The sequence below is a fragment of the Pimephales promelas genome, chromosome 2 (genome assembly GCF_988280905.1).
Source record: "Pimephales promelas chromosome 2, fPimPro1.hap1.1, whole genome shotgun sequence".
NCBI lineage: Eukaryota > Metazoa > Chordata > Actinopteri > Cypriniformes > Leuciscidae > Pimephales > Pimephales promelas.
The window spans coordinates 38450376-38522464 of record NC_142770.1 but is presented as its reverse complement, the minus strand read 5'-3'; the positions used below and the strand labels follow the sequence as shown (position 1 = coordinate 38522464).

At 40.3% G+C, this 72089-nt stretch overlaps 2 protein-coding genes and 1 pseudogene across 2 annotated transcripts; 1 reads left to right on the top strand and 2 right to left on the bottom strand.

The window, feature by feature from the left end:
• The first annotated feature begins 10534 nt into the window (after window positions 1-10534).
• LOC120479097 (G2/M phase-specific E3 ubiquitin-protein ligase-like) lies at window positions 10535-12644 on the top strand. The gene is made up of 4 exons (XM_039671378.2): window positions 10535-10803; window positions 10916-11070; window positions 11883-12121; window positions 12212-12644. Exons 1-4 carry the CDS (start codon window positions 10543-10545, stop codon window positions 12508-12510), a joined length of 954 nt encoding a protein of 317 aa, XP_039527312.2. The 5' UTR covers window positions 10535-10542; the 3' UTR covers window positions 12511-12644.
• A 1715-nt stretch (window positions 12645-14359) lies between these two features.
• Window positions 14360-27075, bottom strand: LOC148997350 (uncharacterized; annotated as a pseudogene).
• A 2008-nt stretch (window positions 27076-29083) lies between these two features.
• LOC120481067 (uncharacterized) lies at window positions 29084-71715 on the bottom strand. Its single transcript, XM_089119860.1, has 17 exons — window positions 71596-71715; window positions 71024-71119; window positions 70641-70754; window positions 70345-70458; window positions 66915-67010; window positions 65106-66833; window positions 49990-50061; window positions 35766-35939; window positions 33158-33496; window positions 32726-33106; window positions 31915-32618; window positions 31622-31747; window positions 31144-31527; window positions 30636-30803; window positions 30223-30398; window positions 30061-30137; window positions 29084-29261 (listed from the first exon to the last, which is right to left on the bottom strand). The coding sequence occupies exons 2-17, from the start codon at window positions 71071-71073 to the stop codon at window positions 29084-29086; spliced, it is 4881 nt and encodes a 1626-aa protein (XP_088975986.1). The 5' UTR covers window positions 71074-71119; window positions 71596-71715.
• Window positions 71716-72089: the final 374 nt, after the last annotated feature.

Sequence of the window (72089 nt, the reverse complement as noted above, 5' to 3'; positions counted from 1 at the left end):
ATGACATGAATGTAATTTTTAAAAATGTTGTTAAATAACAAATAACTTAATGTTGCAAAACATACCTGAAAATGCTATTTATTGCATTAATCAGGATAAAAAATAAAATTATGATATAAATAAAGTTTGATAATGATTACATTATACGATTTGTGATTCAGTAATTTTTATTACACTGTCTTGTAATCAAGGGTAGACAAACCATTCATATTATATGAATTAGAACACAAAATGACATGAATGTAATTTAAAAAAAATTATTATGCCTTATTGTTTAATAACAAATAACTTAACGTTGCAAAACATACCTGAAAATGCTATTTCTTTCATTAATCAGGATAAAAAAAATAAAATTATGATATGAATAAAGTTTGATAATGATTAAATTACGATTTTTATTACACTGTCCTGTAATCAAGGCTAGACAAACAATTCAAATGATCAACATCGCACTGATTCTAAAGACAAAAACAGTGACAATTATAATTGCATTTCGAATACGGTAAGGCAGTATAAGCTGCGGTAAATCTCAGCTAGCACGAATCATCGGATAAATGCTATGCTACTAAGCTAACTAAAAACACTAAGAACGAGAAATGTTTAAATGTACAATCTACAGCTTCGGTTATATACTAGTATATAAAACATATAAGTTAAAAAACATTAATGACTCGTTATAACGTACTTCAAACGTCTCTTTTAATAAAGTGATTTGTAACCAGGCATTAAAGCGATTACCCATAAAACTAGCTTTGAACCAATCGGATCGCTTGGGTCCTAAGGTGGGACTCATCTCTTCAGGCGGACCCATCTCTTCACCACACCGGTTAGAAATGTGTCCGAGAACGGTCCGCCTGGCTCTGATGTCATGCCGACGTATGTCAAAAAACTCTCGCGAGCGCAAGGCGGAAGGGTCGGATTCTGCAGTCGCGCGCAGTTGCTCTCCACCGACTGCGCTGATCAAAAGCATGATGGGAAACGACTTGCTGACGACACAGCTTAATGCTCATTGGTTTAAACAACAGTGATGAAGGTAAATTCCATATTCATTAAGCTAAATTCTCCAAATCAAGGCCATGTTTTATTTATTTATTTTTTTCAAATTGAAACTGATCTATATTGTGAATCTCTTAAACGGGTTAAAAATAAGAAAGCTATAGTCAGTAACTCAAATATACTAGGCCTACTCTAAAATGTTCAAGTGAAAAATAGCTCTCATTTTATAGATGATGAAGTTTTTAAGTCTGTCTATTTAAGCTAAGCTTATTTTGATTTATTTATTTAGGTTATTTTATTATTAATTTTATTCTGATGTTTATTTATTTGTCGCTGTATAATAGGCCTATTTGTTTCACGAATTGTGGTGCTTGTAGGTAGGCTGTTTGTAACTTGCATTCTAATAAAAAGGTAAAATAAATAAAAATAAAAATAAAAGAACAACAGATGAATTGTTCTCTTTTAAAATGTTTGATTTTAAAACTGATATCATGTTTTATGTGTATACACTCTAAAAAATGCTGGGTTGTTTTAACCCAACTTTGGGTCAAATATGGACTAACCCAGCCGTTGGGTTAAATTTTTACATTACATTTTTAACCCAACATTTCGGGTTTGTCCATATTTGACCCAAAATTGGGTTAAAACAACCCAGCATTTTTTAGAGTGTACATATGGGTGAATAAACTCTCTGACAGTGCCATATGGGTTATATTTCATTTTTGTTAAAACAAGGCTAGGCTACACTCTAAAAAATGCTGGGTTGTTTTAACCCAATTTTGGGTCAAATATGGACAAACCCGAAATGTTGGGTTAAAAATGTAATGTAAAAATTTAACCCAACGGCTGGGTTAGTCCATATTTGACCCAAAGTTGGGTTAAAACAACCCAGCATTTTTTAGAGTGTACCTATATAGCCTAAAAACACGTCTGTATTAAAGAAAAAAAAAAGATTGATAAACACATAGGCTATTTGGAATGTAATTAAATAACAAGTACTTTGGGTGTCTTGTTCATTATATTTATTTTTATATAAAAGCAACAGTTTATTAGCAACACGTGCACGAGCGTGAATCCCGTTAATCCCGCGATATCCGCCTTTGATCTCACAGGTGTCTGATTCACTGCGAGAACCGAGATCTGTCCGGCTTTATTGCGCTTTTTTCACTCATCCCCTCACTGCAGCCGCCTACTCTCGACTGCATTGCAGGCGAGGCGAGGCGCATCTCAAACAAGCCTTATGTAACGCGCATGTTGGTTTTCGACAGATATCTCAGCCAATCCTCTGCCAAAAATTATGAAAATTATATTGTTATTTTCAGTGCTAATAGACGATTTCAACGAGGCCTGTCGTTAGGATCAGTTGAGTTTTCACCGAGATAGGTTTTTTTTAGATTTCCACGATGCATGCGAGAGAATGGGCTCTATGCACGGCGTTATTTCCGGTGAAGCATTAGGGATGCTCGATAACTTCCGCCGATCGTTGAGTCCAATGCAATACCGAGAATTTATATTGAATTTTATACTCCATGGTTATACTAATGAAACGTTAGTCACAAAAACAGATAAAACAGACACCCCTCGTTGTGTTTATGCTTCTTTTTAAAATTATATTAAATAAATATAACTATATATAAAATTACATCTAAACGTATGTACGTTTCATTTCAAAGTGTGGAGGACAGTAAATTTTGAAGACTCTACCATAATCCCGTTTTCCTCGGTTTTCCTCAAATGCGGAATTTATGCGTGCATATAGCCCATTGCGATCTCCTTACACTACTTCAGTTCAGTTCTCGCGCATGCGTCGTGGAAATCTAAGGAAGTCTCGTTTCTGGCCAACAAGGAAGAAAAGGAATAGTCGAATAAACTCGTTATTTTTGTTTAAGTATTCTCATCGCTTGATAAACATATAGTTGAGCCACGGTAGTCACTTGGGATATTTAAACATTTTCTTCATTGACTTTCTGGGCCGTCAAGAGGCAGTCCTTTAGGCAGCCAATGTGGTAGTTATACAGCTCTCAAATTTAATCAAAAATATCTTCATTTGTGTTCGGAAGACGAACGAAGGTCTTACGGGGTTGGTACAGCATGGGGGTGAGTAATTAATGACTTAATTTTCATTTTTGGGTGAACTAACCCTTTAAGAAACGCCTCATAATCAAAGCCCAATGGAGCGGTCTCAGACCCATTTTCTTATTAGAAAATGAGTATGACGAAGTCAGGCTAGTGAACAAGGCTTTATATGTCAGGAGAGAAACTCTGAGAAGATGATGCACTAGAATTAAAATCTCTATTGTAGGCCAATTTTGTATCGTTTCTATCACCTATTACTATGATACAGCTTTTATTCTTCATGTCAATCATATATTCATAAGAAAAATACTCCGTTTGAATAAGGAAAATATCTTTGACATTGTATCCTTTCTAATGTTGAAGTTTTCAGCCATTGCATTTGCTGCACTTTATTAGTACCATTTTGTTTTATTCATTTATTTTCATTTGTCCATTTCCCTTTTCTTTTGAAAGATAATGAAGATATTGTTTGATAAGTGAGATCTCTGATTGTAGTTCTTGAAAACCAAAAAGGTAGTGCTTTAAAAGTCCTGTTTACCGGGACTTTTGAGATCTGAACCGTTTTACAGTGCTTACGTTTCAGTCTTTTCCCCTCACAATTGACGGCATTGTGATTTTGGGGTGAATCATGGTTGAAGAGTAGTTTATTTCAGTACGTCTGTCTTGTACATTTGTTAATGGTGCATTAACCAATGTCTTTTGTGGCAGTGAGCATTTAATAGCTTTATTTCTTTGCATCTTTCTCCAGTTTCCGGAGAAGGAGTTTCTCCTGCATGTCTCCTATATGGAAATCTATAACGAGACGGTCACGGATCTGAAGAGAAGGCCTCTGGAGATCCGTGAAGGGAACCACGTGAGTGTTTGGTTGGACTCGTACAGCAGATGCAAGTGTAGTTTCAGATCTTAAAGGGGTCCAAACCAAAAGTGAGAATCAGCCCATGATTTACTCTCCCTCAAGTCATCCTAGGTGTATATGACATTCTTCTTTCAGACGAACTCAATCGGAGTTATATTAAATAATGTCCTGGTTCTTCCAAGCTTTATAATGGCAGTGTATGGCCGTTTCTGTTTTAAAGTCCATAAAAGTGCATCTGTCCATCATAAAAGTGCATATATCCATAAGTAACTTTTTGTTTTGATGGAAAGATTCACTTTTATCATGGATGGATGCTTCTAAAGCTTGGAAGAACCAGGGCCCGGTTCCCCGATAACGCTCACTCTTAGAAGACTCAAAAAGATATATTTTACAGAAGTTGTATATGTTCCTGAGTGTGTTCCCTGAAGTGTCCCTTAGGAATTAGTTGGCATCGATTGCTCAGGAATCGATTTTCCACTTCATGCGTAAGAAAGATATTCGAGTAACATTTATTTTAACATTTGTTTAAGTTATCAGTAAAATAGAGACTATTAATTAAATTATCAAATTGTGATGTGTCAATGTTTGAGATGGCGATCAAATCAGGATTTATGTTCACAGAAGCGCGAGCGAATCCCAATGCAAAGCTTCACGAGATAGTATGTAAGTGGCAAAACTAAACATCCATCAAAGCTCAACTTCAGGAAGGGGATATTTACAGGTAAAGATAAAGAGACTGAGAGAAGAAGAACGAGAGATGGAGATAAGAGAGGAGAGGAAAGCAGATAAAGCAATAGCCTATTGCATACAGTGCCCAGAATAAGAATAACTTTATTGCAATGGATCCATATTTATCACAAATATACATAGCCTAAGTTCTTTGACAATTACAGTGGAAAAATAATATTCCCCGCACCCCCTAGCAAGATCACTTTTGGGACCTCTGTATTTATAAAACCCTGTGTACGGCTTTTGCACTGAATAGAAAATTATATTTTTGCAAAATACAATGAATTACAAGGCTGTACAGAAGAGTACACTATTGCAGACTACATTATTATTATTTTTATTTTTTTTACAATCACTGTTTGTTAATGTTTTCAGAACCTTGATGTCATTTTTTCAAAACTCTAGAGACAAAACTCACAACCAATGATCAAAATGCACATTTTTCAAAACTCTAAACCATTTCTCAATTGCTTGGATACAAATACACAAACTCACACAACTTAACATCACAGTACTACTATTTCAAAAGACAATTCACACATTACATTTCAAATGAGAGTCTATTCATTTCCTTACAATGATATAAGTATCAATTGATACAACTGCTCAAAATGCTAAGTAACTGTTGCAGTACTCTTAATGCATAGTTGTATGGAAACAGACACATAACCTTCCATGTTTACAGTAAATCATGAAAGTTTCAAGATTACGAGATGTATATTTACTGTACATGTAGTATTATAATGAAACTTGTATCACCTGTTTTATTCTACAATATATATAATGATTGTATGAACAATCACACAGTGAAAATATCGGTTGCTTGTGTGTGTGTGTGTGTGTGATCTATAGTTATGTTTCAGTGGTGTTTCACAGTAAATTTGTATTTTTTGAAATTTTGTTGAAAAATGACATCAAGGCTCTGAAAATAGTAGCAAAGTGATTGTAAAAAAACTGTAATATAGTCAGCGGGGAACTAAAGTGGGCATGTGGGTAAAATGAGTCCCACTCCAGCCCTGAAACCTCTCACTCCAAGTGCAAACCTACACACCAAATCTCAAACCATAAGCTATTTCTCAGCCTTTGACTCAGTTTTCAATTGCATAAAACACTTTTTTCAAAACACTACACACAATTCTCTACCTAAAACACAAACCATCTAGCAGGAATTTACTTGCTTTCCTTTTCCAAACACACCAGTCAAAATGCTACACTTATTCACCAGGTCTCACACACACACACACACTCCTTATGTCCAAACACTAATTGCTTTACTGATCACTAACCAATCACTGCTTTTACTGTAATATAAAAGCAACTTATAAGCATATAAAAGCTTTGACCTATAATAGGTCAAAGGTCAGATTACCTGTTTTGAACAATGGATGCCAACAATGGACAGAGACTGCCCAATGTGTTTTGTATTTTGAATACATGTGTTTTCCAAATGGCACCCTGAGATTTCCTTTTTGAACAAAGTGTCTTATGTATGAAATAGAGTGTAGTATGAAGGACCAAGTGTGTTGCATAAAGGAGTAAGTGTGTTGCAGAATTGCAACTAGAGTGCAAAGCAACGCTTTTGTTTAAAGTATAAGTTTAAGTTTAAGGGTACATGTGTTTGAGGCATGGTAACAAAAGCTTCAAGTTGTGTTACTTTAGTCTAAGCATGGGTCTATAGTGTTCAAGCAATGGGCAAAAACTGTAAGTGTTTGCCATTTGATGGAAATGCTTCATTCTGACATGTGTTTATGGCATTTTGAATGCAGTTACATTTTTGAAGGAGATGTGAGGCATTTTGCCTTTTGTGTGTGAAGTTTTGGAAGTTTTAGAGTTTTGAAAAAAGGTGACATAGTTTTGAAAATGTGTGTAAGTTTCTAAAGACTGCTGCACAGTGGCGGCAACTAGTGTCTTGAGCTCAAACAACACTAAGAGAGAGCTTATGGATGGTCCAGACCAACCTTACGAAAGTGTGACTTACAGAAGATATACTTAGCGTATGAACGTTTTGGGAACTGTGCCATAAGGTCAAGAGAGAGGATAAGGAATAGGTTAAGAACTACTTAGTGATAAGAACTTTTTGGGGAACTGGGCCCAGGACATTTTTAATATAACTCTGATTGTATTCGTCTGTCTTCTACACCTAGGATGGCTTCGGGGTGAGTAAATCATGGGCTAATTTAAATGTTTGAGTGAACTATCCCTTTAACCCACTGACTGTCCACAGAAAAACGTGTACGTGGCTGATCCAACCGAAGTGGTGCTGACGTCTCCGGAACAAGTGCTGTCCTGGATCACCAAAGGAGAAAGTAAAGCTGCTCTCATTGAATCGCTCACTCGCTCGTTCTGCAAACATGGTGAAATGATGGAGATTACAAATCTGGCACATTTGTTGAGAATATGATTTGCTAGTTAAATGCCGTTTCCAGCTCTCACCGGGTTTCTGTCATGGCAGTTCCTCTAGGAAGCGTCACAAACGCCAAATCTCCACGAATGTATCACATTCTTCTTTCAGACGAATACAATCGGACTTATATTAAAAATGTCCTGACAAACTTTTATTTATTTTTGGGGCTTTTCTGACGACAAGACAGCCAGTAACAGCCAGTACATAACACGCTGCTTTGTAGGGCTGGGTATTGTTAGGTATTTCACAATTCGATTCGATTTCAATTCTTGAGGCTTCGATTCGATTCGATTTCGATTCGATTCAATATTGACTTATTAGCTTCGATATCGATTCAATAATAAGTAAATACACAAGTAATTATGTGCCTGAGTATATTTTTAAGTAATGTGCGCAGTTTTACCAATGTTAAAGAACAAATTGACCCCAGCATGTTTGTTTCCTGTCATGGTTTATTCAGCAGAATAAACTGTACAATATTGTATGTGTTGAATTCAAACACAACTGTGACAAGCACTGTACAGTGCTTTAACAACACCTCTAAAGTGCATGTAACTAAGTAGTAGAAAGTATATTTCTTTCTTCCTATACATTCAAGTTATAAAAGAAATGTAAACAGAAGCACAAAATGTGCATACTCAAAAAAGTGCAATATTAGGTGTTTGTGGGGGCAATTTAGTGAATTTACCTCCTTGCACCATCGCTTCCGCGTTTTGTCTCAGCCTGCCCAGTTACATCCGGTGCTGCATGCGTCAGAAGCCGTTTTTGCATTAGGTGGAGATAATGGCAAATTACACTTGCTATTTACAAGAACTTCCATTGGTTAACAAACGATGTAAATAATATTGTGAGGTAGTTAGATGTTGCAGCACATAAGAGTAAGAAAGAGAAGGGCTTTAAATTATACATTTCTCATATCATGTGAAATCCGACTAGCGATTCGGTTTCTTAAATCGTTGTTTTTTTTAATTAAATCGTTTATTTTTATTAAATCGTTTAATTTTATTAAAGTTTTGCTGCTAGTACACTTCGCTATAGAATGCACTATGCGAAAGTAAAGACGCTACCTGAGATTTCTACCGGAAATTACTTAAAACGCACACAAAAACTTCTTGCACTAGTTTATTGATTGTCAATTATTTTTTAATTGTTTATTTTCAAGTGATAATTTATTTTTATCCAATTTAATATGTTGGTGAATTTTTATTTATTTTTATTTTCAGCTTGAGCGAGAGCTAACAGCAATTCTACAGGAGTTTCGTGAGGACAACCTAGACTTGTCTTGCCACATAACTGTCATAGCAAGACAAAAGAATATTCTACAGAGTGCATGTGTGGCCCTGTCAAGAGGGTACTTTGAGTGGCACAAAAGTCCAAACATTGAGTTTGTGGGAGAAATGGCAGAGGACTATGGTGGTCCAAGGAGAGAATTTTTCAGGTACATTAGATATTACACGTATATACAGTAATGTCTACAGTGCCCTTCAAAAGTTTGAAAATGTCTAGGTTTCAAAGTGTGTTTCTGGACAATATCAGTTTAAGCCCGAACTTGTTCTTGCCGGAAATGCATTAAACAACATTAAAGAGCAGCAATAAATTAATAATAATTTTTTGATTACATAATAATGTCAACATATGTGACAGTTAGACATGCCCCTTTGGCAGCTTTGACGTTAATTAAATTATTTTTGCAACACCGGCAAAGATCTTTAACACTCATTATTTTTTTAATACTTTTTACGCTTTTTCCAGAATGCCTGCAGTTAGACAGGCTCTGGTGAAGTTGAGTTCTGTTGACAATTATGCGTGGCTCAACTTACTGCGTTGCTCTGATTGGTTGTAGGTCTATCCAACTGAGTGCAGAGTTGTTGTTTTTTTTTTCTGGTTCGGTTAAGACACGCCTCATAATCAAAGCCCTATAGAGCAGTATCAGACTCACATTCTGACTAGAATAGGAGTATGACGAAGTCAGGCTAGTGTTACGCCCGTTTCACACATACTCCGTTTGCAGTGCGTATGCGGTCCGTATTTTTTTCCGTACCCATGTTAACAGGTTAGAGCTTTCACACTGCACGCGGATGCAGTCCGTCGGTCCGTTCCAGTTGCGGTGCGTATACAGCAGTGCAGAGATCGTTTCCGTACCGAGTCTATTTCTGCTGTGCTGCAAACGCAGAAATAAAGTGACAGCGCTCGGTTCGTGGTCAAAATGAACTCAGATTGACCTCGAAATGTAGTAGTTTCACCATAAATGCATTTAATTCAATAAAATGTAGTAATCTCTCCATAAAGGTATTTAATTGTTTCATATTTTTACTTTAAGACATATTAATATACAAGTAATGCATGGAATTGTATGCATTCGTTGTTTAAATCGTGTTTAAACGAGCATGCGTCCATTCAAGTTTGTAAAAGAGAATCGCAAAGCCATGGCAAAACTTTTATTTTTTAAAAAGTTACTGCATATGGTGAACATATTTTGATTACCAAAAACCAGGACACATGGCCCAGAAAACAAATGATACTCGAAGTTTACTCAAAGATGCCTTATTAATTTCAATACAATTAAAATAGGCTATGCCCCCTCTGTACAGAAAATTGTTGTATTAAGACACAAAATCAGATAGGCTTCTCAGAGGATACTCAACATGTTTTATTATGACAGGTTGGTTTAAAAAATAATGAATGAAATAATGATTAAAAAATAATCTCTCTTCTGTATTAGAAAAATAAATATATCAATATTAATTAACTAAAAGAAATACCTTTAAATTGAACAAAAATACCTCTCACAAACGTACAAAAACGAACTAGTTTCCTTCCTCTTTATCCTGTTTTTCCTCCTCATCCTCCTTGTCTGCTCATCTCCTATATTTTGCTATAAAGCTGATCTTTTACAGCGTTTTTTTTTTGTTTTTTTTTTGAAAACCAATAACAGGACTGTTGGTCACTGGTCACACTATTGCTGCATAACTTCTGATTTTGAAATAAAAATAGCGAGTGTTTGTGGTACAGCTCACGCAATGCAAACGCAGCATATGTGAAAGCACTTTAGCGCGTGCGGCTCCTGTACCGGATACGCACCGCAACACTCACCGCATACGCACTGCAAACGGAGTATGTGTGAAACGGGCGTTACCTGTGAATTTATCCCAATTGAACCTTTGTGCTGATAATGCAATACTAATCGAGCTACAGGAACACTTTCAGCTCAGATGCTTTAGAAATATCTATTTTTTCCGGTATCTTGAATACAGTGATATAAATTTGATGGGTACATAATTGTATTGAATGAAAAACATTACGTACAAAATTATGTAAATGTATTAGATAATTCATTTAATTTGTTTTATATCAACGCAAACTTATCATAAAATGTTAAGGTTTTATGATTGTTTCAAAATCCCAGGCCTAAGGTGTTCACAGACTTTTGTAACATTGTTTTAGGCTACAGTATCTTAACCTTTTTTTTCTTAGACTCCTCATGATTGAGCTCCAAAGCAACCTTGGGATTTTTGAGGGCAAACCTGGACTGCTGCTCTTCAGCTACGATCAAAAGGCTCTAGCTGAAAATAAATTTTATACAGCAGGAAGACTAATGGCCTGGTCCATAATTCACAATAGACCAGGCATTAAGTGCATTAACAAGGAGCTTTTCATGATTATGTGTGGCCAGAAACCAGACCTCACCACATTTGATCGTACTAATTTCCTGGAAAATGACCTTGCAGAAAAGCTGGCAAAGGTAAGTTAAGTAATTTTACATGCCACATAATGTAGCTATGTGCTCATTTAAGGAGAAAAATGTTTTCACTAACCACTATTCATCAAGTCCACATGTGTTCCTATGATTTTAGGTTGTTGGGTGCAGCTCTCCAGAGGAGCTGACGGAGCTTAAAAACTCCCTGGGGGACTGGATTTGCGACTGTGGGGTACCCAACATTTTCACAGCCTCCTTGAGTAATCTGCCTACAATTTATGGGCAGTTAGTGACCCACTTCATCTACCACAGGTAAATAAATAACACTTACAGTAACTTCTAGCTGCCTCAAATGTCTCCTAAAAAGATCATAATAAGGTGTACTATGTTGGGTCTCTGCCATTGTAAAGTAATGTCTATATTTAGAGTGGACATGTTGTTCCATACATGCATATGTCAGGTCATTAAATCCCTAAATGTTAGGAAGTAGTGAATGTGGATGAGATTTTCCATTTAACAATAGTCTTTTTGTAAATTTGACATGCTTTCATTGAATGAAAAAGACTTATTTTAACAAGCATTTATTTCATATTAGTATATTATATTTAATAATATACTAATGATTATACCTTGCGATTACTCATCCTGTTGAATATCTAAATATTATCAAAACAGGCCTATTGTCTTCCATGTGATTCTCCTGATTTAAGCCTACGGTACGCTCGGGGTTCAAACTAAAAAGGCTGAACGGTAGATGTGCTCATTTTGCAACTGTCAACTTAGCTAGCTAGTCTGTACGTTGAAAAAACAAACAAAGCTGCTACAACCATCTACAACCTATATACGTCACTACTACCAGAATGCATTGAGATGTAAATAACTATGGCGGCCTTCGAGTGAATGGATTTTCGGCTTCTTTTAACAAAAACAAAAGAAGATATTTTTGTATCACCTTGTACTGTTTATCTCTGGTCTCCTATTAAGATCAGGATCATCACCTTTTTTAATATTTAAAGGTATCAGGTTTATTACTGAGATGCTGCTTTGACTCTTTGTATTGTAAATAATAGTTGACTTTACAACAGTGATTTTGTAAGTCTTATTATTACTTTTTTTCTGTTCAGAGTGGCAAGTATTATCCAGCAGTTCACTTCTGGGCTGAACTCCTGTGGCCGGTTGTGGGAGGTAGTGCTTAATAATTCGAAAGCTTTCCTCCCCTTGTTTACCAACACTAGAGGTGCCCTAACAAGAAATAAAGTCAGAGACCTCTTCAACATTGTCTGGAGTTCACCAGGGAGCAACAGGGGAGACCTTGAAGAGGAGACTGTCTTCCTCTGGGAATGCTGGCTAATGTTGATTCAAGGTAAGTGTTTCTTTAACTGCACACTGTTTTGTTATGTAATTAGATTTTGCTTCTTGTCTTTTACATTTTCTGTTTTGCAAACTTAAACAGAAGAAGATGTGGGCATATCCTTTGAGGAGTTTAGGTTTCAGCAAAAGTGCCAAGTGGAATTTTATGACCAAGAGGAGCCAACCAGAAGAATTCCTTATGCTTCAACCTGTGCTGACTCTCTACCTACCAAGAGGTGTGTTAGAAGAAGAGGAATTCAAGGAATTAATGTTCCTTGCAATAAAAGGATCTCTCGGATTTGGGAAGGTATAAGCGTCACCTTTCTAAAGGATCGGTTTACTTTCATAATGTTTGCTGATAATTTACTCATCCTGATGTCAGATGAAAGAGAGGGGTTGTAACTGTTGTTGAGAGGGGTTTTATTCTGGTGTAATTGTATTACAGTAATAAATGCTTATGGTCATTCAACAAAAGCTTGACTAATGTTTTGCAAACATCTAAATCTTTAAACAAAAATTATAAAAGTTCTGGTAAATATTTTGGGTCAAGATCTAAATTTGAGATTTCATTTGTCAAAGATTAAGTAAATTAGAAAACACACTTGGTGTGAGAACTGGGCACTTTTATTTCAGAAGACTAACATTAAGTCACATGACCTTAAATAATGACTATTAAAGTCATAGCCGTGAGCAGCAATTATTTGCAGGGTTGCCAACTCTCACGCATCTGGCGTGACACTCACGCATTCAGCCTCAATCTCACGGTCTCACGCTCAACATAGAAATCTCACGCTAAATTAAACATTCTTCTGGGCTGTATTTTTTTTTTTTTTTGTATTACTATAAGCAAGTTCAGGCTCCTAACTACTGATTGGACGCAGAGAAAAATCGCGGAAAAAGATGACACTGACACCGACAGACTACAGAGAAGTTTACTCCTGATATGGAGCGTTTTGGCGCTTTTAAATGTGACGGAACGCAGTAGCGCGTCAGTTCAAACGGCACGTGATACAGTTGCCTAGGCTACAACACCCACAGGGCACGAGCAAAATACTGTATCTGGTAATCTCCCGCTTTATATTAACAAACTGTCAACACGGGCTTTTGCGATGCACAGAGAGACGCTGCGCTGCCTATGACCTTGAACGTGAGTTGAGAGCGTACATTTGCACTACGTGCCTGTCTTTTTAGCAAAAAATATATTTTTCACTAAATATCTACAGTGGCGTAGGGCGAGGGCGTGAGGTGCTGATAGCAAACTTTGACGCGTTCGACCCGAGTTCGAATCCGGCTTTTGCCTTTTACTCTCTCTTCTCATCTGGTGTTTTCAAGGGTCAAGGGTTTATTTCTTACAAGTGAAGAAATTAGGACAAAACTATTGTAATTTTCCTATACAATAGTGTAAGTAAAATATACTTTTGAAAAATTCATTTTCATTTACAGCAGCCTACATTTATAGACTAGGTAATAGGAATAATTATATAAATCATTATTACATTATTATAATAATCGTTTGGCATCCTAAAAGAGACTGAGACTTTATATCATAAAGTCTTTATATCATAGACTTTATATCATAACTAAAAAGATGTTTGATCCCTCTTTAATGTCCAGGTACAAGTCGAGGCTTTTGCTTTGTTGAATGTCACAGTTCATGATTTGAAGCCAGTTAAAACTCTTAATTTTGAGCTCTCAAAGTGCACCAGATTGATGCATTTAACCTTAAAATGTACAAAAATTTTCTTCCGGGGGAGCATGCCCCCGAACCCCCCTAGAAGGACAGAGGTCTCAATATAGTTACTAAATCATATGGGAAAGAACAATAATTTATGAACTTTACTCCCAAAACTGTTTTTTCAGTAAAACATAATGCCAAATTAAAATTGGACAAACTATACATTGTGCCCTACAAGATCTCCCCCCCCCCCAAAAAAAAAAATCTCACTCCAAGCAAAACTCAAAAGTTGGCAACCCTGTATTTGGGTCCATAGAAATGTAAAAATGCGACAATTTCATACACACAAAAAAGGTGGATGTTTTGTATAATGTTTTTGGTGTCAACACGGATTCGTATCAAGAATGCATAAATCATGAATACGAATATAAAAGAGGATGAAAACATGTATATTGGACCATAATCTAATCAAACTTAAAAGGTTAGCGCTGTTTTGTCCATTGAATGAAAGTCAACCATAACATGCAGTCTTAAGTTCTTTATTAGGATTAACTCGTCCTTTTCTTACGATTGATTTTAAAATGTCAAAAAAGACAAAACATTGCGAATTATGTCTAATCCAAGTTCTGCTTGTGCTCCACCAAGTGGATTAAATTGTGCAACAAGTTGCTCCAAGGTTGTGTTATTCACTGTGTAGTGATTCTGTGGTACTGGCACTCCGTCTGGCCAGTCAAAATTTGCTGCCCCCTGCATTCTTGATGTCGTTTCTCCTTGTTCAGATGGTCCGTGAACAACAATTAAATCTGCTGGCCCAGCTGTTCTGCCACTGATTTCTTGCATCACTGTGGTTCTATGTCCTTGTTGTCCCAGGCAGCCTCGGACAAAAATCTGTATTGGGGACTGATGTCTTTCAGTTCTCAGGCCATGGTTGTTCCATTGTTGAATGAATGCTGTCAAGTCCCTGTTATCTGTGTTAAGTAGACATAATGATGATGCATTTCATTGTCAATGTCCACTATACCTTCACTCTCAAGGAAGTGGAAGAGGTTATAATAGACATTAGTCAATCCCCGCTACATGTCGCCCCAGAGCCTCTCAATACGCTGGTTATGAGTGCTCCTGCCTATGATGGCACTGCCTCTGTCTGAGCCCCTGAAAATGTTCATCACACAGACATCATTATTGTGATACCATGATCTGTTCTGACCCTGGAAGGCACTCCATATCTGGCCACAGCATTCAAAAAGCAATCCATTACAGTGCTGCTCCGGTTGTTGTTTGAGGCATGGAGGAAGACAGAGGCGACTGTATCCATTTATACCACCATGAATGACAATTCTCCATCTAAAACATAACAGAGAAACACTATTATAATACAATACGTTAAGAACAAAAAAAATATATATACATTACATCTTCCTATTTCAAATATTTTCTTAATGGGAAGTTCATGAATACTTTTTTATAATTTACACACTTTATTAAAAGTAACATGTATAATAGAAAAAAGCAGAACCATGTAACCTGTATATCTACCTTATCAATTTGTGGTTGCCATCAAGGTGCCAAAGGGAGTTTGGTCCAGCTACACTGTACAATCACCAATGTGCTCTTTGTGACATTGCTCTTAGAGCTGCAGCACTGGGGTTGATTCGTATTAAAGTCTTTCTCGCTCTGTCTCTGCACCCGTACTCCACCTGCTCGTAACTGTGCCCTGACAGCCTCAGACCCAAGCTGGTCATTCCCAGCCACAATGTCTTTGATCATGTCATCGAGGGCATCAGTTACATCAGAATATGTCACAGACCAATTCAAATTGAACTTCCTGAAACAAACAATTCAAACATAACTTGTTTATTATCAAGATAATTCTAAAGATGTTCTTGTAGCTCAAGTAGTAGAGCATGGCACTACAGAAATGCAAGTTTGATACCCAGGGAATGCATGAATTAAAAAGAAATGCATGAGTTAAATGCAAATGAATAAATGTAAATACAATGCTCACTTCATGTGCATCAAATAGTTTAAAACGAAATTTGCCTATATCTTGATGTAACTTACTTTATGCGTTGTTTGACTGTAGCCAAAGTCACTTGCAGAATCTCAGGTATTGAACTAAGAAAAACCACACGAGGAAAGAAAAGGAAGTTGCTCTCTGGTGAGGTTCTAATGGGGCGCTCGTCTGCCTCCACTACAAGTAAGTGGAGCCTGATAACTGGAACTGGCTGCAACAATATTAACAACAAGGATAAATACATTTTAATCTGATCAAGTCACAAAGTGGTTGATATAGAAACATAAAATAAGGGGAATTTTATGTTTTCCATAAAACTTTAAATGTAATGTATTTAAAATGCATGAAATGCTCTTTAATGTGATAAGAAAGTCTCGTCAGAACAGTTACTGTACCATGTCTGTCCACTATGTAGATTAGTGATTTTTACTACAAAAATAAAAAAATGAAGACTATTTAACGTAGTACTTAGCTTCCATAAAAAAATGTAAATAAAACAAAGATTATATCAGTAGGCCTAACTGAAGATAATAATTTATTGTAGGCTTGGGCTATAATGAAATACATTCTGTTAAATAATAATGCAAAGATGTTTAATGTTGTACTTGTTCATGCTGCCTACATGCGTTTACTTCTGCAATATATTCTGCTAACGTCATGTCACGGAGTAAAAGATCCGCTGCCGGCACATTGATCAGCCTTCTCTGCAAACTCTTCAAACTTCTCTGCATTGTTTCCATTGTTGTTTGTGGGTTAATGAATGGCACTAATTTATGTTTGCTTTACACTTATAGTTTTCATTCTTGTTTTGCATTAAATACTGGTAAATGTAATATGAATTGTTGAGGAAATAGTCTAAAATACATGTTGATAATGTTTGTAACTAGTTTTTACTGGTATTTTAAAAGTAATATGGAACTAACACACCAGAGCGCTTTATCTTGATTTTTTCTTATTTTATTTCTCTCAACAACTTTATACTTGTAGCCTACTCAGATGCGATAAATAACATAACTGAGCTTTGTTAAAAAGTGCATAGGCCTGGTCCTACACAAAATAATTATAATATGTTCATTACCAAGCCACATGCTAACTTTAATCACTGTTATAGGCTAAGCATAGGTATATACAATGTGTGTTATACATTTTGGTTTAGATGAAGACCTATGATGACCTGTACACCAATCACACCAATCTCGTAGTATGGGCATTGATAAGCAGCAGAAGATATTTTACACAATAATTGCTTTATGTTTGAAAGCAATCCTTACCTAAAGTTGACTGAATCACATTAGGTCCAGCTCCTATGTTAATGATGAATGATCCGTGCTGAATTGGTCTGGTCTGACTCAGTTCATCATTGATTGGGAGAGAACAGTTCAAACTCACTGGCTGTGTAAAACAGTGGGCGTGGCTCATTATACTATTAGCAAAACGTCGTAAAATAACGTGCGCTCTGTTTAACCAAAACGGCGTTTTTTACCCGTCATTTGGCAAGATGAACGGCATTAAAAGCGGCGCTTCCCATGTACAGTAAAATGCCGTGTAATACGTCGTCATTGGTGTATTCCACGGCGTTTTTGACGGCGTTTCACTTTTAGACGGCGTAAAAAGCGCCGTTTTATGGCGAGTGGATACTGCCACGGATAACCTACCGAAGTCGACAGTCGTGTACTTTTACGTGACAGAAGGGGTACGCCGCACCACAGACACGTGACACTAACGTGTGACTCCAACGTCGCACCAAAATAAATTGATCTATTTTTTACCCCTAGCTTTTCTTATCTTTCCTTTGTTATCTTTCTAATCAATCATTATTCTCTTGTGTTCTGATGACATTGAAAATATCATTGATACAAATGTTGTATTTTATACAAAGTTGTATGTCATTTATGTCATCTTTGATTGTTTTACGAACATAATATTTTTTCTTTTTAATAATTTACTCACTTTCTACTGGATATGAGACTATGCAATTTATAACCTAAAGTCACAATTTTTTTCATAATTATTAACAACAACTTTAAAGTTTAACAGAGAAATTCATTGTAATCTATAAACATAATATTCTGGAAGGTGTCATTCTGAGTTTTTACTTTTGAAGGTGGTAATAATTTTAATTAACACAGTTGACCATAATGGGCGAATACACAATATGCAACTATTCACAATAATGTTTACAGGAGAAGGTGACAAGAAAGTATTTTAATAGCCTATTAGGCAGGCAAATAGTCTTTTATTCACAAAATGCAAAACAATGTAGGTTTCTGTTCAAATGTTGAATACTACATATTTTGTCATTATAAAGATAGATCTGAAGTGAACAATATCCTTTAGTATGACTTAAATACATATCACAAATGAGGCAACATAATTGGTTCATATAATGTATTAAAATTACGCCATTAAATGTTGTAGAAAATGTTGAATGACTTAAAGAGAATTAAGGCGAGATCACTAAAACAAGGCAAAAATAAATAAATAAATATGTGCATGGCCTCTACATTAACGTAACAGCCAGTATACACAACCGGTTTTTTAAGATAAGATTTTTTTTTTTTTTTTTTTTTTTTTTTTTAACAGTCAGACATACATACAAACAAACCAACATAGTGCAGTAGTGAGCAATCTTGTAAATCCATAATTCCAGCAGTGGCAAGAGTGATTAAGTGTTTGATCTAAGTGTGTAAGTGAGCGTGTATGAGCGTGGGTATGTGTATGCGTGTGTACACAAAGTAACCATTTATTATTTATTACCATTGTCATTACCATCACTCCCCACTACCACCATACTGCCCATATTGTTTTTGTAGATTTTTATTTCCATCCTTCCTCCTAATGTAAGATAAGATTTTTAAATGTTTTTAAACTCTTCTGGTCACAAAGGCTTCATTTATTTGATTCAAAATAGGCAACAGCAAAAATTTTGCACACATAAGTTCAAAATAAGGCATTTAGCCTATCTGTGCATAAAGCGTCTTCAACATTCACGGATGTGCACGCATTTATAAATCATTATGAAATTAATATCATAATAAAGTTGGCTATAGCCTACTATGTCGCCTACAAAAAAATCCGATAATTTAATTACACGTTGAGAATTTTCCTACCGAAAATCATAATAGGTGCGCTTAATGTGCATGGCTTAATGCAGATTAGAATGTCCCCTTATGTCAAATTAACGATTTCTTAGGCCTATGTCTAAATAACAGACATGTTATTTTATGTTTATTTATGTTTATGTATCAAAAACGACTTATTATGTGTAATAACAGACATTATATCGAAATAACGAGAAATTATGTTGAAACAAGTATGAAAACACATTTACATACTAACGTAACAGCCAATATAGGCCTAGTTAGGTTAGGGCCTACATCTTTTTTTTAAAGTCTCTTCTGCTCACCAAGGCTTCGTTTAGGCTATTTAATTCAAAATACAGCAAAAACAGTAATATTGTGAAATATTTATTCAATTTAAACTGTTTCACAACTTCTGTTAAAAAGCAATTTATTTCTAATTGGAAAATTTCAATTTCAGTTGCTGTTGTTTTGAACTTTCTATTAATCAAATAATAGTAAAAACACAATTGTGCACAATTGTTTTTAACATTGATAATGATAATAATAAATGTTTCATGAGCATAAAATCATCATATTAGAATGATTCCTGAAGGATCATGTGAAACTAAAGACTAATGCAAAATTTGAAATGTTTAAAGGGCAAAATACATTGGATTCGTCTTTATCAGGCGTCTTATTAGGCGATGTGCAGAGTGACGACGTGTGTATTAGGCAGGCGATAAGCAGAGACGTGTGTATCAGGCGTCTTATTAGGCGACGTGCCAAGTACAGACGTCATTATTTTGTAAACATTTCTCACATACGCCGTCGTCGCGTCGCCGTCAGTTACATTCTTTTATGTGACGTCGCCGTAACGTCGCCGCTGGTCTGTCGTCTGCGTCTCTATCAATTCCATTCAAAAATAGACACGGACTGACGGCGACGGAAGGGTAGACTGCTCCTTCGCCTTCTTCATGGAAGTCTTAGAAATGTCACTTTTCACTCGCCATACCGTTTGGGCGGCCAGGACGCCGCTTTTTACGGCGCTTATTTAACAAAACGCGTTTGGAAAGTGGCGAAATGTGAACCATTTGGCTTTCCATACCATTTGTTTTATATGGAGACGTACACGCAAATATCACGTCACGTAGACGCGTCAATAACGTGTAGCTGTTGATCTATGCAGACGTCACGGCGGCGTCACGTTAAAAGTTTAACGTGTGGATTACGTCTGCCCGGCTGCCCGTCTGAACGTCTGCACGTCCGCCCGTCTGCGCGTCTGCACGTCTGAACGTCTGCCCGTCTGCACGTCTGAACGTCTGCACGTCTGAACGTCTGCCCGTCTGCGCGTCTGCCCGTCTGCACGTCTGCCCGTCTGCACGTCTGCCCGTCTGAACGTCTGCCCGTCTGCACGTCTGAACGTCCGCACGTCTGCCCGTCTGCCCGTCTGCACGTCTGAACGTCTGCCCGTCTGAACGTCTGCACGTCTGCCCGTCTGAACGTCTGCCCGTCTGAACGTCTGCACGTCTGCCACAATCTAAGTTTACAAACAAGACTTATTTTGGCACATTTTATGTAGGACTATGATACACTTATTTTTATTATGCTGAATGTCTGGTAATGTACCATACATTTGGTATCCCAATGATAGATGTAACTTTTTAATAAAAGTCTATGGCATGTATTTTGATTATTCGATCTTCAGAGATAAAAAAATAAAATGGGCTAAAAAAAATTTCAGAAAAACTGAGTCTTATCATTATATATTAGTGTGTTTCAGATGTGTTAATGCTCTGCAGCAACAGTCTGCATGCCTCGAGTTCACTCATGCTGCATCCAGCATTAATTAACCAGAAACCATTTTAGAGTTTATTGGATTTTAAACTAAAATTAGTTAGCCTGTGATTGCTTGGATCAGGCTACTGCTATTCTTATTCTGAATCTGAACAAGTAATTAATCATTTAAATTAAAAATGTTTTAACATAAATGTACTATTTAATAGAGCTACACTAAAGTTTTTATAAAGCCTATAAATGTCGTCTAGTCATACTACACATTTTTTGCTACTGTTGAGAGCATACAAAAATCTCGCCCAAGTCAGGCAAAACAGTTGACAGCCCATATAAATACAGTAAGAGGAGCAAACGCTGCATAGTTTTCACCTGCAGGAAAAACAAACACTTTAAACAGAATAAGAGGAGATGAACACTTTAATCAGTAGGTGGCAGCAGAGCAGCATTTATCTGACCATCTACACTTTCTAAATAGGAAATTACTGACCCACAGAACAGTTTGGATTCACTCTTTCCTTTATGACAAACAAAACTATTTTATTTAGAGTGTGAATAGATTATAAAGAAAGAGAACAAAGTATGCTCTTTTTATTTAGCGACTGATGGAACTCCTGCGAAAACTCCTCTGATAATAAATAAATTGTCTATAGCCGACAATCAAACATTTAGGCTGTGTAAACCTCACACTGCTGGTTATAACTATCCTGAAAATTGACATTAACTGTAAACTTATTCCTCAAATCTAGTTGTAATATTGCTCAATGATCAAAAAGGATGTTGATTCAGGAACATTGTACTTCATGAAATCATGTTCATCCATTCACTAAATCCATTTGCACATACTGCCTTCAATGTCATTTTACAGTTTTTCTCAGTCACTTTGGTAGTTTCTTGAATCATCCTTAAGTTTTGCAAACCAGTAAATGCATTTCTCAAAATAATTAATAGCAGTCCCACATGGATTGCCTGCAAAAGCCTGTACCTCCTCAAATCCTTAGTTCATCTCTCAAAAGTGATATTTATGTCAATGAACATATCAGTTGAATAGTCCTTGTGTATTTGCTCACAAACAAGATATTCAAAATGCTTATTGATGTTGTCGATATGAAAGTGTACTTGTTCAGTATTTCCCAGATATCCAGATGAAGCTTCATGAGATGCACCTCTGAGCTACTTCAGGTAACTGGTTGATCATTGGTTGATTTAATGCTTTACATTCCCCTTCATTGGTGAACAGTGTTGTGCAAGTTACTTCCAAACTGTAACACATTAGGTATTACTTGTTACTGTTATTTAAAAGTAATTCATTACCTTACAATATTACTGTCTCAGAATTGTAATGCGTTACATTACTCATGTATTACTTTTTAGTTACTTTCACCAAAATAACTAAGTAGAACTTAACTTTGGGGCTGATATGCAATATGAAACCGAAATCGCGATTCGCCACACGACTCAGATCCACGAACCTACAGAATCGCGACACACCTCTTCCAACTCCAGCGTTATTCTCCTTACCGTCCATATCCAATGCTACCTTATCTTTAAATTAGGCTATTAGTATTATTTGAAGTTAACATTATAAAATACGTAGACCTACACCACAAAATTACCACAATAAATTATTTAAAATTGGGGAAGTCCAGCATTATGGACATGACATTTGCAGTTAAAACATGAAATAAAAATTCTCAGAAAATACATGTATTGAAACGTATATAGGCTACTTCCTTAAAGTACTCCAGACATTAGACAAATATCAGTCTATGTTTTATTTTCAATATTAGGGAAAAGACACACATTCATGCGTGACAAAAACATAGGAGGCAAAATCGATTTTTTGTAATTCTGTTAATTACACTGCGCAAATCGGACGAGGAAGGGTTGGCTCTCCAGTCTCCATAGAACTTAAAATATTCATTTTATTTTAGTTTTCGTGTTCGCATTTCTGAGGAAAAAACAGACGCGACCGCTCTGAACTGGCACTAAAAGACTGCTTTAAAACTTTCACAGTCTGTTGCCTTTAAGAAGTAAAAGCAGACAATACACTGTAATACAACTGTAATACAAGCCTCACTGAACATGTAACGAGTAAAATATTACTGAAAATTGATTAGTAATGCCTTACACTACTGCGTTACAGCAAAAAGTAATATGTTACTGTAATGTATTACTTTTGTAATGCGTTACTCCCAACACTGTTGGTGAAATGCAAAATTTATAGCCAAGAAATGCTTGCTGTCATTAAAACATTAAAGTGTAGCATGTCATTGGAACCAACAACGGCAGGCTAGCTATATTTCAATTTATAACGCAGTCACTTTAAATTCACATAATGTTTAACTTCTGGGTAACATAATTAGGAAAATATCAACCCGAAATATATGAAAATTAATTGCCAATTGAGACAAAAAGTTGAGAAAAAAAATACCAAGTAAAAAACACATTTGCAAATATTTCTTTTAATATTTCTGTAATGAGCAGTCTTTAGCTTTTAAAAAAATCATTAGAAAACCAGAATGCCTGCATAAACAATATGTTAATGACATTTCACACAATAAAAAAAAAATGTTTCAAACATCGCCACAGCAGAACAATTGCAATTGTCTTAAAGGAGTAGTTGTGTGGATATTAAATATATAGCCTCTTTGTTTTTGTTTTTTTGAAAGAATAGTTTGAACATTAACCAGTAATGTCAATAGAACAGTGCCTTGCCGCCATCTACTGGCGGTTTTATATTTATTATTTAGTAGTTTCATATTTGTTTGGCCGAGCTCCTTTATTTCGGGATTTAGGCTACAACTCGTTATAACGATTTTTTTATAACATAGAATTTCAGAATATAATTCCACCCACTGCCACTCTACTAGGCCTATATCTATATTTTTTGTATTATTATTAGCCTATATAGCCTATTCCCATGCATGCTCGTGCATAATTGATACAAAACGAAATTCACTTTAAAGAAAGTCTTTCTACAAAACAAAACTTAATGAAGTGGTCAAAATCATGTCTGCATATCATCGCATCCTATGATGTTGCTCTTACTCATGCTGTTCACTGTTCATAATCAACATAAATGAAAATTAAATAACAAAAGCCTATTGTAATATTTAGACAAATGTGAAACTGGCAAAGAGCGGATATTGAGCGGACAGTCACGTGAAAAGTAACTTGAAACTTGTTTTTAAATGGGAAGCACGTCTTGGTTCACCCTCCGCCTGTCAGAAAGATAGGCTAGGCTATATGCTTTATTAGCTACACAAAACGAAACATTGAAACATTATTATATTTATAATGCTGTCCCAGATAGCAAACTGACATTGAATCAACGTGGAAACGACGTTTCTCGTGACATCGAAACAACGTTGATCACCGACGTTGATCCGGCATCGTTTTGCTCATCGAATTAACGTTGAACCAACGTCAGACGCGCCATTCAAAACTAACGGAAAATCGATGCAATTGGTTTGCTTTCCTAACGTTGAATCGATGTTGATTTCAGGTTGTTGAAATTACGTTATAGAATCAACACATATTCAAAATAAAAGCGATCTAATTGGTTTGCTTTCCTAACGTTGAAACGATGTTGATTTCAATTGAGTAGAATAACTTTATACATTATACATAAACACATTTTATACTTGTTTTAAAAATCTCACACTTACTTACTTGTAGGCTAATTGATAAATAGTCTGTAGGAAATAATTTATTAAACACAACTACAGACTAGATTCACGAGATGTCGGCTAATGTGTGTAAAAGTCAAAAATACAGTAATTTCATTAATTTACCAGCGAGCGTACTTCGGAAGCACTGAACATGAATGGGGTTCAATGCTGGAACTATCCGTGGTTGGAACTAATGGGCTTCATCCTGAGTTACAATGGCGGTCTACGGGACTGTCAGAACTCTCTCAATACAAGGCTCTGCACACACTAAAAGCCACCTTCACACACCACACAAGTGCGAAGTCTTGATTTGCCCCGGTGATCATTTCTGAGCGTTTATACCCTGATTCTGGTTTTGGACTGTTTGACTCTTCTTCGATTGATATCTGCCTGGCCTGAATTCGGACTGATAACATCCAACAATACAAACACATACACACAAGCAACTCAAGTACAATTTCAAAATCAAAATACAGAACTAGCTAAAACATCTACAGCCCGATGTTTCATTCTCTAAATCAGTTAAAATTGATTTAAAAGTGTCCAACGAAACCAGTTTCCTCAGTTTCAACGTAGCCTACTTTGTAAACAATTCCAGGCAGAGGGAGCAGCAAATTTAAATGCCTTTTTCCCAAATTCAGTTCGTACCACTGGAACAGACAGTAAAAATAAGTCCTGTGATCAGAGGCTATAGCTAGAAGGATACTTTTTACAGATATATGTACAAAGATATGATGGTAATAAACCCAGGATGGATTTATAAATAAAAACATGCCAGTGTTTTTGAACTTGAAGTATACTGATGATTAGTCTGGCTTTAAGTATGCTCAAATATGCTAAGATTTAATATACTTAACATATTTATTTTTCACCTGGATAGAGATGATCTATGAGGCGCGAGTGACAGTCTTTGAGAGATCTTAGACATGCAAGAAGTACATTTCATTTATTTTATAAAGTTTTTATTGAGCGTACACAGTATATCTTATACAGTTTTCAATCAACAATAAAAGAGAAGCTCAGATATTTGTTGTATTATTGTACATATAAACCAAACCAAAAATAAAAACAAACAGAGCGGAAGTAGAATATAGTTTTGTAGCAGGAAGTCCAATAATAGCGGATTTGGCTGACGGAGCTCTTAAATACGTGTCTTACTCCGTCATCGCTCAGTGGTGCCTCACATTTCATTTATAAAGCACATTTACACACATTAAAACTGACCAAAGTGCTGTACAGTGAATAACTAAAAAGAGAAATAATACAAAAAACACACAGGATCAATTGTTATAATTCTACAAAACATGAATGAAAAGGAAAGCTTCAATATCAGGGCACACAACACAGAACTACAGAGGATGAGCAGGAGTACAGGGTTAGGGAACAAGGAAGGCCAGGGAATAAAAGTGTTTCTAGCCTGGATGTGAAGGCAGAAATGGAGGGTCAGATGTAATATCCAGGAGGAGCTGGTCCCACAGACGTGGAGAACTGCAAAAGCTCCATCACCCCTCAAGCAGGAGCCCTATGTTTGAGGATCTCAGTGACCTTTCAACTGTACAAGGGCCGTGATACAGGTCGGCCCGGCCCATTAAGTGCCTTAAACACAGACAATACAACTCTGAACTGAATCCTATAAACAACTGAGACCAGTGCAAGCGGCCAGAATGGGGAGATGAACAGCTTCATAACACACTAAAGAAACAGAAAACATGAAAACACATCATATGACCCCTTTAATACATTAATACAAGTGTAATGCAGCTATTATTAAAAACATGATTAGACACTCAAGCTTCCATTGTTTTCCAAAAATGAGCTTGAACTGTTTTTTTCTTCTCATAATTATGAAAAATGAATCTATATTAGTGTTTGTCTCCCTCTGCTGGTTCAACACAAACACATTCAGGTTCTATATTTACATTTTTGAGTTTATACTGTGCGTTTATACAAATAAAAAGGTTAATCTATGAATGAGAAAGTGTAATTTGCTGTGAAATAAAAGGTGTTTCACTGCCGCCTCATCAGGTCTGTCAGAGTATGGTTGAAATCTAATGAAGTCTTAATTTCTAACAGTGAAGTCACTGTATCTACAGTCTCTGTTGATTCTGTTGACTGTGAGTCTCTGTAGTGGATCCTTATTCACCATCAGATGATCAGCAGAACATCAGACTGTCATCTATAACCTAAAATAAAACACACACAGTCACATATGCAGTATGAGATATTACATCTGTCACATCTTTACATAAGAAAACTAACTAGATAATCTATATTAATTCCTTCTCCAACATGATAATATAGCTTCTATCTGATGCTCAAAGTCACTTTACAAAATCAAAAGCACATGAAAGGTCACTTTCACACAACGGACAGCTGATCCAGAACCAGCAGAAATCATCATTACACTCACTACAGATTTAATATCAGTTAATAACAACCCAAATCTCAGATTATCACACACATAAGGCGTCTTTACACAGAAAAAGCGGCACAGAAACCAAATCTGAAGCACCATAAAATCACTAAATGTGCATTTACACAGAATGTTTATTGCTTCTCTGATGCGGCATAAATGCATTTACACAGAAAAGCGGCAATCAAAACGACAAGCGTCAGTTTTATTAGCGTGTCAGGCATGTCATGTGTGTGTGTGTTTGTGTGTGATTACACACGTCGACGACTCTGATCTTTTGCTGGTTTGTGGTTTGAGTACAGGACACTTTCACTGTATTGTCTCTTGTTGGCCGACATGTTTTAATTTGGCTAAAACAATATGGAGCTCGGCCTATATGTGTTGTCTTCCGCTTCTTGACTCTCGCGCCGCGCGTTTGGTTGTCATGACAATGGCGTAGTTTAGAGCGGCACAAGTTGGCGCTCATTTACACTGAAGCAAAACAATATCAGAGTCATCTTTGACACTAGCGGCTGAGGCGGGTCAGGCCGGCATATTCTCAGTTTGCTTTTATGCGGCATTGTGTCTTTACACAGAACTTTGAGCAGACACAGAGCCGCTTTAGAGCAGCCTTAACTCGGCTGTGTAAAGATGCCTATAGAGACAGTTCAAGGGGAAAAGAGGAAAATAAAATTCATATTATTCTCACAATCAGTCACAACAGTATGAGCAGAATTACACTCATATTAAACAGTTTAAAGTTCAGAGACCGACAGAAACTGAAGCTGAATTTAAGACTCATTATCTGATGATCTCAGACACAATATTCACACACACACACACACACACGCACAGACAGCAGTGTTTCCGCTACATTCATTCCGCTGTGGCGGGCCGCCACACCTAAAATCCTCCCTGCACGGCTGCAGCTTCTGTATTGTGTTATTTTGTTGAGCCCCACTAAAGGCATAAAAAACTTTGTAAAGCACAATCGAGTTTTCGCACTATATTCCAAGACTTCTAAAGTCATTCAATAGCATAATGTGAGGTAAAATGAATATTTAAGTCGTAAAGTTGAAGTCATCTCTCCTCAGTCATTCTCCATTCAGCATTCAAACTGCACGCCGTGTTCGGTTGCGACAGTAACACGACACTCTCTTCAAGATCAATGTTCCCATTATAATAGGCTACTTTATTTGTAGATAAAGCATAAAGGTCTAAAATGACTTTATCTTGTTGGAGTTTATTGCCCTTTCTAAATCATATCCCTTTCTCCCAGGTGTCCGTAAGATTACAGCACTGGAGTCGAGTGCTATAATTGTTCTTCATGCGCACTGTGTAACTAAAATTTAAAAATGTTAAAAGAAAAGGCTAAAAAAAATTGTTGTATAGATAGAATACACTAAGCATTAGTGCTGCACGATTAATCATAGCATATAGCAATCGTAATAGCGATTAGTAGGCTATATAACGCAAAATGCTGCGATTTTATGAAATAAACAAATTAGGGATATTAACGCAGTACAGTAGGATATCTCTTCTTTTTTGTCATCCTTTGACTAGTGTTACATGATCCCGCTCTTATTCGTGAAAATGCCGTTTTGCATTTTGTACGACAAGAAGTCAAAAGAGAGCGCTGCCTGTGGATTTCCTGAATGAGACTCGCAGAAAGACGCGCGCCAGAATAATGCGCATACACAGACCGCGTGCCAGAATGCAGTTCTCTTTCGAGCTTGAACGAACAATAACACACACAATTATGCCAAAATGTCGTTTTGTCGAGTATGTTAATAACATAAATAAAAGTCTTATAGTCACGAAAAGAGTTGTGCATGTGGGAGAATGAGGCGCGTGTGAGATCCGCGTCTCGGCAACTGCTGCTCTTTTTACTCACTGCTCTTGACTAAAGAACTTTAGTAGCTTTAATAAAGTCTGTATATAATTTATACTTCATGCAGCGCAAACTGTTTATTCAATTTCTGTATCCTACTTTTTAAGACAGGAAGGGCACAGGTCAATATGGCACTTATGGGTTTATGTGAGGATTGTTTGAAGTTCACTTTATTTAAAAGCTGTTATATATTTTTTAAGCCTAATAATTTAAAAAAAAAGCTTGATCGCTTTGCTGCTTGTGGAGCCTTTCATATTATAATACTTAGGGGAGACAAGGGGGCGTGGCCTAAGGGAATATCACTCGTGGGCCACGCCCCCTCCCCCTGGGGATATGGGCCTGCCACCAGGGAAAATCCTAGAGGAAACACTGCACAGTGTTACTGAACCTGAACCTTTACTTTTATTTCTAGTGAGTAAATCAGCCATTTAAACTTTAAATGAAAATGTGATGATGAAAATCATTAAGAATTATTTTTACCACAGTGTCTCCAGTTTATAATGTGGATCATCCCTCAGATCCTCCAGCTGCTTCACTCCTGAGTCTCCTAGATTATTCTCAGACAGATCCAGATATCTGAGGTGTGAGGGGTTTGATCTCAGAGCTGAAGCCAGAGCATTACAACCTTCATCTGTGACTCCACACCTACTCAACCTGTAAAGAATGACACATTAAGCCTATTTGCAGAGATAAACACAACACTTAAACTATAAATAACATAATACTGTCAATATGAAATATGTAATATTTCATTTTTACAATACAGAGTGTAGATGTGACGTAATGTCGTAAAGACATGCTAGAATCTCCCGCTGAAATCGTCTCGGTTACTAATGTAACCCTTGTTCCCTAAAGGAGGGAACGGAGACGAGAGGTCGACGTGATGACGTTAGGGGATCACTTCAGGGAGCCCTATTAACTTTGAGTATCTAAAGAACAAGCCAATGAACGCAGCCCCGCAGCGCGAGTATAAACAGGAAGCAGGCGCACGCACACACTGTTTTTCTCTGAGGAGCCGAGATTGTGACGGCCGTACAGCGATCGTCAGCAACTGTGGCAGCGGGACGTCAAGTCTCCGTTCCCTCCTTCATGGAACGAGGGTTACATTAGTAACCAAGACGTTCCCTTTCAGTCGCTCACGTTTGACCTGATGACGTTAGGGGATCCCATGGAAAACGCCATTGGTTGCTGCCACATCCAGCGCCCTACGCAAGACTCTCAGACCCCCAACTGCTGGGGCGGAAGACCTGCATAGAGGGAGTTCAAACTGCTTTTCCATCATACCCCATACAGTGAACTATTGGATAACACTGAGAAAGCGTAACCTTCCAGAGGAAAGGGGCGCTGCGGAACCACATCCTGCCCGAAGGGAGGTAACATGTGGACAATACACATAAGGACTGGCCGGAGGGGCAGTGCAACATATGGAATGTGGCTCCAACCCGGCTCCAACCCTAAGGGGGAGGTTACACCAGATAGTGACGGCAGAGCAGACTCTGCCAAGGGAAGACACGGGCTCACCGCAGGGAGCTGGTCGTGAAAGAATACACATATGGGATCGCCGCAGGGATCATTACATATGGAACTCAGCATAGCACAAGTTACACAAGCATACAAGCACTAGGCCTGGTATCGGACGCTCCGCAACATCCGACTGCCGAAGGGATGCGGAGGAACTTGCAGGGTTCGCCAATCGGGGAACTCGACTGGAGCAAACAGCGCATGTGTTCGCTCCGTGGAGGGGAGTGGCGCAGCAAGCCGACACTAGAGGGGGAACTTTGGTGTTACCAGCTGGTTGAAGCGTGCACACAGGAAGAAACCGGCTCAACACGTAGGCTATAAAACCTAGCGAACGTGTTAGGCGTTGCCCAGCCCGCAGCTATACACATATCTGTCAGCGAGACGCCGTGTACCAGTGCCCAGGAAGAAGCGACACCCCTTCTGGAGTGGGTTTTCAACCCAGGCGGGCAGGGCATGCCTTGGACTTCATAAGCCAAGGCGATGGCATTTACTATCCAGTGGGCCAACCTCTGCTTGTAGACAGCCCTTCCCTTTCAGCTGGCCTCCGTAACAGACGAAGAGCTGATCTGAGGTCCTGAGGCTTTGCGTTCTGTCCACGCAAAGACGCAGAGCGCGAACGGGACCGAGAAAAGCCAGGGCTGGGTCTGCCTCCTCCGAAGGCAGCGCTTGCACTACCTGGTCAACAGAAGGGAGTGGTAAGAACCTTGGGCACGTATCCGGGTCAGGGTCTCAGGATCACGTGAGAGTTATCTGGGCCGAATTCCAGGCACGATCCGTCGACCGAAAATGCATGCAGGTCCCCTATCCTCTTGATAGAGGCCAATGCAACCAGGAGAACTGTCTTACAGGACAAGATTTTTAACTCAGCTGATTGCAGAGTCTCAAAGGGTGGTCTTTGAAGTGCCGAAAGGACCAGAGACATTCCAAGAGGGTATAGAGAGTGGGCGATGAGGATTCAGTCTCCTCGCTCCCCTCAGGAACCTGACGATCAGGTCGTGCTTCCCCAAAGACTTACCATCAACAGCATCGTGATGTGCGGCAATAGCGGCAACATACACTTTAAGGGTGGAGGGAGACAGACTACGCCCCAAACCTTCTTGCAGGAAGGAAACCACGGCTCTGATCGAGCAAGATCTGGGGTTCTCCTCGTGAGAGGTGCACCAGTCAACAAACAGGTTCCACTTCAATGCATAGAGGCGCCTTGTAGAGGGGGCTCTAGCAGAAGTGATGGTGTCAACTACTGCAGGGGGTAGGTCACCTAGAACTTCCGAGTCCCATCCAGGGACCAGACATGGGAGTTTCCAGAGGTCTGGACGCGGGTGGCACAGGTTACCCCCTCTCTGAGAGAGCAGGTCCTCTCTCAGAGGAATGGGCCAGGGAGGAGCTGTCGCGAGGAGCACTAGTTCCGGGAACCAGGTCCGGTTGGGCCAATACGGTGCAACTAACAAGACCTGCTCCTTGTCCACGCAGGTCCAAGATTGGCCGTAACCCACCTCCTTTCTTGGGTAAAATGAAGTACGGGCTGTAGAACCCGGTCTTCATAACGGTTGGAGGGACCGGCTCGATCGCTTCCTTTGCCAGTAGGACTGCGATCTCCGCCCTGAGTACAGGGGCACTGTCTGCCATACCACGGGTAAACAGAATGCCCTTGAAAGCAGGGGGGCGCCGGGCGAACTAAATCGCATAGCCGAGTCTGATGGTACGGATGAGCCAGCGAGACAGGCTGGGAAGCATTAACCAAGCTCCCAGAGGCCAACGATCAAGATCAACGGCACCACAGACGTACCCGGGGTGGGGCAGCGTGGTGGAATGCAGGGACCCGACTCGGATGGCACAGCGGCTCGAAGTGAGGTCTGAGTGTGTGGTGCAACACGTACCTGCTTCCGGGCAGAGTGAGTGTGCGGATGCAGCAATGCATCCAGGACACAGCCACTGCTGTCCGCTGGCGATGAAAGAGGGGCTTGGGAGTGACAAGGCATGGCGTCGTCGACTGCCAAGTGCGCCCTCTTGTGGCCCAGAGGTTTCAGAAATTGTTTCTGAAAAGGTTTCAGAAAACCATGGGATTCTCCGCCCAGCCCTCCACCGGGGGAAGGAGCAGCGCGTTCGCCATCTCCTGAAGAGCAACTTGATCTCCCTCTGGGCTGCCCGCCCTCCACCGGGGGAAAGGAGTGGCGCGTTCCACCCGTCTCAGGGTTGTTTGCACCGGCGCTTGTATCCTGGTTTGGCAGCGGTCTGGACGGGCAGGGTCGGCTTCCTCCAGCTTGCTCCACGCTGGGGCCTGGATGTTGGCTGCTGCTGGGGCTTAGCGGGAGCAGAGGACGCTGCAAGAGGCCGACCTCGGCGACGAGTAGACGGAGGATCTGCTGCCAGCGGAGGGGTGGGAGCAGCAGCGGTTCGCCGGGGCAGGATGTGTCGGATGGCCTCCGTCTGCTTCTATGCGGCTGAGATCTGTTGAGCAAAGCTCTTGATCGCGTAGCCGAACAACCCAACCTGGGAGAGAGGGGCATCCAGAAACCGATATTTATCGGTGACCCTCATGTCCGCCAGGTTGAGCCATAGGCGGCGCTCCTGGACCACCAAGGTGGACATCGCCTGACCGACTGAACTTTGTCGCCTGGAGGGCGAGGTCAGTTGCCACACGGAGCTCCCAGAGGAGCTCTGGGTTAAGACCAGCCTTGTTCAGGTCCATGAGCGCCTGGCCCTGGTGGACCTGCAAGAGTGCTGTGGCATGAAGGGCGGAAGCAGCCTGTCCACAGGCCTTGTAAGCTTGTAAGCAGGCCGTTGGGAGGCGAGGGTCACCCCACCAGGAGGAAGCGGACGCCGGACACAACTGCGTCGCGACAGCCCGTTCCATTGGGGGGGGTCCCCACATACCCCTTAGTTGCCCCGCCGTAGAGGGTGGCGAGGGGGGAGGAGCCACTAGGACGGCTTCGGGCACTATACGGTGCCTTCCACGTCCTAGAAAGCTCCTCACGCACCTCCGGAAAGAAAGTTACCAGGGCGGCGCACTGAGAAACCAATTTTCCAACTGAGAAGGCTCGGGACGTGATGAAGGATTCCACGCAAGCCCGAGCTTCTCGGCAGCCTGGGAAAATTTAGCAGCCCATTCTGGATCCAGCTCGGACAACGCCACACACCCTGAAGGGGGTAACGCAGCCGAGTTGTCATCTCCAGAGGACTGTAGCGCCCCCTCCGATGCTGCGATCGACATCTGATCATCAGCTGGTGCCCCAAAGGAAACGACTGGTCGTTCCGGAGAAGGGCCGAGCCGTTCATGAAGAGATGCCGATGGCAACAGCACATGTGAGGCGTGAGGGGCCGGCGGAGATTGCCTCAGCGGGGAAGCCCTCACGGTGATCCTCAGATTACTGAAATAGGCTTATTCTGCGGGGCAGAATAAACACTAGATCGGGGCATAGGCGAGGGGACTGCACCTCCCTTGAGGTAAGCGAGTCTCGATCTAAGTGCTGCGGTAGTCATATTCTCGCAAGGGGAACATGAACTATCCACAAAAGCCGCCTTACCGTGCTGAATGCCCAAACACGAGAGACAACTACTGTAGAATTCTGAAGTGAAATAAAGTAGTGCTGTAGCCTAATCATTTTTGTTATTAATTAACCACAGCAAAAGAAAGAGAGAGAGTGCGTGTGGGCAAACGAGTAACCCAATATTAAAGCAAGTTGGTTTAATTAATTGCAAGCATTACAAGGCAAGTTGATTTACACCAAACATTTGTGCTGTAAAAACCCTCTTCACTGTATCTTCACTGTATCCTGCATCTGTTGTCTGGTTTGTACAAACCCAATTCCATAAAAGTTGGGACACTGTACAAATTGTGAATAAAAACAGAATGCAATGGTGTGGAAGTTTCAAATTTCAATATTATATTTAGAATACAACATAGATGACATATCAAATGTTTAAATTGAGAAAATGCATAATTTTAAGGGAAAAATAAGTTGATTTTAAATTTCATGGCATCAACACATCTCAAAAAAGTTGAGACAAGGCCATTTTTACCACTGTGTGGCATCCCCTCTTCTTTTAATAACAGTCTGCAAACGTCTGGGGACTGAGGAGACAAGTTGCTCAAGTTTAGGAATAGGAATATTGTCCCATTCTTGTCTAATAAAGGCTTCTAGCTGCTCAACTGTCTTAGGTCTTCTTTGTTGCATCTTCCTCTTTATGATGCGCCAAATGTTTTCTATGGGTGAAAGATCTGGACTGCAGGCTGGCCATTTCAGTACCCGGATCCTTCTTCTACGCAGCCATGATGTTTTAATTGATGCAGTATGTGGTTTGGCATTGTCTTGTTGGAAAATACAAGGTCTTCCCTGAAAGACACGATGTATGGATGGGAGCATATGTTGTTCTAGAACTTGGATATACCTTTCAGCATAGATGGTGCCTTTCCAGATGTGTAAGCTGCCCATGCCACACGCACTCATGCAACCCCATACCATCAGAGATGCAGGCTTCTGAACTGAGCGCTGATAACAACTTGGGTTGTCCTTGTCCTCTTTAGTCCGGATGACATGGCGTCCCAGTTTTCCAAAAAGAACTTCAAATTTTGATTCGTCTGACCACAGAACAGTTTTCCACTTTGCTAGAGTCCACTTTAAATGAGCCTTGGCCCAGAGAAAACGCCTGCGCTTCTGGTTCCCGTTTAGATATGGCTTCTTTTTTGACCTATAGAGTTTTAGCCGGCAACGGTGAAAGGCACGGTGGATTGTGTTCACTGACAATGTTTTCTGGAAGTATTCTTGAGCCCATGTTGTGATTTCCATTACAGTAGCATTCCTGTGTGTGATGCAGTGCCGTCTAAGGGCCCGAAGATCACGGGCATTCAGTATGGGTTTCCGGCCTTGACCCTTATGCACAGAGATTGTTTCAGATTCTCTGAATCTTTGGATGATATTATGCACTGTTGATGATGATAACTTCAAACTCTTTGCAATTTTTCTCTGAGAAACTCCTTTCTGATATTGCTCCACTATTTTTTGCCTCAGCATTGGGGGAATTGGTGATCCTCTGCCCATCTTGACTTCTGAGAGACACTGCCACTCTGAGAGGCTCTTTTTATACCCAATCATGTTGCCAATTGACCTAATAAGTTGCAAATTGGTCCTCCAGCTGTTCCTTATATGTACATTTAACTTTTCTGGCCTCTTATTGCTACCCGTCCCAACTTTTTTGGAATTTGTAGCTCTCATGAAATTCAAAAGGAGCCAATATTTGGCATGGCAATTCAAAATGTCTCACTTTCAACATTTGATATGTCATTTATATTCTATTGTGAATAAAATATAAGTTTATGAGATTTCTAAATTATTCCATTCTTTTTTTACTCAAAATGTGTACAGTGTCCCAACTTTTTTGGAATCGGGTTTGTAGTTCGTCCGGTTTATTTAACTGTTGGTTTTACTGTGTTTTGTGGGATAATAATATAGTGAGATGTAAATGTTCCTCTTCAGGGAGACTCTTCATCGCTGTCTTCTACCGCCGGCAGGATCTGATGTTCAAGCAGGAATCTCTCGATGAACCACCGGATGGGGCTTATGCCAAACATATATTGTATACACTATCTACATATTAATCCTTATTCACTCAAAGTCTTTATGGTAGAGATGATCTTACCTCAGTCTCTCCAGTTTACAGAGAGGATTCACCAGTAGATCAGAAAGCTGCTTCACTCCTGAGTCTCCTAGTTTATTCACAGACAGATTCAGTTCTCTCAGGTGTGAGGGGTTTGATCTCAGAGCTGAAGCCAGAGCAACACAACCTTCATCTGTGATTCCACAATAACACAACCTGTAGAGAACAATGACACACATTAAGCCTATATGCAGAGATAAACACAACACTTAAACTATAAATAACATAATGCTGTCAATATGAAATATATACAAATTCTCATTAGTTCAAATTGTTAAATTACATCAATTAGGATTAGGGGATTAAATATACAGTGTGGACAGTATAAAAATCATTATTTCTATGGAAAATCCCCATAAAACATGGCCCACTGGAGCCTCATCAATAGATTTATGGAAAATCCCCATAAAACGTTGTGTGTGTGTGTGTGTGTGTGTGTGTGTGTGTGTGTGTGTGTACCCTTGAATGTCACAGCTGTGTTATCTCTGAGAATATTTGAACCCTTTCTGTAAGAAATTTGATTGTCGGATTCAAATAAAGAAATCAAATGTATACATGTGTGAGCTTAATGTTTTGTAAACATTGAGTGAATTGTTTAAAGTTATTGAAACTTTAGAGTGATTGAGAAGCACAGATAAATGAACAATAAGGAACAAGACATGCTTGATGATTTAAAGCACATTAGAACTCAAATCGGCTCACACAATGGCTTTGTGTGCCGCCTGTCAGTGTGTCCCGCTTCCTGCCGTTTGAATGGGCAAATACACACACAATTAAGTGATAAAACACCCATCTTGCTTCTTGTGCGCACGCACACTCACTATTTGAATGACTTTTCACAACAGTTTGGAAATTATGTAATCAAGTCACATGACAATGGTAGGTGCTTACGATCTTGTATATTAAGATATGAAGTATTTCTTATGGCCAGTAGATGCTGTACTTCATGGATTTATGCATCATAAGTCTGAGGTGTTTCATCTGCACCATCGTATTACAGAAAACTGCTGGTGTAATTATGCAGTTGTGGAGACCAATGATGATTCCACAGCAATTAGTGATGCTCCGATTGATTGGCCGCCCATCATGATCGGCCGATATTGGCTAAAAATAGCTTGATCGGCGAACCCCAAAAGCACAGATCAAAAAAGCCGATCACGTTGTGTAAATTACTCGCGCAACTTTTTTCCACATGCATGCGCCGCGCACCTTTTAAGATATTATTTTATGTCACAGTGCTAAATCTGTCTCTGTATTACATGTTCAATCTTTAAAAAATATTCATATTAACAGGTTAATAGAGGTTTTCTACAGGAATATATAATGGGTTTGGAAATTTTAGAGAAATTCTAAATTAATGCATTACAATATAACTAAACCCATTATATTTTAGTCGACTAAATCTACCGTAGATTTAGTCATCTAAATTCTTATTGTATTTCGTCGACTGAAACTAAAACAATTCAGATGACTAAAATATGACTAAAACTAAATGGCATTTTAGTCAAAAGACTATGACTAAAACTAAATCAAAATGTTATGTATGTGGAATAATGTTATGTTACTCTGCCTTATTTGGGGAAGATGGCCTAGCCTTAAGGTATCTCATTTTCTAAATACAATTAAATAAACACTTGCAGGTTCTTCAAGATCTTGACTATAGCCTATTTATTTCAACTGTTTTTTTCAATACAGTTAATTCATAGTTAGTTTCATCTCTACAAATGGTGCTAACTCTGCTAGATTATAGATAAAATATTCCCATTCCCCTGCCATTCTGTGATCGGCAATCGGCAGATCATGATTTTGGTGATCGGTAATCGGCCCCAAAAATGCTGATCGGAGCACTTCTAACAGAAATACATTAAAAGTCCATTAAAGTCCATAAGTCCATTAAAACAGGCAGAAGTTCAGAGGTCAGAAAATCAGCCCAAACACACACATCCAGAGGGCAAGACAAGAAGGAGAAACCCAGGGGTTATTCCAGAAAGCAGGGTGTGTGACAGACCCGGGTGTGTTTAACGGTGAGTAAGTGGATAAGCTCAACTTTCGGCTCCACAAACAGAGGGAACGTTCAATGTATGTAGTAGTAGTAAAACACTTCCACACTGAAGGCACTCTGTAATTTCAATGAGGTCTGAAAAATGAAATGACTGATATCACAGAGCTGATAAGCACAGCTCCTCAAAACTCTCCCACTGACTTTATCAAGCCCAGGGCTTTTTAATTTTTTTTGGGTGGTTTGTCAAAACAGAGGCTTTGTCAATGTGCAGATATTCCTTTGTTTTCAAACTAAAATAAAAATCACTGCTAATTTCATTAAAATCGTGTGTATCAAATCGCCTATAAAAGTCACTATCTCTCCCATAGCTATCTCTCTCATAAGTAGCCATAGCAGCTCCGGAGCCGGTTCTGATCCAGGGTCAGTTTACTCCAGAGGTGTTCAGCGCATGCGTCTCTATTGATGAGGCTCCAGTGGGCCTGACAGTTATATCTATAGAAAAGTCGAGGGATTGAGGGAGCCAATAGAAAAAAGGCTAAATATAATTGATTATATACATACATTATAAATGCATATATTTGAAAAGAAATTTATCACAAATATTATAAAAACGGTTCCGTAGATCATTAATCAGGTCAGATAGGTGGAGGATTTAAAAGCTGAAGAGTGACACTCGTATTATTTGTTAATCCATTAATTCAGTGGTGTTACGTTCCCGTATCGCGTGTGTGTTCTTGTGTTTTTCTTTCCCGCTTTCTCTCTCTCTCGGTTACTTTCACTTTTGTAGGTACCCGTGATTGGCCAATTGACCTGTCAATCATCGTTGGCGCTGACGTCACCTCTTTTCGCCATCGCCAATAGGAACAGGCCACCTGGGGAATAAGAGTGCACGCCAGACGTCTCCACGGAAGCTCTCGGCTCGCTGAGACTCAAACCACGCTGCTCTCTGTTACTGTTACGCTGTCCCTTTGTATACCCTGTTGAGGTTATGGTTCTCGTTCACTCGGTGTGATGTTAAGTAGTATGAGTGAATGCTCCCTGTGTTGACTCTCTGATTTTATGTGACCTGCTCTACAGAGCTCAGTAGGTTACTAGTATGGAGAAGAGATAGACAGATAGCATGTCACGTGACATACACTGCACCACGCAGGGGTTTTCGATTCTGTTTAGTACACTAGGGTAGGGGCGAGCGCCACACTTTGTATTTCTGCTTCTGTTAGTTAGTGGAGACTAGATAGGGCGTCCTGGACGCTGAAGATTATTATTTTCTTCTTTATTTTCTTAGTTAGGATTAGAGGTTATTTAACAGCTAGACTTCATTTGGTTTTGTTCTTTTCTTTTCTTTGGCGCCGTCCACGTCTATCTTTTCTTCTTATTAACTTTATCCACCTTACAGAAATTCTGTATAACATGTCCATTTTTACATTTATGTTAATCTATATTCGTATAGATTAAATTCTTTTCACTTTTGCCACTGACCTTATTTGTTAAATAAAGGTTTTGGCTTTTTGCACAGTAAATCTGGTTGTAGAGTGTTTTTTGTACAACTCATGGTTTATGTAGGTTTCTCTATAATGTCATCTTTAAAATGTTGGACTCCCGAACCCCTGGACTAACTCGGGGGTCGTAACAATTGGGGGCTCGTCCGAGATGTTTAACACCCATCATAAGACATTGAGAGGAATATATATGAACTATGGTTGTATTGTATTAGTGGCAAAGTGATTTGATTGGACTTCGTATTTTCCAGGGTAGCCTGATGCGTGGTATTTTGTTGTCTGTATGGTTCGTAACATTAGTAGTGATGGCTTTGTTTGATTTGCAGTCGTTTGTTGAGCATCCTTCCTTAGAGCGGTTTGATCAGTGTCGAAAGGATGATTTACTGAAGATTGCGGACCACTATAAAATTGTTGTAGTGAGGCAAGCTTTAAAGAAAGATATTAAGAATGCTATATTCGAACGGTTGGTGGAGATCAGAGTATGTGAGCGGAGTGGAGTGGGAGCGGAGCGAGGAGTGGAGCGGCATGATTTTGAATGGAGCGCGGAGCGGATTTTTTAAAAGTCGGAGCGTCGTGGTTTTCACTCGCTCCGAGCGCGCTCCACTACCGCTCTATCACGAGGACAATTCATGCCAACGGCTCATTATAGAACTGCATTTTTAGTAAGGATTCAGGTGTTAAACACATTACGCTAGCATGATACAGATGGATCACTCAAATCAGAAAAAAATGTGAGGGTTATGATGACGCCGATGGACATGAGTGGCTGCGGGAGGTTATAGTTATCAAGCCTGTACTGAATATGAGCGGGCAGGCACCACGATCTCATGAAAGTGCGAATCTATAGCACACATTTTATTTCTCGTGCCTATTATTATATGCCAAAAAATTGTTTGTGCGTGCAAATGACGCACACTAAACCCCTTGGTTAGGATGGGTGTGAAGTGCGTTCTTGCCATTAAGTGCGTATCGTAGGCTATGCCCACGAGAAATAAAATATAGATAGCCTACGCACTTTCATGAGATGGGGCGCTGGATCGGGCGGGGTGAAAGCACATTTTAAACAGGTAACACTTATTCACCAACGCAATCGCTTTCTCACTAATGCATTGCATTCAAACAAATGTAATCATACAGTCGGCTATCTGTCAGTATTTGATTTTAAATTAGCATAAATCTGTGAGAAATGTAGCGACCCGTAGATAAATAACTGATGAAAACGTAGTTATTTTCTTCTTTCCAAACAAAATGTGCTCTGCAAAAAGCAGCAATGATATTTAATTTATAATGCTGATAACCTGTAATAAGCATAGCATGTCATAGGAAAAGTTTGCACACTATCCAAATCCAATAAACAACATTGCAACTATTCTCCTAACGTTGTTTTTTATTTATTTACTATGCCTATGTATCTATTATGATGAGGAGACATTTTGTGAGATTTTAAAGCATACTTAAATACTTTATTCGGAATTTCCTTGGGGAGCGAACACGGAGCGGTGTTTCTGATATCAGTGAGCGAGGAGTGGAGCGGGAGCGGTAAATGGTGAACCCGGAGCGGAGCTGGAGCGGAGTGATTATATAATGCTTGGAGCGTGGAGGGGAAATTGTTGCCGCTCCACTCCGCTCACATACCCTGGTGGAGATCAACATTTTTTCGAGACCTGGCGTAAATCCTCGACAGACCAGGCCACTTGGTGCTGGCGCGCGGGTTTCTAGTGAGGGGGTGTCGGACGAAGAGCAGAGCGAGACAGGTGCCGAGGTTGATGTCGGGGCGGAGACTAAGGCCGTCTTGCCGCCTTTTGATCCGTCCTCCCCTGCTTCTATTGGGTCTGGGAACGGACGTTTGAGAGTCCGTCTGGCTCGTTTACAGTACGAAGCACAGGAAAGGGCCCAGGCGCGTCAGGCTGAGATGGACCTGAAGCTCGAAATGCGCAGGCTCGAGGTAGAAGCTGAGAAGGAGGTGAAGCTGCGACAGCTGGAGCTGGAGGCACTGAAGGTGGCCTCTGGGTCGGCTGAGCGGGCACCCCGTGTTGAGGCTTCTGTGGCGGTATCCCCGGGCGATCATTCTCCAGCCTTCGATGTTAGCAAACATATTGCTCTAGTGCCTCCATTTAGGGAAACGGAGGTGGATACGTATTTTAACGCATTTGAGCGTATCGCATCTTCCCTCCGTTGGCCTAAAGATGTGTGGTCCCTTTTGCTTCAGTGCAAATTAGTTGGTAAGGCTCAGGAGGTTTGCTCAACATTATCGTTAGAGGAAAGCTTGCAATATGATACGGTGAAGTCTGCTATTCTCCGTGCATATGAGCTGGTTCCCGAAGCCTATAGGCAGCGATTTAGAAATCATCAGAAACTTGCCAGTCAGACTTTTGTAGAATTTGCTCGCGAAAAGGGGAATCTTTTTGATAAGTGGTGTAACGCGAGTAAAGTAACAGATTTTAATTCGTTACGAGAATTGCTTTTGTTGGAAGAATTTAAAAAGTGTTTGCCAGAACGAGTTGTGGTATACTTGAACGAACAAAAAGTAAATTCTTTGTCGCAAGCAGCTGTGCTGGCAGATGAATTCGTGCTTACGCACAAAACGGTGTTCAGTTCAGCTCGTCCTGAGAAAAATTCTTCGGTTCAGTCTACTCATCCTCAACCGTCTCGTGCGAAATCTCCTTCCCCACGTCTTAAAGAGGTAAGGGAATGTTTTTACTGTCACAAGCAGGGGCATGTAATTGCAGATTGTTTAACGCTGAAGCGTAAGCAGCAGCAACAACAACCGTCTAAAAGTGTGGGGTTTGTTAATTCTGTGATGGAGAATACTGATGATATTGCTGGGTTGAGCTGTGTTGATTCGGGTTATAGTCCGTTTGTGCTTAAGGGGTTAATTTCATTGACTGGTAAACCTGAAGATCAACGTGAGATTCAGATGTTGCGTGACACTGGTGCCGCACACTCATTTATGGTAGAAGATACTTTGCCTTTGTCTGAACAGTCATTTTGTGGCTCGAGTATTTTAGTTCAGGGAATCGAAATGGGTTTCGTAAAAGCACCGTTACATCGCGTTCATTTAAAAAGTGACCTTGTAACTGGTTTTGTGTCTGTTGGAGTACGTCCTTCACTGCCCATAAAAGGTGTTTCTTTTATTCTGGGTAATGATTTGGCCGGGGGTAAAGTGATGCCTGTGTTGGAAGTTATGGATCAGCCGAACTTCGTTTCCTGTGATGAGTTATCAGTGAGCTATCCTGATACCTTTCCTGCGTGCGTTTTGACGCGCACTCAGGCAAAGAGAGTGCATGATGTCGTTGACTTATCCGAATCGTTTATGGTTCCCGTATCTGCTGAAAATGTGTTACCGTCGGAAAATACAAGTTTTTCAAGGGGGCACCTTAACGCGGACATTTTGAGGTTAGACAATAGTACTTTGAGTGTGCCTATGTCCCGTGAACGGATTATTGTTGCACAGAAGGAGGATGAATCTTTAGCCAAATGTTTTGCCTCTGTAGTCTCTCCAGACCAGATCCGTCAGGAGAAGGTAATCTATTTTGTGGAAGATAATTTGTTGATGCGTAAATGGTGTCCAAATTCCGAAAATGAAAGTGAATGGAATGTAGTGTGTCAGATTGTCATTCCATCCTGTTATCGTCAGCACGTGTTGTGTTTGGCGCATGATCATGTGCTGTCGGGTCATCTGGGCATCACTAAGACTTATAATAGGATTTTGAAACATTTCTTCTGGCCTGGGTTAAAGCGGGATGTTGTGCGATTCTGTCGCACTTGTGATACCTGCCAGCGCATGGGGAAACCCAATCAAGTAATTCCCCCTGCTCCGCTCTGTCCTATTCCTGTGATGGGAGAACCCTTTGAACATGTAATTATCGACTGTGTTGGGCCATTACCAAAATCAAAGTCGGGTAATTTATTTCTGTTAACGATCATGTGCACAGCTACTCGATTTCCTGAGGCGATACCACTTCGAAAAATTACTGCTTCTGCTATCCTCAAAGCACTGATTAAGTTTTTCGCTACGTTCGGGTTACCGAAAATCATACAAACAGACCAGGGAACGAACTTCATGTCCAAGATTTTTAATCAGGTCTTGCAATCACTTTCCATCACTCATCGCGTGGCAAGCGCATACCATCCAGAGAGTCAGGGTTCACTTGAACGATTTCATCAGACGCTTAAGTCAATGTTGGGGAAATACTGCAAGGACACTGGGAAAGATTGGGATGAGGGAGTTCCTTTGATGCTGTTTGCGGTTCGTGAGACTGTCCAGGAGTCGCTCGGATTCAGTCCCGCGGAGCTTGTCTTTGGACATAATGTTAGGGGTCCACTTAAGCTCTTAAAAGAAAACTTATTGGGAGTTGAAGTAAGTCCTAAGACTAATGTGCTGAATTATGTCAGTCGTTTCAGAGAGCGTTTGCATAACGCGTGGGCACAGGCCAAAGAGTCACTAACAGCCGCACAAAAGGATATGAAACGTCGGTATGACATCAAAGCCGTTCCTCGTTCTTTTAATGCCGGTGACCAAGTGCTCGTATTACTGCCCACTTCAGGATCAGCTTTGTCTGCCCGTTTCTCCGGTCCCTATGTATTGACAAAGAAATTGAGTGAGACAGACTATGTAGTTTCTACTCCTGATAGGACACGCAAGACACGGGTCTGTCATATTAATATGTTGAAAGCATATCATGGTAGGGAGGGATCTTCGGAGAAAACTGAGGGAAAATCTGTACCTGTGGTTTCGTCTGTGGCAGTAGCCATCGAGGTTTCATCTTCAGTAGAAACAGAGGCAGATGAAGATGGTCTCGTGCTGCGTAATGCTCCACAGCAGAGTACTAGACTAAGAAACTCAGAATTGTTGAAGACGTTGCCTTCTTATTTAGTGCATCTATCCGATGATCAGAGACAGGATGTTATTCAGTTGATTGAGAAATTTCCTACTCTTTTCAATGATACGCCTTCTAGAACTTCGGTGTTACAACACGATATAGATGTTAAAGATTCTCCCCCTATCAAACAACATGCTTACCGGGTTAATGCGTACAAGCGAGCTATCATGAGAGAAGAAGTTGACTATTTAACCGCAAATGATTTAGCTGTTCCTAGCTACAGTCCGTGGAGTTCGCCGTGTGTACTCGTTCCTAAATCAGATGGAACTTTCCGTTTTTGCACGGATTATCGGAAGGTGAACGCGGTTACGAGGCCAGATTGCTATCCCCTTCCTCGGATGGAGGATTGCATTGATAACATTGGTTCTGCACGCTTCGTTACTAAATTAGATCTACTAAAAGGCTATTGGCAGGTGCCTTTAACTAGTCGTGCATCGCAAATCTCCGCATTCGTGACACCTGATCACCTTATGGAATATAAAGTTATGGCGTTCGGTTTGCGGAACGCACCCGCAACCTTTCAAAGGTTGGTGAACTTAGTGTTGGCGGGTGTGCCAAATTGTAATGCGTACTTGGATGATTTGGTCGTATACTCTTCAGAATGGTCAGAACATCTATCCTTGCTGCACACGGTCTTTGAACGACTGGAAAAAGCTACGTTAACCCTGAATCTAGCCAAATGCGAATTTGCCCGAGCAACGGTGACGTATCTTGGTAAGGAGGTTGGTCAGGGGCAGGTTCGACCTGTAGCCGCTAAGGTTTCTGCTATCAATGAATTCTCCATTCCCACAACCAGACGCGAATTACGCCGGTTTTTGGGAATGGCAGGATATTATCGTAGTTTTTGTCGAAACTTTTCCAGCGTGGTGCATCCACTCACGAGTCTACTGAGTCCGTCTAGAGCATTTGTTTGGTCACCTGAGTGCCAACATTCGTTTGATAGTGTAAAAGCTTTGCTGTGTAGTACTCCTGTCTTGGCAGCTCCGGATTTTGCTTTGCCTTTTAAACTTGAGGTCGACGCAAGTGCTGTAGGTGCTGGTGCAGTACTCCTTCAAGAGGATAAAAACCACGTTGAACATCCTGTGTGTTATTTCTCTCGAAAATTTAATAAACATCAGTGTAATTATTCGACCATTGAGAAGGAGGCTCTGGCATTACTGTTGGCATTGCAATACTTTGAGGTTTACATCGGCTCTAGTCCTCTCCCGGTTATCGTTTACACGGACCATAATCCGTTAGTGTTTCTTTCCCGCATGTACAACCAGAATCAGCGACTCATGCGCTGGTTTCTGATTGTGCAAAATTATAATTTGGAAATCCGTCACAAGAAAGGAACAGAAAATGTTGTAGCCGATGCCCTTTCTAGGTGTGCTTAGTTCTTGACTTGGCTAGGTTCAGGTATGTATAAAAAAATAGGTGACCTGAGCCTACTTGTTTTTTTTTTTTTGTTTTTTTTATTTGTCTTGATTGTAACAAACTAATCATTTCATCATTATAAGTTTGTTCTTATGGAGGGGGATGTTACGTTCCCGTATCGCGTGTGTGTTCTTGTGTTTTTCTTTCCCGCTTTCTCTCTCTCTCGGTTACTTTCACTTTTGTAGGTACCCGTGATTGGCCAATTGACCTGTCAATCATCGTTGGCGCTGACGTCACCTCTTTTCGCCATCGCCAATAGGAACAGGCCACCTGGGGAATAAGAGTGCACGCCAGACGTCTCCACGGAAGCTCTCGGCTCGCTGAGACTCAAACCACGCTGCTCTCTGTTACTGTTACGCTGTCCCTTTGTATACCCTGTTGAGGTTATGGTTCTCGTTCACTCGGTGTGATGTTAAGTAGTATGAGTGAATGCTCCCTGTGTTGACTCTCTGATTTTATGTGACCTGCTCTACAGAGCTCAGTAGGTTACTAGTATGGAGAAGAGATAGACAGATAGCATGTCACGTGACATACACTGCACCACGCAGGGGTTTTCGATTCTGTTTAGTACACTAGGGTAGGGGCGAGCGCCACACTTTGTATTTCTGCTTCTGTTAGTTAGTGGAGACTAGATAGGGCGTCCTGGACGCTGAAGATTATTATTTTCTTCTTTATTTTCTTAGTTAGGATTAGAGGTTATTTAACAGCTAGACTTCATTTGGTTTTGTTCTTTTCTTTTCTTTGGCGCCGTCCACGTCTATCTTTTCTTCTTATTAACTTTATCCACCTTACAGAAATTCTGTATAACATGTCCATTTTTACATTTATGTTAATCTATATTCGTATAGATTAAATTCTTTTCACTTTTGCCACTGACCTTATTTGTTAAATAAAGGTTTTGGCTTTTTGCACAGTAAATCTGGTTGTAGAGTGTTTTTTGTACAACTCATGGTTTATGTAGGTTTCTCTATAATGTCATCTTTAAAATGTTGGACTCCCGAACCCCTGGACTAACTCGGGGGTCGTAACAAGTGGTCTCAAACTCGTTGCCATTTTGTGGCCCCCTACTTGACATTAAAGTTTAATGTTAGTGCGGCCCGTCGTTGCGTGTGCCACTTTTTTTTTTTTTTAACCCTTATGGGCTACCATAGATAGTCTTGTGACAGCTTACGGTGGGTTTGTTGTCAATAGTTGTCATAGACAACCGCGAAGTGCAAACATACTGCACCTGGAAAAACTGAGTGTGTCGCTTCAATTATGAGCGTGTTTGCCGCGCACCTACATTTGAAATAACGAACTTGAGCGCGCAAAATATGTGGGCGCGATATGTGTACCATTAATCAGGCCACAAGCTACTGGTAGCTCTTTGAGCGACGTGTTGGAGACCCCTGCTCTAAAACAATGTGAGAATAGTCATTCTAAGCTTGCAATATGTGTCCAACAGGTTGATAAGAGGGTTTGCTTTGATTTGCGCAAAGTCGGTAATTTGCCTGATACAGTATGTGTAGAAAGAATTCAATAACAAGGGCAGACATGACAGTGTTTCCTCTACATTCATTCTCCCGTGGCGGGCCGCCACACTTAAAATCCTCCCGCCACGGCTGCAGCTTCTCAGTGACGTCCGATATTCTGCATAGTATTATGTTATTTTGTTAAGCCCCACTAAAGGCATAAAAAACTTTGTAAAGCACAATCAAGTTTTCACCCTATATTCCAAGACTTCTAAAGTCATAGCATGTGTAATTTTAGTCGCTAAGTTAAAGTTAACGGAAAGTCATCTTGCCTCAGTCATTCTCCATTCAGAATTCACACAGCGCGTCGCGTTCGTTTGCGACACGACGACACTCTCTTCAAGGTCAATATTCCCATTATTATACTTCATTTGTAGATAAAGCATAAAGGTCTATGGTTTTCATAAAATGACTTTATCTTGCTGGAGTGGAGTTTATTGCCCATAGGCCTACCTTTCACATTCCCTTTATGTAAGATTACAGCATGGAGTCGAGAGAGTGCTATTGTTCTTCATGCGCACTGAAATTTAAAAGAGGCTCAAAAAACTGTTGCATATAGAATACACTAAGCATTAGTGCTGCACGATTAATCATATCGCAATCGTAATAGCGATCTCAAACCTATGCAATTATATAACGCAAAATGCCGTGATTTTATATGAAATAAACAAATTAGGGCTATTAACGCTGCATCTCTTCTTTTTTGTCATCCTTTGACTAGTGTTACACGATCCTGCTCTTATTCGCGCAAATGCCTTTTCGCATTTTGCACGACAAGAACTGAAAAGCTGCCTGTGAATGCCCTAAATGAGACTCGCAGAAAGACGCGCGCCATAATGCGCATGCACTGACGCGTGCCAGAATATAGTTCTCTTTCGAGCTTGAACGAACAATAACACACACAATTATGCCAAAATGTCGTTTTGTCGAGTATCTTCATAACGTAAGAAAAGTCTTAAGGACGAAAAGAGTTGTGCTATGAGGCGCATGTGAGATCCGCGTCTCGGCAACGGGTGCTCTTAAAGCGCCAGCAGCGAATAAAGCGTTCTGTCAGTCAAGTTAAAAGAACAAAGGGAAATTAGAAAATTACTCACTGATCTTGACTAAAGAACTTTTGTAGCTTTAATAAGGATTATTTTTTATTATATAATTTATAATTCATGCAGCACAGACTGTTTTATATCTTTATTCAATTTCTGTATCCTACACTCTTAAAACACATGTGTTAAATTTTACACAATATGTGTTGTCCCTGAGCTGACTCAGCACATGTGTTAAAATTTAACACATTGTGTGTTGTTTTTAACACATGTTGTGTAAAAAACAACACATGTTCAATTTTAACACATGTGCTGAGTCAGCTCAGGGACAACACATATTGTGTAAAATTTAACACATGTGTTTTAAGAGTGTACCTGTTAAGACAGGAAGGGCACAGGTAAATATGGTTTTTATTATGGGTTTATGTGGGGATTGTTTGAAGTTCACTTAATTTAAAAGTTGTTAAATTTTTTTTTTAGCCTAATAATTTTTTTTAAAAAAGTTGATAGCTTTCACTGTAATGATGGTTTGGTTGATGGTTTATTGATCATTATAGGTGTTATCAATCATTTAGTTGTTGTCTGTAGTTTGAGTTGAGAAATAAACATTAATACACAGAATGATCACTAATCTGTGTGTGCATTTTACTTTAGAACCAAGCAAGTTGGACTCATGAAACCATTTTATTATATCGGAATCGCATATCACAATTGCAATATTGACCTCAGTAATTGCAATGGCAATATGACATTTTCCCCAAATCGTCCAGCCCTACTAAGCATATTATAGATATAATCCCTTCGCTATGTTCTTTTCAATGTGAAGCATTGCTTGCTGTGACTTGGTGTTGCTTCAAGTGCATCATTCTGCACACGGGATGCGCATGATCGATTATAATACTTTGGGGAGACAAGGCCCCCCCACCAGGGAAATGGGCCTGCCCCCACAGCTTGGAAAAATCCTAGAGGAAACACTGCATGACTGCAAATATTTGTATTTCAAAAGCAAGATTTTTTTTCTATATAATAAAAGAAAATGTGCCTTCCAAAAAAACATTTAATATCATTAATGTGTTGTATAAAGAAAACAAAAAAGGACATGAGCAAATATAAGTATCACAAAGATGCGTTAAAAGGAAAAGACAAAGAAAGTGTGTAAAATGATCTTCAACTGTCAGAAGGACAGCTCATGAAGAACCAATCATGTACAGAAAGGAATGTTCAACTTCAGAGGAACAGTTCAGAAGAAACGTTAATAAAAAAAATTGAGAAGATTGGATCAGTCGTGCTCCTTGTTTGGTAAACTTGAATACTATTTTTGTGGAATACTTGATCCCAGTTAAGTTGAGTTTGAGACCCCTGCATTAATTTATCAGACTGATCTCATGAAGTAGCGTGTGTATGACATGCCAATTCGTATTTCCGTTTTTGGCGTGCTATCAAGACGCATTATCGCTTTTCAGCGTGTTTATGAACGCTGTATATATAAATATATGACTTACCTCAACCCCGTCCCTAAACCTACCCGTCACTGGGGTTAATGGCATTTATGACTGTTCCCTCACCACCCTAGGAAAAAAAAAAGATCGCTCCCCAGATGTAGATCTACATTTTGCTTCGTTTCGCGTGGACATTTGACTGCGTGTACAGACACGCGGAATCACTCAGACGTTAATGGCATAGACATGTACGCATATACGCGGATAGCTCAAAATACGTAGAGATAACACGCCACTTGACTCGAAAGTGCCATGTATGTTTACGCAAAAGTCATGATGTCATGTTGAATTTATAATGTTTAAGTAAGAAGTGTTATAATGTTTTAGCAGTGATGCTTGTTCTCAGTGTTACTTACTCAGCGTGTCTAGTTGCTGTAACCACAGGCATCAGCTTCTGAAGAACTTCATCTCCTGTGTTTTGTGGGACACTAATAGAAAATAAAAAATAAACAAGTTAATTAATTACGCTAACAATAGTAATAATAATTCATATCATAAGTAAATAATACATTGTACCTTTTTTAATTAAACACCGCTTTATAAAGGACGTGTGTTAAGGTTGTTTAGTGTCTATAACTGTAGAAGCCTCATATTCAGCAACACAGATTTGTTTTCTCTTCTTCTTGTCAATGTCGTTTGTCAAGGTCTATTAGTCTACATTTACACTACAACACTATTCGACATATCAGATTTTTTTCTGTCAAATGCGGATATTTTTATGAATCAAGAAGTATTTTGTGAAGTATTTTATATATAAGATGTGTTGTCACGCTGTTTTGCCGCAATGACCGATTGACAGGTCTAGCAAATGACCTGACTCTGTGATAAATCATCTCTCCTGTAACCAAAGTAATCCCACACCACAGATGTTGATTTTCGTTTGGGCACCAAGTCCTTATCTCATCCTGAACTCATCTTCCCTGTTTATGTATAATATCTGTCGTTATGCCCACCCGTTCTGTTCTGTTCTAGCGCTCAAATTAGGCGCGCTGCATTCTGATTGTTTCGGATTGCATACTGGGAGCTTGGAGCCGTGAGCGTGGAAAAAATCCTGCTATGAAGCGTTTTAGAAATCGTGCATGCTCAAATCGCGATTTTATTACGATTTCGATTTATCCTTCTTGAGGCCTTCTTGTCAACTCCTTGCACGCGCGTGCGATCGGTTGTTTGTGTTTGTAGCTCCGGAGAATTTCTTCACTAATCCTTGTTTATAGGATTATAAACATTTTATAAACTTATTTATAAACAAGCACTTTCTATTTTTATATCATGTGAACTTATCCTCGATACTATTCCTTATAAAAAACAATTGGATTGCTTTGATATCGCTACTTATATCCGCCCTTCCGAATCCCGGCTACTAGCCTTTAGCCCGGTTATTGTCACAGATAATAACTTCGATGTTCTGTGCCTTACTGAAACCTGGCTTAAACCAAATGAGTATTTCAGTCTAAACGAATCTACTCCGCCAGGATACTGTTATAAACATGAGCCTCGCCTGATCGGCCGTGGCGGCGGTGTTGCAACAATCTATAAAGATATTTTTAATATTACTCAGAAAACAGGTCACAGGTTTAATTCATTTGAAGTACTTGTGCTAAATGTTACGCTCTTAGATGTAAGAAGGAAATCCATATTATCTCTAGCCCTGGCTACTGTATATAGACCTCCAGGGCCATATGCTGAATTCCTAAAAGAGTTCGCAGACTTTCTCTCGGATCTATTGGTGAATGTCGATAAAGCAATAATTGATTTGAACATACACGTAGATAATACAAATGATGCTTTAGGGTCTGCGTTTACAGACTTATTAAACTCCTTTGGGGTCAAACAAAACGTCAGTGGTCCCACTCACCGTCTAAATCATACACTAGATTTAATTATATCATATGGAACCGATCCAACTGATATAGATATTAAACCGCAAAGCGATGATGTCACTGATCATTACATGGTGACTTGCATAATACGTACTGCTGAAATATGTCATGTTGCGCCACGTTATAGACCAGGCAGAACAATCCTTCCAACCACTATAGATGGATTTTCAAATAGCTTACCTGATCTATCTAAGCTGCTGAGTGAACCCAAACGAACGGATGAATTAGAGGAAATGACTAGCAGTTTAAGCACCATTTTTACTAGTACATTAGATATTGTTGCACCAATTAGATTAAAAAAGGTTCGAGAGAAAACTAAAGCACCATGGTACAACAGTGTTACGCATGCTATCAAGAGAGAAACTCGCAACTTAGAGCGTAAATGGAAACAAACTAATTTAGAGGTCTTTAGAATCGCGTGGAAAGACAGTATGTCACGTTATAAAAAGACACTAAAAACAGCCAGAGCTGAGCATCTCCGCAAACTAATCGAAAATAACCAAAATAATCGAAGGTTTTTATTTAACACCGTGGCTAGACTAACAAATAAACAGACATCACCAGAGCAAAATATACCGTTACAGTTTAGTAGTAATGATTTTATGAATTACTTCAATGAGAAAATAGAAAGCATCCGAAACACAATTATAAATGTACAATCCGCTATGGTGTCTTATGATTCAGCTTCAATTATGGCCCCTCTAGAACAACTACACCGCTTTACAATGATAGGACAGGAGGAGCTAAATAAACTTATCATTGCTTCTAAACCAACAACATGTTTATTAGATACCCACTAAACTACTGAAAGAACTATTACCTGTAGTGGAAGAGCCTCTCCACAATATTATTAACTCGTCTTTATCTTTAGGTCATGTCCCAAAAATATTCAAGCTGGCAGTAATAAAACCTCTCATTAAGAAACCGCAATTAGATCCAAATAACTTGGCAAATTACAGACCCATCTTCCATTTATGTCCAAAATACTAGAAAAAGTTGTGTCCGCTCAATTGTGCTCTTTTTTGCAAGAAAATGATATCTATGAAAAATTCCAGTCAGGATTCAGACCGCATCATAGTACAGAAACTGCGCTAGTTAAAATTACAAATGATTTACTTTTAGCTTCTGACCAAGGCTGTATCTCAATACTAGTCCTACTTGATCTTAGCGCTGCGTTCGACACTATAGATCATAAAATACTCTTGGATCGACTACAAAACTACACTGGTGTTCAGGGACAGGCATTAAGCTGGTTTAGATCGTACTTATCGGACCGTTATCATTTTGTCTGTTTAAATGGGAAAAAATCAAAGATAACGTCAGTAGACTATGGAGTACCGCAAGGATCAGTTTTAGGCCCTCTGCTATTCTCAATATATATGCTGCCACTTGGTAATATTATAAGAAAACATGGAATTAATTTCCACTGTTATGCTGACGACACTCAATTATATATTTCATCACAACCAGATGAAAACACTAACTCATTTAAAATGACAGAGTGTCTCAAAGATATAAAATGCTGGATGACGCGTAATTTCCTGCTATTAAATTCAGATAAAACGGAGGTATTACTTATTGGTCCAAAAAACTACTCACAAAACCTCTTACAGTACAACTTTAATATAGACGGATGTCCTGTTACTTTATCCACAACAGTAAAAGACCTGGGTGTTATACTAGACCGCAACTTGTCTTTCGAAAATCATATTTCATATGTTACAAGAACAGCCTTTTTCCACCTTAGAAACATTGCTAAGCTACGTAACATGCTATCTGTCTCTGATGCAGAAAAATGAGTTCACGCATTCATGACCTCGAGACTAGATTACTGTAATACTTTATTAGCTGGTTGTCCTGCATCCTCAATAAACAAGCTACAGTTAGTACAAAATGCAGCTGCTAGAGTTCTTACTAGGACAAGAAAATATGATCATATAACACCGATTTTATCATCTCTACACTGGTTACCTATTAAGTTCCGTATGGTTCCTAAATGGTTTAGCACCTATGTACTTAACGGACCTTCTTTCGCCCTACAATCCACCGCGTTCCTTAAGATCACTAAATTCAAGGCTTCTGGTCATTCCTAGGATATCGAAGTCCAGTAAAGGAGGGAGGGCGTTCTCGCATTTAACTCCGAAACTCTGGAATAGCCTTCCCGATACGGTCCAAGGCTCTGACTCGCTGACACAGTTTAAAACTAGATTAAAGACGCTTCTCTTTAGTCAAGCATTCACATAATGCTTACCTTTTAGTCCTCTGTTATGCCATACGGACCCGTTTGCCACTGAAACGCATTACCGCGACAGTGGGGCTCGACAGCCTTAGTCAAACGGGTCGGCGCATATGGTTGGGTTGCGGAGAGTTCAGGTTGCGGAGAGTTTGTGAGATAGTGGTTTCTAACACCGACTCCCGTATAATGGAAATCATTATGAACATCAGCTATGCTAATTATTTCCCATCTGCCTTTCTGCTGTTATCTAGGGACGCTTGTCCCGAGAAAAATGGCGTTCGTCAGGTCCAGTTTTGTCTCCAGCCTCTCACGGGGATTTCGGATGCCCCAACGCCTGTGATGAGACGACTCAACGCCTGTGATATGTTATGGCGCCGTTTTATACATAAACAATATTTATATTTAATATTTATATATAAACAATATGAATGTAAGCCAGAGGAGAACTGGCCCCCGACTGAGCCTGGGTTCTCCCAAGGTTTTTTCTCCATCCAATCTGATGGAGTTTTGGTTCCTTGCCACTGTCGCCTTGCTTTTGGCTTGCTTTGGGCTTGCTCAGTTGGGGTTATTTAGTGTTTAGCAATATTATTGATCTGTGTTGTACTACTTTCATGTTATCACTGTGAAGCTGCTTTGATACAATCTGTATTGTGAAAAGCGCTATATAAATAAATGTGACTTGACTTGATCGCACAGCCCTAATATATATATATATATATATATATATATATATATATATATATATATATGTATTAGGGCTGTCAGTTTAACGCGTTATTAACAGCGCTAACGCAAACCCATTTAAACGGCGTTAATTTTTTTATCGCGCGATTAACGGTCTTTTTATCCTAGCAAACTTTGTAGTTTTTTCACATGCTTTTGCAACAGGACGCGGCATGCGTCCTGATCCATTTCGACGTCTCGCGCTCGTCATCCACTCAAAGCCGGCTCGCAAGCCGAAACGTGTGTTAGCGGAGTGCCTGTTTTGTTTACGGTCTAGATCCGCTTGCGCTTTGGTAGAAGAAGCAACAAAACGTCCTCACGCAGCGCAAACCATTGAAATGAACGGGTTTCAGAGCGCAGCGCGAGGACGTTTTGTGCCGCACACACTCGTTTCGGCTTGCGTTACATTTTGAGTGGATGACGAGCGCGAGACGCCGAAATGGATGCCCTAAGAAGATTCTGAATGGAAAGTTTACTTTTAAAAAGTTGCCAAATTGTCCCATTGACAAGACCAAGTGATCTGTGTGTTTTGTCGCTGTGAACTGAGCTATCATCATCGCAGCACGTCCAGTCTGAAACACCACTTGATGATGGCCAAGCAAACACACACACACACACACACACACACAGATGATGCGAATTCTCCACCCCCTCGTCAATATCAGGACCTCGTCAGTATTTCTTTCACCCTTTTATTGATAGACAGTGTTACACTGTGTGAGAGATTATTTATGTTAGTGTGAAATTGATATCCAATGTTATTTTCAATAATAATAATAATAATAATAATAATAATAAACATTTGCACTAAACAAGCCAATCCACTTTTCCATGTTGATAAGAGCATTAAAATGAGAAAAAATAATGTAACAAAAAGAAATCAAAAGACATTTACAATAGATAAAAATGTGCGATTAATCGCGAGTTAACTATGACATTAATGCGATTAATCGCGATTTAATATTTTAATCATTTGACAGCACTAATATATATATATATATATATATATATATATATATATATAGGCTTAGGTAATGTAGTGCAGGGCGGTATACCGGTTCATACGGAAAACCGGTGCATATTTTTGTTATGATGTTAATTTTTAATATACTGCCATACCAATGTATTTAATTAAACAACGTTTGGAATGAACATTAAGCTGTGCCGCACGACACTGTTTCAGACGGACCCTTTTCAATGTTGCACTTCTAAGCAGCGATGGTGAGGCAAGGGTAAATCAAACAGCAGTGAAACAGCACTTTTCAAACAGAAAAGTGCTCCTCTAACCAATTATTAAACACATCTATATTAGACCCGGTGTTCTGTAAATACAACTTACAATAATATTTTTCTTTTTTGTCCTTACAATTTCAATAGTTAGACATTCAATTATATCATCCACCACCATAGTCATATTTTCAATCATTTTAAAACCATAATTTAAATCTACAAACATAGCTAAACCCCCACCTTGCTTATTTCTTCTGTTCTGACTTATAAATTCTTATACCATGGTCTGGGTGAATACTCGATTCTGATTGGCTGCAGGGTGTCCGTTAAAAAGTGATAGAGAACACCTAGTAAAGTAGTTCTGGTGAAACTGCCTGTTTACCATTCGAAATTAATAAATAAATGCGCTGCCTACAACGGCTGTGAGTAACCATAGCAACAGGCAGTCACATGCTCTATCATCTAACGTTAGATATTATAGCCTAATACAACAATGAGCGACTTCGTGCTATTTCTTTTAACATTTATGGAGAATATGGCAACTTTGACGACTGGTATGCTGCTGAAGAAAGAAAAAATGTAAATAAAACGGAGAAAATTACACCGCTGCTGCTCTGCTCCATTGAACTCTATTGGTAACGACGTAACTTGCGACCATAGTTGGATAACGATGCTTTCGGGAAACGCACCCCTCAATGAGATCCTGCGGGAGTTTTACGCAGCTGTCCAGACAACCAAGGCAGGAGAAGGCTGAACGTTACAGCGTTTCAAGCCTAAGGAGCCTGAGGCAAATGACCCTCTCTTTGATCTGATTAATTTATTGCCCTCTATAACGTTAAGCGCAAATCGCTGGAGCTCAGAGCTAATTGTTTTTTTTATTGTTGTTTGATTAATTGTTTTATGTGTAATAAAAAAAAAAACTATTCCTACCTTTGTGTTTCATGAAAAAAAAAAAATGCATTTGTGAACCTGAAGGGATACGAGCTAAGCGGACTATAGGCTAAAAATCTCCGGTTGCTAAATAAACAGTCAGGCAAGGCAAGTTATTATTTGTAAAAACTAGATTTAGCCTAATTAAAATATAAACTAATGTTTTAAAAATGTTTTATTTGGCAAGTGACCATGGTATAAGCGGGTTAATGCCCTCCGAGGTGTCCATTGTCAGGTTTTAATGGACTTCGGCGGAGGCAACCGTCCTCCGCTGCGCGTCGGCCGGTTTACGCCTCGCCGTCGTCCATTAAAACCTGACAATGGACACCTCGTCGGGCATTATAACCCTTACATAACCTTCAATACTAAAATCCATTTCTTTATCATTACATATTCATGTTTCTGTTATCAAAATCACACTAAATTTTGAAAACTGTTTTAAGGAACTCTTTATGTGGTCGAAGTTTGCATAAAGGCTTCTACTATTAAAGTGAATTACAGAGAAGGTATTAACATACTTAAATGTACAATTGTAATCATCCTCTGAATAATATTGACAGTCATTAACAGATCTCGTAAAGAAATTATTTTCAGGATCGATGTCAATCTCAGTGGGCCTACTCTGTAAATCACATTGTGAGTATGCAATATCCAGACCACTTAATTCAGTATTTTTCCTCAATGAGAGTTCAAAATCAGAAATTGCTTTAGAAGTCTTGTTGGAGGCCATGTGAAAAGAAATGTTTCAACATACCAGAATTATGCCGATTATCCTGATTTTTAGACTTGGTTTGGTGTGCTGGTGCGCCGATGAACTATTAGTTTGTCGTAACGCAGGAAAGCAATATCGCCCCTATCTCCTGCGGCTCTTAACTCTGGCATCAATGGGCTATATGCACGCATAAGTTCCGCATTTGATGCAAGGATGCTCGTTAGTTTCCGGCTGGGGAGATTAAAGCAGAGGAAAACCGAGGAAAACGGGATTATGGCAGAGTCTTCAAAATTTACTGTCCTCCCGTCTTTGAAACGAAACTTTCATACGTTTAGATGTAATTTTATATATAGTTATGTCTATTTAATATAATTTTAAAAACAAGCATAAACACAACGAGGGGTGTATTTTATCTGTTTTTGTGACTAACGTTTCTTTTGTATAACGATGGAGTTAGGCATGTGCCAGTATCAAATTTTCATGCTGCGGTTAATTGATTGAGCTTTTATCACGGTATACGGTATTATCATGATATTTTAATGAAATTATATTTTAATGCTCAAGAAAAACAGATACATTGTGGGTCTAAAAAAAACCTCAACTTGCATCACAGTGTGTAATTGTGATTTTCAAAACATATGGTAACTAAACCAAATTGTTTAAAGTTTAGTGACAACATGTTACAATGTTTACATGGGACAATGACTGGTAGGTTACTGTTTGTATTATCCAATTAAATTCTTGGATTTGATTTCAGTCTTAATTCAACATTGACTCATTTGGATAAATATTAGGTAGGCCCCAGTCTGTTCATGTTTCTCAAGAAAGAAAAAAAAAATCTCACATAATGCTGTAAACACACAGAGAGAAATTAAATATAATATTTAGCAAAATACTCCTTGCTATTTTTTTCTAGTCAACTAATGTGCTGGTCATTAAATGGCTTTCCTGAGGTAAATGTAACGTTTTGTGACACAACTGTTCTCTTGCAGTGTTACTGACCTCTTTCCGTGTTTGAAAACACTGATTGATCGTTATTATGTACAAGTAAATACCTTTCGGTAAGTTGTACTGTCTCTTTAAATAAAAACTTAAGTAGCATGATGGGTTTACTTGAACTGAGGAGCAACGATCTGTGATCAGAACCTAAGAGCTGATTTATCAACAACTTTATCAATTTATCAATAACAACTTTCATATCAAAAGTGTCAGTGTCAATGTCCTCTTTGCTCTGTGATTTTTCTCTGTGGGAGAGCGTATGAAAAGTGTCAAATGTGTTAATCGCCTTTCAGACAGGACGCGGAATGCGCGACGCTGGCCGCTTGGTTCAACGTTGCCCTTCAGATACAACGCGATTTACCATTAGAAGTAAAAAGTTTAACTATTTTGAACTTTAACCCAGGCATGTGTTGATCGATGCAGGTCGACGGAGCAACAAAACATCCCTTTCTCGATCCTTCCAATGCAGAAGCTTGACTATAATGGGTCTCGGCCAGTCCCTTCGGTCGTCCGGTTTCCCCACGCGGTGGGCCCTTTCCACCTCCACCATGTGCTGCAGCTGGAGCTTCTCAGTCAAAAGTTGTTTCACTATTTCCTCCGCGTCGGCTCAAGTCTCCCCCGGCAATTCCTTTACTCCCTCAAAGACCAAGTTGTTTCTGCGGCTCTGCCCTTTCAGATACTCCATTTTATCGATGATGATGAGCATATTGTCACAAACTTTATAAACGTCAGATTGCAATGTGTTGTTGCATTCAGTTAGTTTTACATTCTCTTCCTTCAGATTGTCCACCTCACCTTGCGTGAACTGTGAGCTTGTTTTGAGATCTTGAATGTCCCTTAATATTGCATCCATACGGGCATTTGTAGCTTCCATCGTCATTTTTATAAATCTTTTAAAAATCTCCTGTTGTTGCTTAAGCAGTTCCTTGAACATGTCCTTTTGTTGATCCATTAGCCCAATGACTTGACTTAGGCTAACGTACTCCTCCTCCGTTGCCAAATCTACCTGTATGTATGTATGTATATGTATATATATATATACTATATATATATATATATATATATATATACACACACACACACACACACACACACACATATATAATTTTAATTTTTTGAGTATTTTCCTTGTTAAAGGGGTCATATAATGCCATTTTTGTACAAGTTAATATGAATGTTTAGGGTCTAAATGAAAACTGTAATATACTTTTACTAAAAATTCTCATTAGTATTGTAAGAAAACACTAATTTTACCTGATCAAAATCAGCTCTGTTTTCAGCACTCCATTTCAGTGCATCTGTTCTGCGGGAGTTTAGAGAGACAGCGAACGTTGAGTGTTGCCTTGACAACATTTAAATTTATTCATTTAGCTGATGCTTTTATCCAAAGCGACTTACAATAGCTATATGTCAGAGGTCGCACGCCTCTGGAGCAACTAGGGGTTAAGTGTCTTGCTCAGGGACACATTGGTGTCTCACAGTGGATTCGAACCCACTTCTCTCACACCAAAGGCATGTGTTGTATCCACTGCGCCACCACCACTCCTGTTGAAGGTTTTATTTTGGAGAAAGAATGGCAGCGGGAGTCTCTGAGGACACATCTGTGCAACCGTATCAGTTTGAACTGGAGTCGCACCCGGAACAAGATGACGGCCCAAAGAAGTTCGACAATTATGGCGTTTCTGAATGGTTGGTTAACGTAATGTCACTTTGATCTATCTTTGTATGCACTGACTAGAGCAGTGAGATACGAACGCTGTTACTGATGTATAAGTTAGTTCATTGACAGATTGACGTTACAACTATGGTCATGAAAAACTTTTTCCCGCAATTTGCAAAGATTAATATAAAGGTTAATAAAACTTTACACTCCCTTCTTCTGGTGCAGAGGGAACAAAATAGTTGATACCGATTATTTTTTCAGGAGCAGCTTTTTAGCAAAACCAGATTTATACTGACCCTCGTTTATAAAGAAGTCTACAATAAGTTATTTGCGCAAACATGAAAGCATTGACATTGCTCGTGGGGAATATTCCCATCGTAAACAAAACTCAGCCACTGCGTCTTCAGAGGTTTAAATGTAGGAACATCAGAATGATTTCTGTGTTTGTTATTGCACCCACGAACAGAACAACACAATCGCTTAGATGCCATTCTGCTCCAGTGTATCAACAATGATGGACCATGATGACAGCTCGCTCAGGGCGGGTCTGTGTTGAAACACTGCTGTCAATCAACAACTGTGGGAGGGGCGTCATGCGCTGTGTGACGTCACACGGTGAAACGGCTCGATTTGAGACAAGGGAATACATATAAAGCCTAGTTCAAACTACATGATTTTAAAACATCGGGCTGAACTGTGCGGTTCACACTACATGACTTGCTCTCACTGAAATCAGGAGCGTTCAAGTTGTTTAGCTGTTCACACCACAACACAACGTGATTGATCCACAACAGGAGGTAACTCACTACACGAGTTGACAACGCACTACATGGAGATACAACCACAATCGGATGATAAAAGCAAATCGTTTTTGACTCTAATGAGAGCTGTTTCAGTATTATGGTACGGTCTGAATCATGAAAATAATCAAATAAATAACGAGTAGACAACAACTCTGTCACCCAACGATTCTATCTTGTCTACAAACCACGTTTTGTCATAAAAAACGTGAAAGACCAGCAACAAAACGAACCAGAAATGACGTGAAACAGCACTGCGAAGAGAACACAACACGTGAATATGGACGTCAGACAGAAACACTGTTGCTGCACACTGCGCAACGATCTGCTCTGAGAAAAAAATGCAAAAAAAATATAAAAACTAAGATTTACCTGGTGTCCTCAACCCATGCGTTGCTATGATTGGCTGTACTCATGACATCACTGAGATTGAGTCGCGCGACAGCTCTGGATATCTAGCAGGCTAGATATTTTTTCTAGGCTCGGCGACACGTCTGCGAGGTGTCTGCAAACGTTTTCGCTGCGCTGTTGGCTCTTTCATACTAACAGATTGGCAAGCGTTCGTCCGCTAATCCCACGCGATTTGCACGCGATAACACCTTTATTATTAAATGATGGTTGTGTACAGGCACTGACAACACACATTGCAGTACAATAAACTTGTAAAAGTGCATGTACCATTCCCTTTCATAGTCACTCCGAGTTACGTCGGATGACGGAGAATGGGGGGGGGGGTGGTTTTCGACTAGAAAGCCAATCCTCTTCGAGTATTAAAAAAACGAGCCAATGGCAAAAAAATGCCACTCACCTCTTCGAGACGAGCGAACTCTCTGGTGTTGGTGTGACGGCGGTACCCAGCGAGTTTCACATTGCCTGCGATCTGAGCAGTGGTCTGCCAGTGTGTGTGTCTCTCCCTGGTCGCTTCAACATCTGAGTTTTCTCCTCTCACTGAAAGAGTGTGCACGCGGCACGTCTTTTTAAAGACGACCTGCCCGTGTATTCCTGAGTGCGGTATTCTGACAGAGTCAGCTGATGGGCGTGAGCGCTGTTTGACGTGTTTGGGCTTTGATCACGCTCAGACAGCGCTCGTGGGTGTGTCACGTTCTCTCAGTGGGGACGTGATCATCACAATGTATAACGGTTGAGACTCAGTGAGCTCAATAGAGTGAGAGTCCCCTCATCCACAACCCGAACTGTTTTCTCCACGTGAGATAATACTTTGGCTGGTGGCCAGGGTGACCAAAAGACGTCAGGTCTGGAACTAAACCGACGAAAACTCCTTGGTCCACACCTCGTCTTTCACGTTGCAACCCACGTGGTCCAGAGTGAGTGGGCGGGGCCCGCCCGCGGGCCCGCATTCTCATTCGGTCCTCCAGCTGATTAAATCATGTTTATCGCCGCATCACAAGGTGAGCTGGAGTCCTCTGGAGATGGCTCGTCTGTGCTGCTGTCCTCGGATGTGCTAGCATAGTGAGTTTGATTCAGGGTTCACAGCTATGCTTTTCCGGGCTGCCACGAGTGTCAGGTTTGTGTGGAAAATTCTGCCTTGTCCCGAGCACTTAAGGCTGATGATTGGTTTTTGGGGGTGGCGAACACAAATACTTTCTTCCCGGATGTGCATTAAGAGGCCGTGAGAACGTGGAAGTCTCCTTTGACTTTTCACGATCACTCAGCGGCCTCTTCCGCCTTCCCTGCCCTCGTAGAGGCCGCAGTCTAGGGTACACTGGGGTTCCACCCTGTGGAGTGTTCTGTGGCAACACTTATGTGTCCCCACAGCGCCTAGGCAACCCTAAGCACCCCTCCAATGCCTGTAGGTTTTTGTCTACTCCGGTGGCGGGGACCTATAGAGCTGCGGGGCAGGCTGCCACCTCACTGTATGTTATTTGCATCCTTATGGGTGTTAAGTGACATGCACGAGGATAGGGCTGATTCAGGGCTCATCCTTGAGCTGCCTGCCGTCACCGACCTTGCTCTACGAGTGACGAAGGTGACCGCATGCTCCAGTCAGGTGATGTCCACATGCGTGGTCAGACATTTTTGGCTTAACCTGGTTGATGTGTGTGAGGCTGAGTGAACCAGTTTCCTCAACTTCCCCATATCCCAGGCTGGCCTCTTCGGCGGCACGGTCGTGAACTCCGCCCAACAGTTCTCATCCGCCCAGAAGTGGACTGTGGCTTTTGTCTGACCCTGCGGCTTCTGCTGCCAACCAGCCGCTGGCTCAGATGCCTCAGTCCGCTTGCCACCGAATGCGCCCTCCTGCGACTTCTGCCCCCTCCCGCCCGGCCCCAGCAGCGCCGCGCCGTGGAGGTGGTCGCAGGGAGGCGCCCCTGCCCATACCAGCCCGTAGCCGCTGTACGCCAGTCTCCGGACCACACCGCTCTCATCCCCCTCTATCGCCAGACCCCTGGCAGAGCAGACCCCCATGGAACGCTGGTCCTTCCCTGGTCTCCTCTGTCAGGGCGCGGAGCTTGACGCACACGCGGGGGGTCGCTACGCCACCCTCGCCTGTGCCGATCCCCCCCCCTCCGGGGGGACGCCTGTGGCTCGGATGATTCCGCCAGATCAGTTTTTGGGGGCTTGGTTAGAGCTCCCCAATCTGTCCCGTTGGGTCACCCAAACTATCAGGCTCGGCTATGCGATTCAGTTCGCACGGTCTCCTCCCCGCTTCAGGGGAGTCCGCTTTACGGTGGTCGGTGGCAATGTCGCGATCATGAGAGCTGAGGTTGCCACCCTGCTGACGAAGGGTGCAATCGAGGCCGTCCCTCCAGCCGAGATGAAGTCAGGGTTTTACAACCCCTACTTCATTGTCCCCAAGAAAACCGGTGGGTTACAACCGATTCTGGACCTGCGCGTTTTGAACAGCACCATTCACCGGCTGCCATTCAAGATGCTCACGGCCAAACACATTTTCGAATGTGTTCGGCCCCAGGATTGGTTTGCAGCGATAGACCTGAAGGACGCCAACTTTCATGTCTCCATTTTACCTCGACACAGACCGTTTCTTCGAGTGCTTTCGAGGGGCAGGCATATCAGTACGCGGTTCTCCCATTCGGGCTGGCCCTGTCTCCCCGCATCTTTACGAAGATTGTCGAGGCGGCCCTTGTTCCCCTTCGCGAACAAGGGGTTCGCGTCCTGAATTACCTCGACGACTGGCTAATCCTAGCACACTCTCGAGATCAGGTCTGCAAACACAGGGACCTTGTGCTTCGGCACCTAGCCTGTCTGGGCCTTCGGGTCAACTGGGAGAAGAGCAAACTTTGCCCCGTGCAGAGAATCTCTTTTCTCTGTGTGGAGATAGACTCGGTAGCCATGTCCGCGCAGCTTACGAGAGCGTGCTCACTCACAGCTGACTTGTCTTCGACAGTTCGAGGGCAAGAGTGAGGTGCCACTGAAACTTTTTCAACGAGCCAATGGCATCGTTTTTTAATACTCGAAGAGGATTGGCTTTCTAGGCGAAACCCCCCCATTCTCCGTCATCCGACGTAACGTCTCCGTTCCCTACTCAGGGAACGAGGGTTAAATACGTAACCGAGATGTTTTATGACCCCTTTAAGATATTTTTCCCTTTTGTTGTTTCTCCGGTACATTGGGTTTTGTTTGTTTTGTCATTGATGTATGCACTTGTACATATTGTACACTACTGACACTGTAATAAACTCCACCTTCACAAAGAGCTTCTGCGAGTGCGCATCATTTCTACATCCCTTTACAGACTCACATTTCTCCTCGAGCTGCTCGTCTTCATCATATAATCTCATCTTTTATCCTCACAGCATGTCAGTTATGTGGTGATGCGCTTTCAATATATTGCGGGACAAATGAATAGTAATATTAAATGTAATGGTAAAAGTAGTGTAATAACAACAACAACAGTAATGTAACATGCCCTGCGTGCGCGTCCGCTACGCCACTGTGAAGAGCTGAACGCCTCCAGGAATGCCATCAAGGACATTCACTGTTTTATCAAGTTTACTTTGGCCGTCCGAGTGACGTCATTATCATCATCAGGAGGATCCGCGGACGTCCACTTCCTGTCACAATTAAAACTTCATTTTGGAAAAATACTTTCTATTAACTTGCTGTTTTATTACTGCAATACAGTGAATGACAGCCGTCTGTGTCTCCCAGTGTCTTACATTATTGTCAGTTTAGTGTTCAGTGACTCATTTACACACAAACATAAGATAACATGCATGTTATCTTATCAGTCTGAGCCCGTGATTTAAACACCTCTGATCTCTGAGTTTCTCTTTCTTCATAATGTTTTAGACTGTAATGATTGCACTCCGTGTTACTTACCCATCATTAATGAATCCAATAAAGCTCCACAGGTCAAACTTCTGCAGTGTCTTCTCTGAGGACAACAACACAAACACTAAAGCTGACCACTGAGACGAGGAGAGTTTCACATCACGTAATCCTCCAGAGCTCATATGTGGTTGAGCTTCGTTGACTAGAGAAAGATCACCCAGTTCATTCAGACAGTGAAACAGATTGATGTATTTCTCTGGAGAGGGATTCTCACTGATCTTCTCTTTAATATAGTCAACTGTTTCCTCATTGTTGTGAGAGCTGTTTGCTGTCTGTGTCTTTAGTTCTTGTAAGAGACTCTGATTAGACTCCACTGACAGACCCAGAAGGAAACGAAGGAAAAGGTCCAGATGCCCATTTCTACTGTGTAAAGCCTCATCCACAGCTCTCTGATGGAGATCAGATAGGGACACTTTGCCTCCATTAGTTGGTTTGGTAATCTGGTCAAACACATTGATGTTATTGTTGATAAAGGAGAGATGCACATATAGAGCTGCTAGATGTTCCTGAATGCTCAGATGAACAAAGCAGAAGACTTTCCCCAGACACGAGCCCAACTCCTCTCTGAAGATCTGAGTGCACAATCCTGAGTAAACTGATGCTTCTGCCACATCAATGCCACACTCGCTCAGGTCTTCCTCATAGAAGATCAGGTTGCCTTTCACAAGCTGCCGATACGCCAGTTCCCCCAGTTTGACGATCATGTCTTCATCTTTCACTTTCTTCTCATAGTCCTTCTCATGTTTGATGTTGGTCTGAATGAGCAGGAAGTGTGTGTACATTTGAGTGAGAGTCTTGGGAATCTCTCGTCTCTCTGCTTCACTGCACATCTCCTCTAGAACAGTGGCTGAGATCCAGCAGAACACTGGGATGTGGCACATAATAAAGAGGCTCCTTGCGGACTTCAGGTGTGAGATGATCCTGTGGGCCAGACTCTGATCACTGATCCTCTTCCTGAAGTATTCCTGCTTCTGTGCGTCACTGAAGCCTCGTACCTCTGTCACTCGATGGACACACTCAGAGGGGACGAGATCCGCTGCTGCTGGTCTGGAGGTGATCCAGATGAGAGACGAGGGAAGCAGATTCCCCACAATGAGGTTCGTCAGCAGCTCGTCCACTGAGGCTGATTCAGTCACATCACACAACCTCACATCGCTCTGAAAATCCAGAGACAGACGACACTCATCCAGACCATCAAAGATGAACAGCACTTTATACTCATCACTGGATATGGCCATTTCTCTGCTTTCAGGGAAGAAGCGATGAAGAAGATCTGAAAGACTGAGTGTTTTGTCCTTCATCAAGTTGAGCTCTCTGAAAGCCAGTGGAAATATGAGCTGGACGTCCTGATTCTCTTTCCCTTCAGCCCAGTCCAGGATGAGCTTCTGCACAGAGACTGTTTTTCCAATGCCAGCGACTCCCTTTGTCAGCACAGTTCTGATGGGTTTGTCTTGTCCAGGTAAAGGTCTAAAGATGTCACTGCATTTGATCGGTGTGTCCTCTGTTTCTGCTCTCCTAGACTGTGTCTCAATCTGTCTCACCTCATGCTCATTATTGATCTCTCCACTTCCACTCTCTGTGATGTAGAGCTCTGTGTAGATCTCATTCAGGAGTGTTGGCTTTCCCTGCTTTGATATTCCCTCACACACACACTCAAACTTCTGTCTCAGATTTGATCTCAGTGTGTTGAGGACTTCAGCAGCTTTAGAGTCATGGCTGGAAGATTACAATAACACATTATTACACAAGTCAGAGAAGTAAATAACCATAAATTACAACGACAGTCCTGCATTTTACCTGAAACCAGGACGCATGCGTTCATGAAAGTCTTGTGGTTGAATCACAGGCATGAACACAGTTTTGTTTTTAACTGGTCTGGATGGAAGATTTGACCTTAAATCAGAATGAAGAGGGTAAAGAATCAGACACACTGATATTGATGTAATTGTGTCATTAACTGAGTAACACACCAACAGCTTTTACAGTGTGTGAATGTTTTAACAATACAATACATAGAGCTTTACACAAGAGCACAATGATCATCATTAATAGACTCAAACTAACAGGATTTCAACTCATTAAACTGCTGTATATTAAAGCCCCATTCTGTTATTTTTGAAAGGTTGCTCTCGGGTCCCCCTACAGTTGGGAAACAGTATTGTCTTCTGTGGTAAAATCTGTCATGGCTACACTAGGGAATACACGCGTGTGTTTGTTGACAAGCGATCCCGAACTCTGCAGAAGGAAGGAGTTGTCAGATCTTGGGCAGACTCCAGTGTTGCGTGTGAAATGTCTTCATCACAGGTACATTGGCATTTATTTCTGCATGTCTTATGGGCTTTATTTTTTTCAAACATTGAAAGATCGCGTAGCTCACGTTTATAAGCCAGCGTCTTTATAGTAACGCTAGCCTATTGGCTACTGTTTTACATAATGGATATGCTACTTAAATTCAATGTTTGTTGGTAGATAATAGCCATGTCGTCAATATTATAATATCAAGCTATCATAGATGAATCCGCAAATTAGAAAAATCGATTTGCATTATAGCCCGAGGCAAGACACTTTCACCACAAAAATAAGTAACAAACAAGACTATCAGCCTGCAGACATAGCAGGAAACTACACTGCGACCTTTTGAAATCCCATTGCGACCCTAATTTTTAATGGGTCGCAAATGTATCACTGACTATATTGACGGGTCTGTTTTTTTTAGTTTCTTTCGGGTTGTATTTAATCTTCTAAAACCTGTCGGATCGTCCGCTTTTTGTCCCGCCAAAGCCTTTTTTGATCGCGGTGAGTGTTGTAGAGTAGAATGACTGATGCGTTTGACAGGGCGCAAACGAGCTGAGAGAGAGAGAGCGCGCCCTGGCCGCGCGCGCACTATCACGTCTTCACACAACACAAGCGCTGTCTTGCTCTCTCTCTCTATCGCGTCGCGTGCATATTATTCAAATGACATGATAGTAAAAGGTTTGTGTCTTTATAATAGGCATGCTAATCATAATCATATAGGCTACCATCTGAGCCTGCATGGCGGCAAGAAAAAGACGCAGAGATGTAAGACACCGTGTCTCTTCCTTACACCAAAGTAGATTTGTGGTCTGGTGTTCGGCTGATAAACTCTGCCATGAGCTAACTAATTATATTGCTCGCGCTGATATTGACATCGACTAACGTTATATGATCACTAGCAGTTTTTTAGACTAACGTTAGTTTTTTCATAATCATAAACAGTCCTGCGTATGATTCTACATTGATTAAAAAAGAAAATCAAATGTGTTTTAATGGTAATTATTTTATACGGAAATCATGTATTTATAATTCAGATGAGAATAAAGTTATGGGTTAGTTAAAATTAAGGAAAACAAATATATTGATCTGAAACATTGCAAATTAATTTTACATTCATTCAAGTACAATTACCAAACATATATCAAGGTCGTTTTGTCTTTTTATTAATTTAATTAATAAACTAATAATATAAAACTATTGTCAGTGCACTACAAATAAACTGGTTCTATGCCTTTATTAATAAAACTTAAACAACTTAAAAAATACGAGGCTTAAGACATTTATAAAAATGCCTTCTGCATTTTTGTTTTGCTTTTCACTCCATTGTACCGAAATCGTACCGAACCGTCTGAATGTCTGAACCAAGAACCCGACCCAACCGTGACTTCTGTACCGTTCCACCCCTAATGCAGTTTCATTATTATTCATTACTATCCAGAGTGCGGCTTACTATAAATAATTTGTGCGACCAAATCATGTTTTGCGCCAGTAACTGAAAAAGTTAGTAGCGCAAGTGCCACCAGTGGAAAAGGTTAGTGTAGTTCCCTGCATAGGAAAGTTATCCTGACCGATTGTTTTGTCCGTCTAATCATGTATTATTTACTTGCAAGAATGCAGCCCCTACCAAACTCAGTGATCAGTGTACTTTCACGTCTGGAGCTGGCGTAAGCTGCCCGCCCCGGCTCTACGGGGATGCTCAGTGGCGGTTCTACTTTGAATTACACCCAGGGCGAGACCACCTTTGAGCGTAAAAAGCCTAATAAACAATGAAATCAATTCACCAAGTTAATAACATTTAAAAATTTGTTTTAAAGGAGTGTCTTTTAGCTTACCTAAACTTAAAAAAAGGTTAAAAAAAAAAGTTTTATAAAAAGATAAACCTCATATTTCAGCATTTAAATTATCTCTATAAAAAGAATGAGTCAGTAAAGATACATTCCTGACATTTGTAATGCACAGTAGCTTATCTTTTATCATTAATAGTAAAATTCGGTTCGACGTTGCTATAATACAACCATGCACTGCGCTCTCTACAACGACAGAGAAGTTTTAATAGTGAATGTATTTCCACCACAGAAAAACGCTTGCTGTAGCTCTGCTAAAAGATTTATTTACAGAGAAGAGAAATACACCCAAGTGTTTGGGTGCACGTGCTGAAAAGTTTATGAGCGTGCTTCCCGTGCGTGCGCCTATTTGAAATAACGACCTCGAGCGCGCAAAAGACGCGATACGTGAACTAATCAGGAGACCCTCTTGACATCGCTTCTGTGAACGGCTCCTTCTCAGCAAGCAGGGGCGCCATTCACAATAAATTAATCGAAATTATAAAAAAATAGAAAACCTTCGTGGCACGGATTTATTTAACTACTTGTGCTGCCCCCCCAGAAATGCCGCCCCGGGCGACTGCCCGTTCGCCCGTGTCTAAAACCACTACTGGGGATGCTTGAGTTTGATAAGGGGCCTCAAAATAAATCAATGCAGCCTACATTGGATGTGGCGAGGGGTGAAGCTACACAACACATTCCCAACAGTAAACTGATCACCCGCGCTCTGTTTCTGACGGACTTCACATTTGGTTTTACTCGCTGCTTCAGCCATGACAACATACAGAGGTAAAAGAAAAAACACTCGTTGGGCTCTCGCGTCGTAATCTGAGGAAGTGGGGGAAGTGACGTATGCTGTAAAGCAGTCGAATTTTGTAGTTCTTTTTGTGCTACCCCCTACCCGCTCCCCGAAGTTACAGAGTGCCAGTTAAAGCGATACAGACCCCGTCAGGCTTTAGCAGACCTGTCAATCAACCTACTGTAAGTCGATGTACCTTCTCAAGGGTTTTGGAAAAATATTATAAAGGTCGAAAAAACTACAGAGTGCTGCCTTAACAATTTCATAAAAATCTAAAACTATAAGCATAACTTTTATATTAATGATATACCTGAGATCAGGCTGTGTGTCTCCACTCTTAAACCGTATTGGCTTATCCATAGACCAGTCACTCTTCACAGACACACAGCTGGACTCTGGGTTTGAGCTCTTCTGCTGGACTGAACTGGGTTCAAAAAACATAAAGCGGTTAGAAAAATCTGCTCAATTTTACACCGACTCCATTATATAAAGGTGGAGAAAACCTCAGCTTACTTGATGTCATTGCTAGTGTTAGACTGACTGAGATCAATTATGAGTCTAATTCAGAAGTGTCACTATTGCACATATTTTATATAAATGATATACCTGAGATCAGGCCGTGTGTCTCCACTCTTAAACCGTATTGGCTTATCCATAGACCAGTCACTCTTCACAGACACACAGCTGGACTCTGGGTTTGAGCTCTTCTGCTGGACTGAACTGGAACAGAGAACAGATTCAGTTTAATCCTCTACATTTCTGTGTTCATTCGTTATGAGAGGAACCATATTAATAAACACATTCATCTTAAAGCACTTTGAGGAACCTTATGATCTTTTTATTTAATATTTCATGTCAGTTTCAAAACAAAAACGCATGCAAAAATAGGCAAAAACATATATATTTTTATGTAAACTTGTGCAGGGGGGTCAAAAACTGATAGTTTTCTGTGATGTGAGACAATATTGAACAGTGTTAGTTGAAAGTACCTGCGTCCTGGAGAGAAATCTCCATCTCTGGATGATTGTGAATCAGCCATGATGAAGATCAGGAGAATCTGATGAGTTTGATCTCCTCCACTGACTCTGATGAAGAAACATTCACACACTAAATTAAATGATTAAATTAAACACCTTCATAATTTATCTGATCATATCTGGAGTGTGTGAGAAAAGGGATCGTGTGAATTCGTTAACTCACGCCCATTGGGCCTTTACACACACACACACACGTCGGCCGTTGGATTTAGAATTCATGGAAATAACGGACACCGGAAACGCTGAACATGTTCGGGAGAAAGAAAACAAACCCCGACCCGCATCGACAGACTCTGATCCGGTGTTTAAAAAGCGTGTGTCTGTGAGCTGTGATTTGGCCTATGAATGTTTACACATAACTAATGAATATTTACACATATAAACTTCTGAAGAATCCCAAACATTACCAAACACAAAAGAAACCTTGAAGTGAAAGAAACCCTTTAAAGATTTTTATCAAATCAACAATCACGTAATGTCGTCCTGAGATAATATGACGAAGTCACGAACACATGAACACTCACCTTGATCAAACTTTTACAAAATACAGGATCTCAAATCCTCCAACTTTAACATTATAAAGATACGAGTAAATTAATTGTTAAGCGTTGATAAACACTTTGATGCTCTGTTTTTTTCGTGTCGTATTTTTCCAGCTCAACATAGCGACAGGAAAACTAACTTTCTACACACACACACACATTGAGAATGAGTTGTTGGCCATAGTTTATGGCTGTGAGAAATCTCACCAGTATGTGTACGGACAGGAGATCATGATCAGATCATATGAGAGAGAGAGAGAGAGAGAGAGAGAGAGAGAGAGAGAGAGAGAGAGAGAGAGAGAGAGAGAGAGAGAGAGAGAGAGAGAGAGAGAGAGAGAGAGAGAGATGATCCGATCAAATACAATAAGTTTGTTGGCGTTTGTGTGTTAAACCACAAACATCACGAAACCTTGAAACCAAAAACTAACCCTTTATAAAGATTTCATATCAAACAATCACGTAAAAAGTCCTCCAGA

Bases quoted from the DNA above. Each gene is read 5' to 3' on its own strand.
- LOC120479097 (XM_039671378.2), top strand. From the start codon at position 10,543: ATGATTGAGCTCCAAAGCAACCTTGGGATTTTTGAGGGCAAACCTGGA. The intron at 11,071-11,882 runs GTAAATAAATAA...TTTTCTGTTCAG, and splicing joins ACCCACTTCATCTACCACAG to AGTGGCAAGTATTATCCAGC. The intron at 12,122-12,211 runs GTAAGTGTTTCT...AAACTTAAACAG, and splicing joins CTGGCTAATGTTGATTCAAG to AAGAAGATGTGGGCATATCC.
- LOC120481067 (XM_089119860.1), bottom strand. From the start codon at position 71,073: ATGGCTGATTCACAATCATCCAGAGATGGAGATTTCTCTCCAGGACGC. The intron at 70,755-71,023 runs GTACTTTCAACT...TCTCTGTTCCAG, and splicing joins GATTTCTCTCCAGGACGCAG to TTCAGTCCAGCAGAAGAGCT. The intron at 70,459-70,640 runs GTATATCATTTA...TTTTGAACCCAG, and splicing joins GACACACGGCCTGATCTCAG to TTCAGTCCAGCAGAAGAGCT.